The sequence below is a fragment of the Lycium barbarum genome, chromosome 8, assembly GCF_019175385.1.
Source record: "Lycium barbarum isolate Lr01 chromosome 8, ASM1917538v2, whole genome shotgun sequence".
Lineage (NCBI taxonomy): Eukaryota > Viridiplantae > Streptophyta > Magnoliopsida > Solanales > Solanaceae > Lycium > Lycium barbarum.
The window spans coordinates 6,743,583-6,815,671 of NC_083344.1; the positions used below are offsets into that span (position 1 = coordinate 6,743,583).

General features: G+C 37.6%; 2 protein-coding genes and 3 long non-coding RNA genes across 5 annotated transcripts; 2 read left to right on the forward strand and 3 right to left on the reverse strand.

Moving 5' to 3' along the window:
- Positions 1-2,501: 2,501 nt before the first annotated feature.
- LOC132607630 (uncharacterized) lies at positions 2,502-3,506 on the reverse strand. Its single transcript, XM_060321723.1, has one exon. It carries the CDS (start codon positions 3,504-3,506, stop codon positions 2,502-2,504), a length of 1,005 nt encoding a protein of 334 aa, XP_060177706.1.
- A 15,843-nt stretch (positions 3,507-19,349) lies between these two features.
- Positions 19,350-20,294, forward strand: LOC132607631 (disease resistance protein BAK6-like). Its single transcript, XM_060321724.1, has 3 exons — positions 19,350-19,548; positions 19,858-19,990; positions 20,288-20,294. The coding sequence occupies exons 1-3, from the start codon at positions 19,350-19,352 to the stop codon at positions 20,292-20,294; spliced, it is 339 nt and encodes a 112-aa protein (XP_060177707.1).
- A 487-nt stretch (positions 20,295-20,781) lies between these two features.
- Positions 20,782-28,797, forward strand: LOC132605827 (uncharacterized). The gene is made up of 2 exons (XR_009569468.1): positions 20,782-20,909; positions 28,301-28,797. It is a non-coding gene; the product is annotated as an uncharacterized LOC132605827 (long non-coding RNA).
- Positions 28,798-38,822: 10,025 nt separating this feature from the next.
- LOC132604971 (uncharacterized) lies at positions 38,823-41,326 on the reverse strand. Its single transcript, XR_009568948.1, has 3 exons — positions 41,023-41,326; positions 39,991-40,080; positions 38,823-39,302 (listed from the first exon to the last, which is right to left on the reverse strand). It is a non-coding gene; the product is annotated as an uncharacterized LOC132604971 (long non-coding RNA).
- A 7,850-nt stretch (positions 41,327-49,176) lies between these two features.
- Positions 49,177-51,530, reverse strand: LOC132604973 (uncharacterized). The gene is made up of 3 exons (XR_009568949.1): positions 51,394-51,530; positions 50,685-50,751; positions 49,177-49,558 (listed from the first exon to the last, which is right to left on the reverse strand). It is a non-coding gene; the product is annotated as an uncharacterized LOC132604973 (long non-coding RNA).
- Positions 51,531-72,089: the final 20,559 nt, after the last annotated feature.

Here is a 72,089-nt window from a genome sequence, read left to right on the forward strand (position 1 = left end):
TGGCAACCTTGGGAGACCACACAACCCACATTGCGTATCTACGAGCCTCTACTGGAGTACTAGACATATACATATATACACAAAAGCATAGCTCGACTAGCACCTCCAAAATAGTGGAGTGCTCTTGTAAATCTGCTGATAGCTCCTATAGGTCTGTGTCGTCTCTCTGTCTACCTGTGGGCATGAACACAGCGTCCAAAGAAAACGGACGTCAGTACGAAAATTGTACTGAGTATGTAAGGCATAACAATGGAAATACGTCAATGAGATAAAGGAAACATCAATAAGGAGCAACTGTATATGACCGTCACGTATAGAAGAAATAACACATGCTGACTTACTTCATATCATATATTGTTGCGGAACGTGCAGCCCGATCCATATATCATCATATATAAATATATTGCCGCGGAACGAACGGCCCGATCCATATGTCATCATACATTAATATATTTCCGTGGAACGTACGGCCCGATCCATATATAGTATAGTATGTTAGTGCCGAGGAACGTACGGCCCGATCCATCGCGTCTGGGATGAAATCATGATATGCCAACTGTACAGGTGGCTATGCGTCTATAGCGCCTCACCTTTCCCCACTTCCCCTGAGAACATTTTCATATCATATATATATATATATATATATATATATATATATATATATATATATATATATATATATATATATATATATATATATACATAGATAATATTGATAACATGCAGGAGAACCCAAGGAAAAGCTATAACTCCATCGGAGTGACGTAAGGTCGAACACCTCCGGGTATATTATGGATTAATCATGATCGTCATGTCTCACCTTGAAGGGAAAATCATCATAAGGCGAGACTGTCAACGAAGACTAATATAAAAAGGGAACAGAAAATAGGGTCATAATCTTGTAAGAAGTCATTTCTTATACTTTTGGAAATCTTTAAGGAAATGTAGTCGTCATCCATGAATAAAATTGAGAAATCAAGAAATAGCTCAACATTCTTATATCGTCATTGAAATCATAACTTGAAATCTTAAAACATGAAATCGTTCTCATCGTAGTCATCATAAGAAAATATTCTCATCTTCAACATCATCGTTGTCATTACAAAACGTGTCCATCCTTATGATCATAAAAGCTTACAAAATCATAAACCTTTGTTTTGGAAAGATACGGACATTTTGGGACACATTTGCGGGTTATCAAGAGAGGAATCATGCCTTGGAATCATAACCGTTTAGCTTTGGAAAATGAGAAAGCTATGGAAGCATTCATGAAGTCGTACCATAGGAATCATGCCTTTGAAGGAAAAGGGACGAGCCTTAACATACCTTTGTCATTTAACATATATGTCACTCGCTTGTTCTCCTTCGATGCTCACGTTTCTACCTTCACAAGAAGTCGCATGAACGTTAGCCAATCGGTTACTTAAACGTGCCCACTATTTCTAGGAGAATTTGGGCAGCATATCCTTTGTTTCTACTACTTTTCCCATGTCATATTTCAACTCCCAACACTCACAATACTACTCACAATATCACAATCCACAATCGTAATTTATGTACATTTAGCAAAATCCACCATTTTCTTCCAATTAACTCACGTTTATGGGTTTTAGCTCATCATCATATTTTCCCATACATCACACCTATTTCATGGTTTACATGTCATTTATAACGTATTCATACCCGTAACACACTAACATTCATGATTCACTTCAAACCTTCACCCAACAATGTCACTATTCACCTTTCATGACCCATTTCCTACATTCTTCTTCAATCCAAGCATTTTAACTTATCAACACTTTAATCATCATGAGAAAGTTATGAAACTTACCTTAGATAGTGATTGAACAATTCTTGAGTGGAGTTCCCCTTCTAGCACCAAAACCCTACCTCACCTTCCTTAGGATTTTCTTGAAGAAGATAAATCTTACTTGAGTTTCAAACACTTTGATTCCTGAATTTGATGTTGTTAATCTTGGTTTCCTTTGATTTTCTTGTGGATGAGATGTTAGAGAGAGTTCTAGAGGGTTTTAGGACTAAAATGGTGGAAAAAAATGAGTTAGAAACGAAATTGGGTTTATATATAATTGTCCAGAAGATTCTGGACTGGCACAACATGCGACACTATGTGCGAGTCGCATGTCGAACATGCGAGTCGCATGTTGTGTCGCAGGTCATGCCAGAACGTGATGAACTATCTTCCGTAAAATGGCCATAACTTTTGATCCCGATGTGCTGTAAGGACCCACCACCTATGGGTGGAAATATATTTCAATTATCTACAACTTTTATACTGTGGTGTTTTTCCCAAATTCCGACTTAAAAATGGAGTTTTGGTCCCTACAAACCAGATCCTCCGAAAGTGTTTCCTTAACTCGCCCTTTTTGGATGGCTTGTGCCCATATTTGGCTTGTGGGTACTTCTTGAAACTCACTTGGATCCTAATTACCAACATAAGGGGCATTATAATTCTTCTCCTAAATATCTTTAAGACATCGCTAGTTCGATACTCGAAATTGTCCTTCGCCAGTCGATCCACTGTGCGTGAACGAAATTTTCCGGGGTGTAACAGGGAAAAACCAAGATGGGGCAGTGGCCCCTTGGTTCTGCGACGCAGCGGGCTGGTTGGCCTGGGCGTTGTTCTGGCTGCCCCCGTCGCTGCTCTGCCCATTCCCTGCGCCACCACGGTTGCTGTTGCGGGTGCCGCCGCTGCGACCGCGGTTGTTCTTCTTTCCACGATTGTGAGAATTTCCTCGATTATTAAAGGTATTTTCAGAATTGTTGGGCTGCCCATTACCAGAGAAATTATGAGGATTAATATTGTGGGAAACGAGAGCAGCATTTGACCCTGAGTCGTGAATGGCGTCCTCGCCATGGCTGTCTTCCTCAAGTTCGAGCATCGACCGGACAACGTCAAAAGATGGGAGAGGAGTACGGTGTTGCACCGTTGTTCGAAAAGTTTTATATTCTTCCGATAACCCACGCAGAAGACGGAGCACAAGTCGTTCGTTGGAAACTTTGTGGCCGACGTTAGCGAGATTGTCTGCAAGAAATTTTAGCCTGGTGCAGTATGCTTTCACATTCGGAAAATCCACCAATTTGGTGTTTGTGAATTTTGCATCAAGAGCAAGAGCCCTAGCTGATTTGTTGTCCTGAAAGAGATGAACAAGGCGATTCCAAGCCTCGACTGCGGTGTCCTCTTGATGAATGATCGTGTTGAGAAGATCATTAGATATCGTACCATATATCCATTGCCGAACGATGTCATCTAGCCGTTCCCATAGAGCCTTTGTAGCAAGTTGCTCGGCTGCAGTTGCCGGGGGTGGTACAATGGGGGAGGCAGGAGGTAATATGTGGTCGATCACCAAGTTTGCTCGACAATAGAGCTTGAAGAGGGTAGCCCAGTTATTGTATTGGCTTCCTTCATAGTCAAGAACAATAGGAATGCATGATTTGATATTGGTGATTGTAGTCGCAGGATGTAACTTGGACGCGTCAGCCATGGAGAAGAGAAGGAGGAAGGGCCGAAGAGGAGAGAAACGAAAGGAGGGTGGGTGGCGGCTAGGATGCTAGGGTTTTTGGAGAGACCTAGTCTGATACCATGTAAGAGAATATTTGCCGTGATTATTCTCATTCCTTCAATAGGTTAATATACAACATTTACAACATAATTGTAGGCTACAAATTAGGAACTAATTTGACTAATTTAATTCTAACATATGCTATCCTAAAATAGAAGATTACAAAATATATTTAACTAAATATTTACATAATCTAACAATTAATTATCTTGACAATTACTAACTGGTTGATTCATCAGCTACAGATTACAATGTCATAAATAAAACATTCTGCAAAGCCCACACACAGAGGACTGATGTTATTGAGCTCTAACAAAACAAAAAATGGAAAAGCTGAGAGATTTCAAATCTGTTTTAGCACAAAAAAATTTCTATTTCTTACCACATTAAGGTTTATTTCCATTAGTAATAAAGAAAATCCTATCCTCCTTAGAGACACAAGTGTCTATTTCAGTTCACTCTCCATCCCCCGTGCCCCACCAAAGAAAAATAAAGACAGAGACCTGGCCATAATACAACTTGTGGTACTCAAAATTTTTAAAATGCCATGAGTGGCATTTGTAGAGGAGACTTTGACTATTAAGCGTGCAAATACGCACTTGCTAAAATGTTCGGCCACAGTGCTATAAGATGTGATGTAAAACCTATCTCTACCAAACTTCCAATTTTAATAATTTTAACTTTATTTTTCTATCAAATCTGTGTAAGAACTTTTTTGGTTTCCCACTTGGCGGCCATATCCATTTTGGGTCCCGATTAATTCGGATTCACGCTGAGAAATCTCACTTTAGGGGTAACGCTCACTACTAACAACAACTTCATTCCAATGACTCAAACCCGAAAAACTCTGATTAAGGATGGAGTAATATTTACCACTCCACCATAACCTTTACTGATTGTGAAAGGACTTTGTTCGTTAGTTAGGTGGGGAAAGAAATCATGTTACTTAGTGGTAAAGTCACAGCACTTCTTGATAAGATAAAAGTCTATAACGTATGACAGGAAATCGTGTTAAAAAATCATGTTTCATTTTTTAATTAATTTCAACGACATTGGATCAACATAATATTTTGCATAATGCCATGCATTTAACAACCAGATAAATTGATACAATTAGCTAAAAGACACTCCAGAAGTTGACTGACTTTCACTAATACAACTTGTAGTACCCAAAATTGACACTCTTAACCAAATAACACTCCAATCACTGACAATGAATTTGATGTCATTAAATAAATCTTCTAAGATCATTGCTTTGTGTTGATTTGGTATTAATGATTAAGATTGAGATGTTGATTTGATATTGATGATTAAGATTCATAGCTTAATTTTAGGAATATACTGTATTGATGTAATTGATTAGGAATTGATTGTGCAATATTATCTTTCCTTATTTAGTCTTAGAACTCATGTATAAGTACCCATTCTTATGGGTTGTATAATCATTCAGAAATACAAGAAGTCTTTTCTTTTTGCTAAAAATCTTCATTGTATCAGAGTCATTGCGGCCTTTTTGAGGTGATATTTCTCCCTCGCAGCACTAGGGTTCCGTGTTTTATCAAAGAGGTCGAGTTTTTCTCTCTTTGTGGCTGTCCGCACAAAAAACTCCTCCCGTTCATTTCGTTTCTGGATTTTTTTTCTCTGTTGGGGTCGCTGGAACATTCTGAGCCTGTCCCTATTAGTTTTTATTTTTTTCGATCATCGGAATTAGGATTTCGGCGTGGCAGCCAACTTTCCGACGATTTTTTTCTGGAATTGTTTTTCCATATCTCGGCTCGTAGGCCTATTCTGATCCTTCCCATCCAGGTTCTAAAGTTGACCTTTTCAGATTCTAATGTTAAAATTATGGGTGACACAAAAATGGTAGATAATATGGGTGACACTACTTCTAGAGAGACTTTGTCTCAGGATGAAGTTCAACATTTTCGCCGTCTTCTGAACAAACTTGACTCTACTAGTATTGCTAGCCCCAATTATGGGCAGTCAGGTATTGCTTTTAATGCTCAGCTTAATTGTTGGATTATTGATTCTGGTGTGAATAGACACATGACAGGTTGTTATACCCCATTTTAATTGGGTTAAATTAAGGTACAACATATTGGTGATTCCTAAATGAATTAATTAATTTAAGGAGTCGCCACCTAATTATTTTAGAGGTGAATTAGGACACCTATAAATCATGTAACATTAACTCCGTTTAAAATCTACTAATTTAAGATTCTAGATAAGGTTTCAATTAATCTAAAGGGAAGGTGTTAAGCACCCTTTAAGATCTGCATTAAAACGGTTAACCGACCGGACTCAAGATAAGTTAAAATAAGGCTAAATGAATGTGAAAATTTACTTAAAACATGTGTAGCTACCTTAAGCGATTGAGAAGAATGTGACTGTTGATTAAAGACTCTAAACCGCATGGCAAAACGACTTTGAAGCTTTCAAGATTAACGGAAAAATAATAAGTTTAATACTTGACTTTGAAACACGGTTTACAACATTTGAAATGTAAGTCATTTGGTTCTGTCAATACAGCCAAATAGTCCAGAAAATGCCTTTTAGCCAATTCGAAAATATTTGTTTTGCTTCTACTAAAGGTTTTGCTATTTAAAACTCTTAACTCGAGGCAAAGTACGACGTAACTAAATGAGATTTCCCGATGCCCGTATGTTAGTCCTAGGCTTGGTTCAAACACATAACCACAGTTAGGAAATTAAAGACCAATGCTAGTCACAAACAAGCTATCAGTTTATAAGAACAATAATTTAACCCCATCCCAACACTTTTGGTATTACTCTGTTGTCCTTGTACAAACAAGAACGGGAACTCAAACGGTACGGTTCGACAAAGAATGAGACGCCCATCCCTTGAGGTTTGTAGTGGTGAGTCTTAATTAAGACTCCATTTTAGCTCCCATGTGTACGTGTAAAGAGACAAAGAAAAAGGAAAAAGAAATTAGAGAAATAATTTAATTCTCAAACATAAGAAAATATTGAACTACGGCCATTTTGAACCAATATGAATTCTTCACTACAACATATGTATATAAATAGCGTGTACAGATGGGAGAGGAAACAAACATTAAGGCCATTTAAACACCTAAGTGACACATACTACTCTTGAAGATTTTCACGCATAAATATGATTTTTAAAACGTGGGAAAAATAATTTGAAAGACTTGATTTCTAATAACATTTGCATCTACCAAGTACACATCATCTCTAAACCATAATGTCTACAATGACAAATTTTAAAACACGTTTTATAGTAAACTTTAAGCACAGGATCATATTTTATGTTTAAATAAAGTCGGGGGTCAACAAAGAAGCATCACAAATGTACATTAAACTTCATTTAGCATTTTAACTGGACATTCAAAACGTACAGGATATAACAAAGTTATACTAGCGATATTTTACATAGATATAGGCTGGATATTATTAGAATAATGCTTCTTAACAATACACCTCAAATAGAGGAACTAAGAATTAAAATAAAGATCAAGGCAAGACCTCATTTAGATAAATACATCAAAATAAATTCCTAATACCATGACATCTAAAAAAACTGACAGAAACACTCAGGAATTTCGTAGCTCACATATACATATTCAACTAAAAGATATATATAAACTCAACATGGTGCTAATAAAAGAGAAATACAAGGCTGAATCTATCGGATTTTAACACCTAAGATCCGGATTAGTAAACACGATTTTGATAACATCTACCGACATAAAAGTGCTCAAGTGGTGACTTCTTCACAAAATTATGACGAACTTGATTCATACTTCTCACTTTAGCAAACAGAAACTTCATTTAACCAAACTAACTGCTAATCACATTTTTAGATACTTGTTTCATAACATTTTGTTTATCTACAAATGACAGCCATTGCATTATTAAACAACACAGCAATTCCAAATAAAAGAGAAATAAAAAATAAAAATAAAAAAGGGCCAGATTTACCTTCCACGTGGGCAGTGACTGGGGCTTTGAGGTCCAAAATCCACTACTCCTCCACTTAACAAATAAGAAAAAAAGTTGACGGACAAAGGGTTTGAAGGATTTTTATGGCTACCCACAACTTTTTTTTTCTCCCCTTTTTGCTGGGGTATTAGAGGAGTATTTATAGGCAAACATTAGATTTTTAGAATCTGAAATTTTAACACCGCAAAGAGGTCACGGGCTTGAGATTTTGGCTCCAAAAGAGCCATTTGAAAAAAAAGACCAATCTCTAAAAAAATGCATGTTTCTTCAAAAGTTGTTTTTGGCTTTTAGTTTGACCAAAGCTTGTAACAGAGATGAGAGGAAGAATTTCACAAAAATGGAGCTGCAAACTCTAGTCTAAGGGCGAGAGATTTGATTTTGTTCAAAAGGGGAAAGGGATGAGGGGTGGCTTTGGAAAGGATGAAAAGTTTTAAAACCTTCATTTTGTTTCTAGCTTTTGTTTGGCTGAAGGGAGAAGGGATTTTTAATAGGGCTTTCAGTTTTGGGCCTTATCAAGGCTATTTGGGCTCAATTTTAATGGACTTGCTGATGGGTTGGGTTGTTTAAATTGATGCAAGACTTGAGTTTTAAATGAATGATCTCTTCACCTTTAATTAGTTTATTTGGTCTTCTTTGTCTTAATAATATGGACTAAGATTTAACACTTTCAAACATATATACTTGTTTTTTTTAAAAAGCAACTAATTATAATAATAAAATCTAATACTTGAATATTTGAACAATATTAATTTGTTATGTAAATTTGTCAGATAAACTAGATAAAATAATATGTCCAAATTATTAATGACCAAGAAGCGTAAAATAAATTAATTGGAGGAAAAGTGGGACAAAATTGGTGTCAACACAGGCTCTTCTAAAGGCCTTCAAAATTACTCTCCTAGACCCAAAGGGGATTATGTCAGAATAGCCAATGGCTCTCTAACCCCTGTCTCTGGAACAGGTTCAGTCGTTTGTACTCCTGATATTACCTTATCATCCATTCTCCATGTGCCTGATTTTCCTATTAACCTATTATCTGTTAGCGCTATCACCAAATAACTAAACTATAGTGTAAGATTTTTTCCTGATTATTGTGTTTTTCAAGACCTTTATACAAGGAAGAAGATTGGTAGTGGTAGATTACATGATGGCTTATATTTGATCGATGGAACTCGAGACTCTAGACAGGCCTTTTTTGTAGGAAATAAGGATGTCAACCAAGAAATAATACAGTGGCATAGATGGTTGGGGCACCCATCTTTTTTTGCTTTAAAAAGGTTATACCCTAGTTTATTTTCTAGAACTGAGTTCGAATCTTTATCTTGTGATGCATGTGAATATGTCAAGCACACTAAAAACTCTTATCCTCTAAGTTACAATAAAAGCACAATTCCCTTTTTGACTATTCATTCTGATGTCTGGGGTCCTACGTAAATACTTTCTTTGTCTGGTAGTCGATGGTTTGTTACTTTTATCGATTGTTGCACTAGAATGACATGGTTATATCTATTAAAAGCCAAAAGTGAAGTTTTCTCCTGTTTTTAGTCATTTCATAAGATGATTTGTACTCAATTTTAGGCTAAGATAAAGATATTTCGAACTGGCAATGGCACAGAATACATGGATAAAACTTTTGGAGCTTACTTGGAGTCTTTGGGATAATCCATCAAACTAATTATCCTTATACTAGTGCACAAAATGGGGTTACTGAAAGAAAAAATAGGCATTTGTTAGAAGTAACAAGATCCCTTTTGTTTACAATGAATCTGCCGAAGCCTTACTTAGGGGATGCCATTCTAGTAGCTGCCTACCTCATCAATAGAATTCCACTTAAAACTCTTAATTTTCAGAGTCCTTTAGAAGCTTTAAAGGGTAAAAATGACTATACTGTTCCTCCAAAGATATTTGGGTGTGTTTGCTTTGTTCATGTTAGGAACCTTGGGAAACTTGAACCTAGAGCACTTAAATGTGTCTTTATTGGGTATTCTCCAACACAGAAAGGGTACAAATGTTATCACTCTCTTTCTAGGAGATTTGTTTGTCAGTATGGATGTTACCTTTCGGGAATCTGAGCCCTATTTCAGTATTACACCATCACCTCTTCAAGGGGAGAATTATAAGGAAGAAGAGATGGTTTTTCCTAGTTCCATTGTTGAAATTACTCACACAAGGGAAAGTGAAATTGAGAAAGAGTTCAGAGGGAGACTGTTGAAACTACTGCCACAAGGGAAAGTGAAATTGGAGAAAGAATTCAGGGGGAGACTGTTAGGCGTTTGGATAGGCCTGATTTGATAACTTACTCAAGGAGAAATAGAGCAGAAGAAGCCATCATACAACCTACCGAAACTGAACCTTCTTCTTCTGGTGAGTTATCTATACATCCTAATGAGTTAGATTTGCCTATTGCTCATAGGAAAGGAGTCAGATCTTGCACTAAACACCCTTTATCTAGCTTTGTTTCCTATAATTCTTTGTCGCCCTCCTATAGAGCCTTTGCCTTGTCTATTTCTTCTGTGTCTATTTCCCAGAATTGGAGGGAAGCTTTTACAGATTCTAAATGGAAGCAGGCTATGATGGAAGAAATAAAGTCCTTATCAAAGAATGAGACTTGCGAACTTGCAGCTTCACCACCAGACAAGAAGTTGGTTGGTTGCAAGTAGGTCTTCACTGTAAAACATAAAGCTGATGGTTACATTGAAAGGTTCAAAGCAAGATTGGTGGCTAAAGGATTCACTCAGACTTATGGAGTGGATTATCAAGATACATTTGCTCCTTTGCAAAAATGAACACTATTAGAATTCTTCTGTCTTGTGCAACTAATCTTGACTGGGACTTACTAAAGTTTGATGTGAAAATGCATTTTTTCATGGAGACTTAGAAGAAGAAGTGTACATAGAGATTCCTCCTAGTTTTGGTATTGAACAAAGTCAAGGAAAGGTATGCAGACTGAAGAAAGCCTTGTACGAATTGAAGCAATCTCCTAGAGCTTGGTTTGACATATTCTATAAAGCAATGATCTTCTTTGGTTACCAACAAAGCAATGCGGATCACACCCTCGTTATAAGACATCAAAGGGGTAAACTCACACTTCTCATAGTTTATGTTGATGACATAATAATGACAGGAGATGACAAAGAGGAGATGACCCAATTGAAGAAGTTGTTGGCATAGGAATTTGAGATCAAGGATTTAGGAAAATTGCAGTACTTCTTGGGAATTGAAGTTGCTAGATCAGAAACAGGAATCTTTATTTCTCAAAGAAAGTATATTTTTGATCTCTTGAAAGAAATAGGTATGACAGGTTGCAAACCAGCAGAATCACCCATTAAAAGCAATCATAAACTACAAAGCGAAGTTGGAAAGTTAGTTGTGTCATACGCTATTTTAACCGGGGTCAAAATAGTTTACAACATCCGGGTAATTCCGGGGTTATTTAAAGTTAAGGAGTCGCCACCTAATTATTTACGGTGAATTAGGGCACCTAAAGTTTATTAAAGTAGTTATCTAAAGTTGATTTTATTTTAAAGTCTACGAAACCAAATGATTCTAGGTACGGGTTCAACTGATTTAAAGGGAAGGTATTAGACATCCTTTAAATTCCATTAATAATGGTTAACCGACCAGACTTATGTTAATTAATTAAGGCTATAAAGAATACAAATATAACATTTTAAATGTTTGGGAAAATAGTTTGTAAATGTTGCTAAAGTTATAAATATAAATATAATAATGCTATTTGAAATAGGACTTTAGGAAAAAGGGTAATAATTTTCCTAAAAGACTTTAGCTGTAAATAAACTAAAGAAAGTGTGAGATGATACAATGTTTTATAAATATTTGGAGAAAATAAGTTATCTCGACTAACAAATTAAAAGAATCATTATAAGATTAATATCGATAAAGTTTCAAAATTTTACGGTATTAAAACATGACGAAATCGTCGAAAATCGGAGAAAGGATTTTAATGTATGAAAAGAATAATCCAAGTCTTCATGATTTTAAAATATTTGAAATCGACATGATTTGTTTTGAAGGTATGGTTATTACTTAGTCCTTGGCATCCTATTGGGAAATCATTTCGTGTAGCCAAAAAATGTTGCAGATATTAACATTTAAATTCATTCTAAGTTTTTAAACGACCCTACTTAGTCTTCCAAAAACTAGAATTCCTACAAACCCTGCCAAGATCCGTCTAAGTCAAGGAAAACAAAATTAAGATAAAGTATTAGTCGTATAATACAAATCAAACACACACAATAAGTAAAAGAGCAAATATAACTAAATGGGATTAATCCATTTAAGCACGGCTGCAAAATTTTCTTTCGCCACGTGGGATTTGGCCCAAGAATCTCTTTATAAAGTGCGGGTTAGGGCTGACTCGAGAAGAGGATTTCGTTGGGCTTTGGCCCAACATCGAATGCGGAAGATGTCGAGTCCCGAATTGGGAGTCCATTTTTTCTCCGATGTGTACATGTAAAAAAAAAAGATCAAGAGGATTAGAGTCGTACGTAACTGCTAAATAAGGCAAAAACATATATAATGTTAAACTTCCAAATACACATGTTGATAGTAGGCATAAAGAAAGTCGCAGCAAATCTTGAAAATTAGTCGGACGCCAAATTTTATGTTAAAGTTAAAATCTGTAAGATCCCAATAGCATTTTGCTTTGTAAAAGACTTAGCGTGTTGCCAGCAAAACTTGGACTCAGTTATTAAAGATAGGCAGTCAACAAATCAAACATAAAGATAAATGTAGTGCTACATTTCAGGTACTAAAAGTTCACACTATTCGTATATATGCTTCACCAGAGTTACACCGATCAACGTTTTAACTACTCTTCTTAATTAATATTCCAAGTTGCAAAATATTTTCTTTTGTATGCTTTTCGGTGAAATGATATTTCATTGGCATGACAGTTAGCTATGAGAATAATGGTTTGTTTCTCTGAACATTTTGTGGTGCTAAGATTCGGAACTGAAAGGGCATACTTTACAACCTTTTTGGACTCAGAAAAGAAAATCTTTGAAAGAAAGAATACTACTAATTTCATTAACTTTCAGCACTTTTGATCAAGGAAAATTAGTAGAACTTTCAGCATTTCTAAAACCTTAAAGAAACCCAGTCCAAAGTTAATTATCTCAAATAACAATCAGAATTCCAACCTTAACGTAAACAATCCCAACACGGGAGTTAAACAAAGGTTTACAATTTACGAAAAAGAAAGTTGATTCAAAGCTACTAGAAAAGTATTTTGGGAGTTATATCTTAACCAGTCTACTGTGAGATTGGAAAGTTGGATGGTCAGCCTAAGTTTTCCCTTTAGCCTTTGATAAACTTGTTCAGGCACAGGTGAAAATGGTCAGATTATAAGTAGCGCAAAACCAAATCTATAGACAGAGATCTAGAGAAGCAGATTCAACCAAGTTATTAATTCAATTGAGGTAAATGTGTTGCTTCTTCATCTAGAACATCTACATGTAGCATCTGCTTTTTGCCTATCAAATATTGGTCTCAAACATATGAAACTTTTCATTGCTTCGGAAAACCCCATCTTTGCTTAGGAGAAGTTTTAAAGAAAATCTCACAAAATTTTCACAAAACAGATATGAAAATGGGGAAGGCCATAAAAAAAAATTGTTATACCAAACACATTTTATCCCACCTAAAGGAAAAGGAACCTATAACATGCTTTGTACACTATGCGGACATAACATAATTCTTTAAACTACGAACACTAAACAAGTAGTACAAACTACTCATGACCTCTAGCAGTTCATCAAACGCAGATTCTTCAGTCGACTTACCAATTCCAACTATAGCATATTAAACACAGTAAGCAATTAAACGAACATAAATATCAGTTTTAATTCACCACCAAACTGCTTGAACATATTATTTTTTTTTAAAAAAAAACAAGATGGACAATGATACATACACGAGTTCATGAAATCTATTCGTATCGCCTTTCACCCTTACACATAAACTAGGCTCAAGATTGAATTAGGCCATTTATCAATTGTAGAAGCCATACGAAATAACCAATGCGAAACATGTTTTTTTTTTTTTTTGAATCACAAATGGTAACAACGCGATATTAAAACATGACTTTCTATGCTAACAGAATTCTAACAAAACGATGAATCGAAATAGTGTCAGATTTTACTTGTTCGTGGTGCAGTGAACTAGGACGTCGAGGCCTCGAATCTACCCTCCCGTTATGAACGGATTCGAAACTTGAGTAAAAAAATTAACTGTCTCTTTTGAAGTTAAAGTTTTGCTGAGCAGCGACGAAAGTTAATCGAATCGTCGGAAATTTATCTTTCATCAGAAATTCATATTTCAACAGAAGCGTTTTTCTGATTTGAAGAGTTCAAGACCAGATGAAAAGAAACTCGTAATTTTGTAACAGAAATAAAAATTTGTATCACCAACAAGTGTTCTCTCTTTCTCCCTTGCGGCTGAAGACATAACGATGTATATATAGGAAAAGGTTAGGGTTCCGATTTGGGCAGGATAATGAAATTGATTCAAAGTTAAATCGAATGGACCGTTCAAAGCAGATGGTCACGTGATTCGATTCGGATATTACCCGAAGTGGTTCGATTTTTCTATTCTTTTTGAATCAGTTGTGTTTGAGAGAAAAAATATGGGAAGGCTCTCCCTTTCAACGACAGACTAAGTACGTAAAGCCAAAGGAGAGGACGATTTTGTGTGGAAATGGGGTAGACATGGATTGCTTTCGCTAAAAGGGGTCTGCGTTTTGCTAAAGTGGGAGAGGGGAGAGAGAAGGGGACGGAGGAGCTGTGCGTATTGCACGAAAAAGAAGGGCACGGATCTGCCATGGTTGAAAGGAAGCATGGCAGTTTGTCAGAAAATGGAAAGAGGAGAAGATGACCATGTGCGGCTAGGGTTGCTGTCTTAGGAGATGATGAATAAGTGAAGGGAATGGGCTGGTCGGGTCGGGTAATGGAGTGGGCTGGATTGGGTAAAAAAGTAATGGGCTGGTCTGTTGAGTAATGAAACGGGTGTGGGAATTGGGATGTCATTAGGACGTGGGCTAGTACCGAATGGAAATGGTAGTGGACTGATTTGGGCTCAAATGTTGGTCAAAAAATATTGATCCTTTCTCCTCTATTTAATTATTTTTGGGCTTTTAACTTAATAACTAGTACAAAATATATTATGTGAAGGCAAATAGTAATTAGTGTATATAAAGTAAAAATCCATTTAACGAGTACGAATCCTAAAATGAAACGATGGCGAACCGTTTAAAATTTGTGATAAAGTAATGAAAGTAACGATGTTAATAGTAATAAAAAATATCAGTGAAAACAAAGTATTTAGATCGTTAATAAATTTAAAAGCCCAAGGAAATAAATTGGAATAAAGGAGGGACAAAATTGGGTGTCAACAAGTTGATACAGAGAGATATCAGAGGCTGGTTGGGAGACTCATTTATCTCTCTCACGCTAGACCAGACATAGCCTATTCAGTTAGCCTGGTGAGTCAGTTTATGCATGATCCCTGGGATCCTCATATGCAAGTTGTCTTTCATATTTTGTGGTATCTGAAGTCTGCTCCAAGAAAAGGTCTACTTTACTCCAGACATGGTCTCCAAATAGAAGCCTTTACAGATGTAGATTGGGCTGGATCTAGGGCTGTGCATATTAACGGTTAAACCAATAACCCGAACCAATTAATGGGTCATTGGGTTAATGGTTCGGGTTAATGGATTACTGGTTCGGGTATCGGGTGGTGCCCTGTGGTTATTGGCTTATTGGGTCGGGTCACGGTTTGGTCATTTTTGTTAACGGGTGAACCGATAACCCGATAACCATTTATTAATTATAATTCTACCGTTCCATATATAAAGTCACTTGACTAAATTTAGGGTTCACTTGATTTCTACTTCATAAACTCAGTCTCTCAAGCGGCGTATCACAACAGAAACCCTTCTCCTCCAACTCGCAAGACGCAAGCCCGACTTGAAAACGTAAACTTACTAAACTATTTTTTACTTCTTCTACATTGCTTTCAATTCTCACTCTTGTTTATGTGTTTTTGTATTTCTCTGTTTTGGGGGTGTTTGTTGGGGTTGGGAAATTAGGGAAATCACTTCCTAGCAGAAAAAGTTCTTCGTTCTTGAATTTTTTTTGTTCGGCATAGTTTTAGGAGATGAAGCGACTTTCAGTTTTGAAGATGGGTTCCTTGTTCTTGAATTTGTTTTGTGTGAAATCTTAACGGTTAAACCGATAACCGAACCGATAACAAACAACAACCGATTAACCGATAACCCATTAACCGATATCTTAACGGTTCTTTAATGGTTTAACATGTCTATAAACCGATAACCGATAAGTTGAACCGATAACTTTGAAACCCGAACCGAACCGACCGATATGCAGCCCTAGCTGGATCTCTAGATAACAGAAGGTCTACATCCAGTTACTGTACACTCGTAGGAGGAAACTTCGTCACTTGGAGAAGCAAGAAACAAAGTGTAGTTGCCAGATCAAGTGCGGAGGCAGAATATAGAGCTATAGCCCAGGGTGTTTATGAACTTTTGTGGTTACAAAAGATACTAGAAGAATTGAGATTGTCGAAAAAAAAGGAAGCTTTCCTTGTATTGTAAAACCGAGGCTGCAAATAGTATAGCTCAAAATCCAGTCTAGCATGACCGAACAAAGCATGTTGAAATTGATTAACACTTCATCAAAGAAACAGTCACGGGTGGTGTCTTGAGTTTGTTCCATGTGTCATCGGAAAAACAACTAGCTGATGTGTTTACCAATGGCTTTAACAAATAGACTTTTCATACACTAGTTTGCAAGTTGGGCATGTGCGACATCTTTGCACCAACTTGAGGGGGAGTGTTGATTTGGTATTAATGATTAAGTTGAGATGTTGATTTTATATTGATGATTAAGATTGATAGCTTAATTTTAGGAATATATTGTATTAATATAACTAAAAAGGGCCAAAATTACCCCTGAACTTTGGGAAATAATTCATCCATACCCTTCGTTATACTTTAGGGCCAATTATACCCTTATCATTATACTATGAGGTCAATTATACCCTTATGTCTAACAGCTACCACGTGGCATCATCCCAGCCCTTCAAAATTATTTTCCCCTCAAATAATTTTTTACCCACTAAAATAACCCAACCTGTCCCGACCCGAATTTTTTTTCTCCAGCCAAAGTGATACGGACCCAGTTCACCCATTTTCTTTGTTTAAGCACCACCCTTTTAAAAAGTCGCACAAGTTAGAAGGGAACTTTTTCGCTACATTTTTTCTGTCTTTTTCAGTTTTTTTTTTTTTCTTTCTCTTTCAATTCCCAACTAACAAGTGAATTAGTTCTGTTCATTCGGTGCTCCCACTGTCTTCCTAGATTACAATTAACAACCATTTCCCCTCATAATGTAGAAAAATGTTTAGAACGAGGACCAACACGCCCTAACTCTAAAACTGCATTATTTCTGACATCCTCACTTTTGTATACCTCCTCAACAATGACATCATCAACAAAGATCTGATCGAATGGTTGGAGTTCCTCTATGTTCTCCACATGCAGGCCACTATCCAAGGTAATATGTAGTTGGGCATCAGACGCCTCAACCTTTTTATTCATTTGTGCCTGCAAGACATGGATATCTGAGCCAAATTGGTCTATCTCTTGTCCGAGCTCAGTTCTACCTTCTATCAGTTGTGTAGCCATGTTTGTAAGACCATCACGGAGAAACCCATAAAATTTCATTTGTTGAGCTTGTTCTGTTAGCCAAGATAGGCTCACTATCTCTGCTTCTTCAAAGCTATCTACTTGTGGGAACTCGCTCTCTTCTTCTGTTTGAGGTTCGACTTGAGTATTGGCTAAGCCTATAACTTGTAGATCCTTACAAGTTTCGGCCGCGACCTGCATCTCTGTGAGTTTGGCACGAATCCTCTCTATGGCTTTCCACATTTCTGCGTTTTGCTGTCTCATTAATGCATCATGCTCCATCATTTGCTCCCCTATTTGCTTCATCATATCGCTAACCCGAGCAAGACTTTCCGCATCCTCCACTTCGTTACTCTTTTCGACATCACAAATAACAGGAGATTCATAATAGGGGCTCGAAGATGGGGAGTAAGAGTTAGGACAGCCATTCGAATGACCGTCTTGACCACCACATATATTACAGATATTCCACTCAAAAGATTGGGAAGGTGCACACAACCCATTCCCGGAAATATTTTGACAGTGTTGCCATAAGTGAGGTCCTCCACAAATCAGACAAGGATCACCAAAATAGGAACAACCAATATTCGACCAATTTTTACTCCAAGATGCCATGTCAAGCAAGCTAACCAAATTATTAAATTAAAAATAAAATAAATAAATAATAAATAAATAAAAACTTGAATAGAAATTCAAAAATCCAAATTAGAAAAACAGTAATACTGCTAAGTCCCCGGCAACGGCGCCAAAAACTTGTTGCTCCCAAACGCACACGCAAGTATACCTGGTCGTACAAGTAATATAGACCGTTAAGTTCATATATCGATCCCACAGAGACTTAGATTCTACTGTTAAGCTAATTCAAATTCTAATGAAACTATTCAAGAAAGTGAAAATTAAGATGTTTGTTGTGCTAAAACTAAAACTGAAAAGTAAACAATTTGTGATGGGTGTTTTTGTGACAGGGAATATCTTGACAAAGATTGTAAGAATTATCAGATGAGAGAAAGATCTAGGGTTATGGCTTTCGACAATCCAGTTAATTTGCGGACAATTCCACCTATTTTATTTCCTAGGTTACTAGTTGACGGGTTAATTATACTTTATGATATTCTCTCAAACTACTCACAAGCCTGTAGATTAACTATAACGCCTATATCTCTATGGTCATCAGAGGTAACAAGAACGCATTTATTTCTCCGTAGGGCTAAAGGGTATATCTCTATCCTCAGTAGCGAAACGATTAAATTGAACAAACTCTATTTATTCTTATTGCGTACGTGAATTCCCTTCCTCAAGTCCAATTCGCGCACCACAGATAGTGTCTAACTATTGGCCAGATAATCAAACAATTAAGATCAAGAATAAATAAGCAACCCAAAATATGGAAAATCAATAGATAATAATTGTCATCAAACCAACTTTCAAGTCATTCGCCACAACCCTAGAATTAAGAAGTTTAGCTACTCATGATTCGATCATAGAAAAAAGAATTCATGAATAATCTAGGGTTGAAAAAGATGAAAAATAAAATAAACCTAGATAGAGAAAATAGAAAGGTGGCTTACAAGTCTTTGAGTAATCCCAGCACCCCATTTTCAGCTAATAAAACGTCTATATACAGTCTAGGGTAAAAACAGAAAATAAGTAAACCTAATCCTAGTCGAATCGGGAAAGCTTGCGCAGAACCCCGCTTTCCTTCCGCGATGCAGAAGGATCGCACAAAGTACTGAGGCCTCCCGCTTTCCTTCCGCGATGCGGAAGGAAAGCCTGATGGTAATGCCTGGGCTAGTTTTGTCCGCTTTCTTCACACGATGCGGAAGGAAAGCGGACCCTTCAGTCGAATTATTTTCCTTTTAGTTCGTCCTTTGTGGTCTTCAACTCGTCACCTCATCTACTCGTCATATGCTCCAAAATCAATCACTTTAAGCACAATTTTCGATCGTTTGTCATCATCGTACCTATACACATGAAATATAACGACATAAGTTCGAATACGATGATTGCATCATGAATTAAGCGATAAAAGTCATAAATGTAGGATGTAAATGACACAAAACATGATATTTGTGCCAAATATCAAAAGTCTTGAGCTTGGAGAGAAATTCTCTCGAAGGAGAGATCCCTCGGGAATTGGTGATCTTCGCTACCTGACATTTTTAGACTTGCAAGATAACCGGCTTACTGGCTCTATACCAACACCAATCTTCAATATTACAACGATGCAAAATATTGGTCTTGCCGGCAACAATCTTGCTGGTATGCTTCCAACAACTATATGCGACCATCTTCCAAACTTGGAAGGGCTTTACCTCTCTCAAGAAACTCTCTAGATGGAGTTATTCCACCAAATCTTGAGAAATGCAGAAAGCTTCAAGTCTTGTCATTGTCGCTCAATGAGTTTATTGGAACCAAGAGAACTAGCTAACTTAACAGCTCTTACAAGATTAAATATTGTAACTCTACTTTTGGAAGATAGTATGATAATTCCTTAAAAGAAAAATTAAACCTGTCTTCCTTTTTTCTCTTCCGCCAAACTGGTAACTCATATATTTCCCCAATTGACAGGAGAAGTACTAGTGGAGTTAGGTAATCTTAAGAACCTACAGGTGCTGATATTACCCCAGAATGAGTTTACTGGTTTGGTCCCTGCAAGCATTTTCAATACGTCAGCACTGAAGGTCCTAGCACAAGCTTTGAGGTACTCTACCTTCAGATTTAGGTCACGGAATGCCCAACCTAGAAGAACTTTATTGTGCATCAACCAATCTAAGTGGTTGTTGACATCTAATTTTTGACCTCGCATAATTTATTTTAATTGTTCAAAGTACTTAAATATTAAATGGGGTAATATATTTTATTTTTAGAAAATTAGGATGATTTTATAAACTATGCAGATAATATTTTACCTTTATTGTTTGGTAAAATAATTTCTATAATAAGTCATTTGGAAATTACTTTACAGCAATTAATGATGCATTTTACTAATATCAACCAGGAAATAGTGTAAAATAACTATTTATTTAATTTTTCAAATTATCAGAAATTAATCAACAAATATTTATCCTATTTTTGAAGGAAATTGATTAATTGAAATGAATAATATTTTCCCCCAAAATTTCAATTTCTGCACACTCCATTTTATATGGACAATTTTCGAATTAATTATAATTAATTTAGATAATTAATTATGGTTATATATGTAAATTTCTTATTATATGTTTAATTATGGCTACAATTGAAATAATCAATTAGTTAGTCGAATTGGGCCTTAATTGAAATAATAAAATTCATGTTTTAATTCAATTAGCGCCATACTTGTAAATCCAGTATTTTGTGAAAATTAGTTGTGTTTTAAATTAATTGATTATTTAGTTTTAATTAAAATGCTTAGTAAATGAATCCCTTTAAATTTTACCTACTCATTAATTTGCATTTTTGTCCCTTATATACACATTAATATATATATATATATATATATATATATATATATATATGCTTCCCCTTTCCCTTTCCCTTTTTTTTCTCTCGGAACCCTAGCACCGCCATGGAGGCGGTGGACACGCTACTACGTCACCTTGCCATTTGTGGCAAATTTCAGACGTACCATGCTTTCGCAGGTCTGGTATGGCTGTGTTGATATGCATTTAATGTTTTGCATCTTTGCTATCAAATATTGTCCAAACATGGTATATTTCATCTTTTTTGCTTTGTTTTTAGTCGATTCAACGGTATACTCTGTGAATCTTTAATTACCTTTGGTTGTTTGTGATTTTGAATCTCTGGTTGCTATTGGTTCATGAGGAACCTAGAAGATCGACCTTTTGAGGGCGAGATGTGACCCTTTATTTGCTTTTTGTATCTAATCCTAACCCTACAACATAGATGTGAGGAGGAAACCCATAAGAAGGGGAGTTATCCCACATTGGCTAAAGGAGGGTTTTGGGTTTTTCTATTTAAGGGACCCTATTTCTTTGTTGTAGAGCAAGTTTGAGCATACTAAAAAATATATACTCAGAAGACTCGAAATATTTAAGGATTTTTTCAAAAAATTATTTGAAGTCTTTAGAATTTTCTGAGTCAAGTAAAGAATTTTTAAGAAAAAAAGAAAGGGGAATTTGTTCTCTTTGTTTTTGCGGGGTTTCTGTGGCTGTGCTTGGGTTTGGAGGAGTTCAAATCTCCAAGTTTAAATCTCGATACAAAGCTGCACTTGCAAAAGGTAAAATTCTTTTCATGTTTTTCTTATATTAATTTGCTTATTTGTTGTATATGTGTGGGAGCTACTAGTGTAGTTGTTTGAGTTAGGTTTATATGTGCGAAGTTAAGTCATGTTCATTTTTTTCACTTATTGATTCAATTTTGCATTTGATGTCTACTTAGTCTCTTTTTGAACTCTGTTTGGTATTTCTTGATCCATTAAGGAAGTTTGTTTGCTTATTAAATGAATAATAATAATAGAATATATGGTTAATAATCTATATAGGATGGATTGGGGGATTATGGTTCATCATTGGCTAATTAAGGTTTCATTTACTAAAAGGCAGTTGGTTTTGATGAGATGTATCATGTCCTATCTAAATTAGAGTATCTTTTAAGCTAAAATCTGTCAACTGGTAGGATGAATATTGGAATGAACTCTAAAAGGATTTTGTGTTTAATGGTTGAGTTTAAGGAGAATATGACATACTTAGATTAAGTTGGATATCTCATTAAGTGTTCTTTCATAAGTATTTAAAGTGTAAAGAGTTTAAGCTCTAACCAAACATGTTCCTTGAACTTTAATTTTCCAGTTTAGGGAAAGATTAGATGTATATATACATATATTGGGCATAATAACCTATCTCTTTATTTGTAAATGTTCATGTTCCTGATCATTAGTATCTTTGCTGGTTGTTGCTCACTTTGGTTAAAAATATGTGGAAAGAACCTAATAATAGTTGGGTAATCCCAACAGAGTCTAAACTGGATGCTTACTTGTTTTGACACAATGGTTTGCTATAGGCCAAGGTTGAGTAATTGGTCCTATTTTACTAACTTGAAATAATGGCTAGCTTCTTTGGTTCAGTTTCCCTAGTTTAAATCAATATAATAGTGTTAGTATGGATTTGTGTTTGTCCTACATAGTTTGATTCTGTGAATTGTGTCTGTGAGATTTGAGATGTGCTAGGTAATTATGATGAATTGTTGATTAGGTATTGCTCTGTTTAATAAGTTAGCTAATTATTGTTGTGCAACACCTACAATTCCCATGTTTAGCTGTTTGTTTCCATCCTGAAAAGTGAGAACTTATGTCATGTGAGGTTGTGCTTTGAATCTGATTAATATACCTAGATTTTACTTAAGGCATGTCTTTTTAAAGAAAAAGGGAAAGAGGAGTGTGTTCTTAAACAAGTTGCTAAAATCTGGGATGCAAATGTATTTCTTAACCAAACATGTTCACATGAGTTAATTTAGTCTTAGCTTTGCTAAGCATATTACTTGTAGGAAAATTACTCTAACCTGTCTTGATTGAATTTGCTTATGTGTTGGCTTAAACTGTTTGATGTTGTCTTATATATATAGCCTAACTCAGTTTGCCCAGCTAGAGGTGCCTTTTGTGAGGTGTAATTAAGTTAATCATGTTGTGCTAAGTCTACTCTAGGCAGGATTAATTTGGAAAATCTGTTTGAGCTTAGTTGTTTTGCACAATACCCTCTCAAACTTGTTGGTATTTCTGTATCTTGGTCTTTCCCTTTTCTTTAAGTCTAGTAAGAAGTGTGTTATAACTTGTCTACTTCAGTCCTATGTGTTGTCCAATTTTCATGTCCTTGTTAAAGCTTGAGTCTTTTGAAACATTGCTAGAAAGGTGCACTTTTCACCCTTTATCCTCTTGGTTGGTTATACCTTTGTATGATTTTAAAGATAAGAAAACATGGTCCTTTGAAGGTTATAAACTGGTCCTCATAAACTGCCTGATCATGTGAGTTCATAAGAAGTTGGTTTCACTTTTTTTTTATACAAGTCTAACAGCCTGAACTGCCTATGAGTCTCATATGATATTATTTGGTCACCAAGTCTGTTTGTTTTTGGAACTTGTTAAGGTGAACAAGTTTCGTACATGAACCTCAAATAATTATTTAGTCATGTTTTCTTTGTGGACTGTTGGCATGTTTAAACTAAGTATAAATTATCCTTGTTTTTTTATTTCATGGTAAAGGGTAAGGTATGCCTTGTTGACTTTAAGTTATGCTGTAGGGAAATAAAAACTGTGCCATATTAAAAGAGTTTCATCTGCTTAAAACAGAAGCTATAAGTAAAATTGTAGACTTGTCTTTCTTACGAGGGATATTGGATGAATGCTGTTTTGTCATTAAGTGACCACCCCTTACCATTTGCTGCTATGTGTCATTTGCACTTGTAAATTTGAATTAAGGATATGCCCAATATACCAGATATGCATAACTTGGTGTGCCTCAAGTGTACTAGGACCTGTATATTTGGTATAAATGGGGGATATCTGTTGCACTGTCACGACCCAATGCGCCATGACTGACACCCAATTAAATCCTAGTGGGCGAACCAACACACAAGATCTCTATTCATTCAAGTCTGATTTTATATTAAGCAGGTCTGATTTATTAAGCAAGTCAAACGATTATACTCATTCATGCATCAATTAAACTGGGTAATTCATGCCATAAAATACTAAACAACTGTAGAAGTCTAACTATTACAAATTCCCCAAAATCCGAAAGTCATCGTACAGGACTCTAAGCCAAAAACACGTCTAAGAACTGAAATCTATCTAATAAATATCCATAATGTCCAGAATGAGAAAAGACATCATAAGTAGGAGATCTTCGGGCGGCCTGGCATGAGAAGAAGCTCACCCCAAAATTTGTCAACAAATATCCTCTACGCTAGATGTGAGGACGAGTAGCGGTCTATATATCAAAATCTGCACTCAAAGAATGCAGCAAGGTAGTATCACTACAAACTTTATCTACCGATAAGCATCATAGGCCGACTAAGATTAGTATCATGCATATCATATGAAATCACTAAAATAAACAAGCCAGTCAATCATATATGAACATCAATACATCACAACAAGTCAATCACAGACGAACACCACAAATCACCGAATTGCCGAGAATCACAAACACGTTAACTACAACAGAGATAAAAGCACACTATACCCCCACTCGTTGTACACACATTCTCTCTGATGTCATAACACAGTAGTCATGACCTGCAGGGGACCCATGGTGTCCATGTACCACTCGTTCCGGAACATTCCTCGGACCTGAGCACAACCTCCGCTCCGGAATGAACCTCGGATGCGGGATATAAAAATAAACCTCTCGTTTCTGGAACTAACCTCGGACCACAAGCTCATAATCTAGGCCACATATATGCCTTGTCATAACTTTTATAGAACAGTGTTTCTTACCTCCTCAATATCTATATTCATATCCTCATTTCATGTCACTCTACCCTCGAGAAGACTATATTAACTTCTCATTAAAATACAACCACTATAGATTTAATCACGCAGAAATAATGGCATGAAGCCTACACAACATTAAATCACAACACATAGGAGCTCAACCATACAATATCATGTAATGAATACTAGACATGTTTTCTCCTGACAAGCATACATTCAACTAACCAAAGTCTAGCTCAAGTAAACCATAACCTTCCTCAAAGCAGAGCTAGAACAATGCAAGTCACTCTGCTGAAGCCTTTCCTTTCCTTAAAGCCTCAGAACGCTCAAAGTCTAGAAATGGAGGGCTCAATGAGTCATAATACTCAATCATAAGTTCCAACACAAAAATACCCTTCCCTTAACCCATTCCAAAGGTTGGATGATTTTCTAGGTGATAAACAACCTATTTAGACCCTTAGCGATCATTAATCATCAGTTTATAACCACATTCTATCAATATTCCCATTACAAGCAGTTTTCTATGGCAAGATGCCATTTTTATAGAACCCTAGGCCTCCAATTACTTAGTTTATGTCTCTAAATATTCAATTTATGACAAATAGCAACTAACCAACACATTTAGATGATAACTAAGCGATAATAATCATAACCCAACATGTTTAGAAGTTTCACTAATACTCTAGGGTTTCTAATTAAATTTCACCATTAAAGACCCATGAGGATGATTATAATCGTGAAGGGGAAAGGAATGATAGAATGGAAGCAATGGAACTTACCTCAAAATATTGTCTTGCCCTAGCTTGAAAATTTTCTCCAAATGTTTGTTAGGAAGTGTATTGGGGTGTTATGAATGAGAAAATAAAACTAAGGCATTTAAAAACCACATTCTTCCTCCCGTCGACCGCTGTGGCGGTCCCGCTATAGCGATCAAGTGACCGCTATAGCGGTCCCCAACTTTCTTGTCTGCCAGCTATGGCGGTCTGTTCACCGCTATGGCAGTACCGCCATAGCGGTCTACCTTCTGCCACAGTGGCCACCAATGAAATGGTTGGCTGCTGGAAGCGATTGAGGCACCGACGCAGCGGTAATCCCATCGATGTAACTATCCATTTTGGGCAGTGATGTCGTTTTCTATCCAGTATTTCCCCCTATCACCCCACATTTCATCCAAGGCCTTGAAACACAAAACGAAACATACATACATACATACATACAAAAAGACGCCCTACGAATCAACCCGTGGCCTCGAAATTCCCAATGGATTTCTAAATTTCCATAACGACCGGAAGGGTTCTTACATACATCCCGTAGTTTTGTATGTTGAAATTCATAAGTGTTGATTGTTTTAAGTATGGACATTGGAGTTACCTTCAAGAATATATGAGATTATATGCGCCAATCTTATCGTAGACCTTCAATTTGGTAGGTGGATTCCCCGTAACGCCAAGTAGATTGAGAGAAAAGCTCCGAGACATCTGACCCAAATTTTAGTGAAATTTACAAACTTAACTTGCGACGCCCTTTGTTGACTTTCGTATTACAACTTGTTTGACTTCCAAACTTAACAAGAGACCATTATACAATTCAAATACTTCATGTAATTACTTGCTTAGCATGTGGATCACTCCTAATCTCACCCAAAAGTACAAGTTATCGTATTCCCAACTTGCCGACTTTTGACGAAACTCATGCTTCTTTGATTCATTTACCCTCCAAATCTTCTGCCACTTACTAATATTATTTATAGACTCTTATAACCATTTTTATTAATAAAATCAATCCCTTTTAACCTCAAGATAATTTCTTTTTGAACTTGCGCCGACAAACTCATGATGCGACTTTAACGTGAGAAAATCCGGGGTGTAACAACTACACTGCGTGGCGCTGCTACAGCGCTATAGTGCCACCGACTTCAACCCACTATATAAAGGTTAAAACCCCCATTTTTCTCCATAATAATTTCCCAAAACACTCAGCAACATAAGGGAGCATACATACAACATAAAAGCGAGGATTTTGAGTAATTTCAAGTGACGGAGTATTAATTGAGGTCCGAGTAACGTGTAGTCGCGATTATAGTTTTGTCTTGCGTTGGGATTGACTTGAATTAAAAGTAAATATTAAATATATTGCTGCTCTAGCAAGAATAAGATATGAATATCTCCTTATTAATATTAATTTCAGTTTATTTACGGAGATAAAGTTATTAAATAGTCGTATAACAAGTTGGTTAGTTGAGAAACTTGGAAAATATCGTGTGATGTTTTATGGATCCTATTGGTGTTGATAATGTTGTTGTGATGTTGGTATTGTTTTTGTTTTGGTGGTTATTGGATTGTGATTTTAGGCTAGACATATAAATAGGGGAGATGTTGTCCGAATTTTGGCAGATTCTAAATGGATTTAAATTGAAGGCTCAAGATAAGCATGTGACAATTAGCCTAACAATAGTATAAATGGTTTACATATAGATTTAAGAGCTTGGAAGAATAAACATTGAGTAGTTAAGGAGACCAAAAGTTATGTTAAGGCTATTCCTCTTTCTTTTAAAGACATGATTCTTTTCCTATGAACGCATACACGACTTCCATAATACCTTATTTTCGAAAATACTAGCAGTTCATGATTCTCAAAATCCTTATGATGCTAAAGACGAATGTTTTCTATAAGGACCATGATGAGGATTATAATGATCCCATTTCTGGAGATTCCAAAGTTATGGTTTTAATATCCTTATGAGATTACTGAGCTGGTTTCTAGATTTTTATTATATTTGTTGATGTTGATCTCATCTTATGATTTTGTTCAAAAGGCATGATTCCTATGTTATGATTCCATATATGTTTCCATAACCTTTTTACTCCCAAAAGTTAGAAGTTCATGATTCTTAAAAGCTTCTTCTGATACTAAAGATGAGATGTTTTCTATAATAAACATGATGATGATAATCTTAATTCTAGAAATTCCAAAGCTTATGATTTTAATGATATTATAAGATTATTGAGCTTATTTCATGATTATCTATATTTTATTCATTGTTGTTGATCTCACCTTATAATAATTGTTTCTTCAAGGTGAGATATAGCGATGATGATTGCTCCATAATATAAATCGGAGGTTACTGACCTTACGTCACTCCGATAGAGTCGTAGCTTTTATTTGGCTCTCATGCATGCTTTATATATATATATATATATATATATATATATATGTATTTTCTCACACCGAGTCGCGCTATAGTCGGCCGGGTACGACACCTATTGTGCAACCATTGATCAGTTGGTATTACACATCGAGTCTCGAAAGGGCCGGGTACGCTACACACCGAGTTCCGAAAAGGCCGGATACGTTATATATATATATATATATATATATACACACACACGTATGTATGAAAAAAAGAAATTAAAAAGGTTAAGCATGCATAACACTCGTCTTATGAGGCATCCAGATATACAGGTTATCTCTCTTATTCCATATTACCTTTCTTATCTATTATGTTGTTATTCATACCTTACATACTCAGTACATTATTCGTACTGACATCCCTTCTTGTGGACGCTGTGCTCATGCTCGCAGGTAGGCAGAGAGATGGATCAGACCCGTAGGTGTTCTATCAGCGGATTCTCAGGAGCACTCCACTTACTTCAGAGCTGCTGTCTATTTGGTATTGGGCCTTATGATCATTATTCTATGTAGAGGCTCGTAGACGTGTGTGTATAGTTAGAAATTTTAAAGCTCCACCAGGCCATATTATTGAATAATATATTGGTAGCTTTGTCGGCTGGTGATGACGACCATAATTGTTGATGATGATATAGAGATGCACCATTATGTTATGGTATGTGTCCTTACAGGTTATGACAACCATGAGCTACCTTTAGGGTCCACCCAGAAATGATTATGAGATGTATGCTTAGAGGTACTCAGTAGGTTAGCTCCGGGTGCCCGTCATGACCCTCTGGTTGGGTCGTGACAATATCTCCCATGTGAATTAAGGTTTTGCTTTTTGTTTCAATCAATGTACAATTGTGCCTGGTTTTGTTGGTCTTAATGTGTTGAACTTCATTTGCCCACTTCTGCTACTCCTTTTTTATGACTGAAATTTGAGCTTTCATTTTTCCTTCATCTCTTTCAAAGATTCAGTGGTTCATCTGAGTATGGGCCAGATCCTTAGGCCTTATTAGCCAATTTAATGATGTGATTGTGTACTGTGAGGGTAGTTAATTATAACTAGTTCTTTTTATATTTTTTATAACTTTGTATACAAACACTCCTTTTCATATATATCATGAGTTTAGCACATAAGTGGAGAGGTAAATTAGCACTTTGGGATTAAGCTTAAGTTTTCCCTAATGTCCGCCATGCTTGGGGTTCCTAGAAACCCCTTGGATCTTGTGTGGCATCAGGAGTAAGAGAGTGAAAGTTTTCCTTTTTGTGCTACTTTAGCATCTCTATGGGTGTGCATAGATAGCCATGGTATATTGATGGAGAAATGTGTATATTTTATTTGTATGACAGTGTCTTTGTTAGGCAAATGATTTTATGATCTGCTTCATTCTGTTTTTATATTTGGGCCTGCTTTTGTTTTATTACAATTTATATGGGCTTTAGTACATTAAACTCACAACTTTGTAATTCCGGGCTTGCTTCTTTGTTGTCCCCACCCACATGGTGTGTGTATTTTCAGTCAAGTTTCCTATATAACTGCAGTGTGTGTGTGTGTGTATTTGGTTGATTTCGTGTGCTATATTAAATATTTCTTCATTAAGTTCAATCTATATCGATACTTTCTAATCTCTGTCTCTACTCTCTTTGCTTGCATGAAATACCATTTCTTTGGGGGAATTCCTACTTCGGCCGAAGGCCCAATACCTTCTCTTGATCGAGTCCGTGAGAAATAAATGGGAAAGGGAAGCTATTATGTTTGAAGGCCTAGCTAATGGGTGAAAATGGCACTGATGGGCTTGGGTAGGCCCATCAGTTTGAAAGAAATATATTCCTCCCTCTTTCTTTATTTGTATATGTATATGTTGTATATCAAACATGTGAACTAGTGAAACCCCTATGCATGTGTAGACTTAGGAAATCAAATGTGTAGTATTTTAGGAAGCCGCTCAAAACTTTTTTCTAACTCGCTCAATTTGGATTATTTGTTTCGCACAACTGAAAAAAAAATTGGCATTTAAATCTGATTTTGTTAAAGTTTAATAATCAAACACATATTTTGGATGGAGTAAATTATGCCTTTCTCAAAATGGTTAAATTCGCAAGTTTTTGGACTTTGGCAACGAAAACAATCTGGGGAAAAACTCTTTTTTAAAAGAAGGTAAAATAATTTTGGGCTTGCAGCCCATTAGCTTGAATTATTTGTGAATCTTGTATCAAAAAAAATATATAAAAATGAATTGGTTTGGTAAGTGGAAGAGATGCGGTTTATCTTTGATGGACAAAATGGGCTTTGAGATTTTTTACACTAAGCACAATCTGAAAAATGACTTGAAAAATTGGGAATTTGAAGATTGGTAAAACTGGAGATGGAACATTTTTTAACTCAAATGTTTTGGGCCCAAAGATTTATTGGACTAAAGATATTTTGGACTAACTATGAGGATAAAGGGATTTGAACTTAGAATATTATTGACCTATGACTTCAATAAATAAAAATCAACCAAACTGATTTTGTTTCATAAAACTTATATTTATAAAATACAAAACGGAGGATATACTCCATATTTTCTTATATATATATATATATATATATATATATATATATATATATATATATATATATATAACCCATATGAACTAAGCCCATTTTATTAGGACTAGAATAGTAGGTTTACAAGTTAAACCCATAATCCCTCAACCCTTACAATGGTGGAAACCTAGGAACTAACTCCCGTAATCCCTCAACCTTTGCAATACACCGATTGCAAACACCTCCACTTAACTAGCTCTAGCCAAGGAAACTAAGGTTGACTACCTCTAGCCAAATCCAACTAATACACCTTAGACTAAACTAGCCAAGGGTACCACTTAATAGATTGAAAGGTAAACTGGCTAACAACTACTAAGAATTTGAAATGCCTACAACAACTTCTTATAAGAGAAGAGTAGGTTTACAAGTTAAAGCACATGAAACAAAGCTTAAAACAAACGAAGAGAATAAAACATCTTCAGTGTTGGAAACAGGTCCTTCAGTTTGTGATTATCTTTGTTGCAACACTTGGAGAGTCTTGTGACGGCTGCACCTGTTGGGTGATTTTTAGGTTTTCCAAGTGATACACAATATATTGCAACATGTTGTATATATATTGGGAAGCATTTGGGATGAATAGAGACCACTCATTAAATATTTGACCTAAAGCATGAGCCAGCTCAACTGATGTACTTGTGTGCAATGAGTAGCTCGGCTTTACAGCTGTATCTGCTTATAGTGAAAGAAACACAGAGAGCAAATCACAGACCAGATCTCTATCTGGTTCTGAATCAGTTCGACAATCATCAAAACAACGAATGCACTTGAACTTATTAGTCATATTTATAAACTAACTGTCACGACCCAACCCCGTAGGCCGTGACTAGTGCCCGATCTGGGCACCCGAACCCATCTATTAAATATTATCTCAAATTCTATCAACTCATTCTAGTATATGGCGGAAGCCGACAAGGCTTTATTTCAAATTTAGGTAATTTCCAAAAAAATTTCGGCAGAGTTTCCTTTGTTTTACGGACTATCCAATATACCCTGCACGCAGAAAATACCAACGAAAGCCACACAGGGCTAACCAAGCAATATATAAACATATGCGGACCGGCCGCCTCGGCGAATAGGGTCGCCCAAACAACATATGCGGACCGGCCGCCTCGGCGTATGGGATCGCCCAAACGACATGTACATACATTCATACAGAAAGACCCTAACCCACAAACATGTCCACAGACCTCTAAACAGACCGACCGAATCATATGACAGGACAGGGCCCCGCCGTACCCATGAACGAATATGTATAAATGCACTAACAAGTATATATACCAAAAATATAAGCTCCGGGATGAGAGAAGCACTCCGAATAGCAGAAGGGGGTGTCCTAAACAGGTGGATCACCAAGCTGTGCGTCTGTACCTGCGGGCATGAAACGCAGCCCCCGGAGGAGGGGGTCAGTACGAAATATGTACTGAGTATGCAAAGCAGAAGGTACAGAAATAAGTCTTGAACAGTAATTGAATCAGAAGTATGGAAAATAATACATATCCCAAAAATATCAAAATGTTTATTTCCAAAGTATAAATTATGCATAGGGCACAGGAAAATATGGTCGCCCGCCTGTCGATGGCGCCATAACACAGCATAACACCAGAAAGTTTCAAATCTCCGAATCCCCGGCACACATCACAACACAGCATAACGCCAATCACAGCATAACGCCAAACATATGTGGAACCCGGCCCTCGAGCGAGGAGCTCGGTGAACCATAAACACAGCATAACACCGGAATGTATCATAATACGCACGACAACCGAACCGGCCCGGGAACCGGCGAACGATATCATAGGGCACGAGCGGAGTAGTGAGGAATCATATGCATAAAATCATTATCATAAATCCAAAGATAAGTAAAATAGTCATATTTGAAATCGGAACAATAATTATAACATTTTCTTCCCGAAGTTACCGAAATTACATAAAGGGCATCGCGGGACCCACGGACGAGTATAGACCCGAACTGAGCCCGCCTATGAAAAAAACATACTCATTTTATATCATACAAACTCCTACGAAAATTTCAAAGCAATCCGAGCTTTTCTGAGGAAGTTATGGGCGTTTGAACTTTTGGAATCGCTAAAGAACAAGCTTTGAAACCTAAAATCAACTTTCATGAAATCTTTACAAATCATAAACTCCGAGGATAAAAGGATCAATGTTATGGCATATACGCCCAAGAATACCAAGGAAACAAATACGAATCATAGACAAGCTCGGATTTGCGAGAATAGAGTTTCCTAGAGGCTCGCATCATGGCCTACTTTAACTAAGGCATGCCAAAAGAAAGGTTACTTTACATACCTCAAACGCTCTCCAATACGATCCAAACTCAAGCTAAATCCAACCTATGATTCGGGCTGCCCACGATCTATAAACAAGCCATAAAATGCCAAACATTAGCTAAAGACTTTTTGGGCATTAAATTCCAATTTCGCCCTTAATTCTACAAAAATTTGGGCAGCATTTCCCCTGTAAATAGGCTACCCCGAGAATTTAACTCGGCCGTATCAATCAACAACAACAACAACAACCAACCTAACAACATTAATAATCAATCCGAAAGGTAATACAACAATAATAGCTCTCTTTTCCATCATTCATCAACTTTCATAAATTCAATTCGACGACTTACCTTCAAGCCAAAATCGACGCTTATACGCTCACATACTAACCCGAACCCATACCAAAAACATTTCAGGACATTCTAAGCAATTTATACAATTTTTCCAACAATCCATAAATTTTCCCAAGCTACCCGAAACAGCCCCTAACCGAGACAGCCCCCCTAACTTTTTCTTCATTTCCAAATCATGGTTCGTATCTACAATTTACATTCTAACAATGCTATTTTCATCAATACACAATTTACATTAAATGTACAACAACTTCCAAATCAGTCCGCAATATTTACAACATCAATTTGAGTCAATAAACTTTCATTTCCAACATAGAATTCATGGCGACGACGGCTAAACAATAAGCGATACTAATTCAATTCTTGGCACATAAGGTGACCCATTTTCGGCTAACACTACACATATACATATATGGATGATTCTCAATTGTTCTTCACCTTACAATGATCATAATCAACTAACTAGGCATTAATTCATAATTTCAATCACAACACAACAACACCCATTTACACGGCTCAAGCTCCACATACACAACTCACCTCCAACATTTCATATTTCATGATTTTCCTCCATTATAACATACTACAACATGCATACAGCCTTTATAACATACAAAACATAATGAGTTCTTACCTTTCTTCTTCGACTTTCCAATAGCCTAGTGTTTCCAAAAGATGAAAAATGATGGTTTGATCGCTCCAACGATGCTTCCACGCTACTTAGGGACCTCAAAATAGTGGGTTTACAACAAAGAAATAATTTTGGGATGGCTTGACATGGAGTTGATTTTTCTTAGTCTTGGCCGTGAGCTTCTTGTTGAAGCTCTTCAACTTTTGGTTTTATTTGCTAAGTGTTGAAGTGGTAAAGATGACTTAAGGTCATCTTTTAAGCTTCCACAATATTTATCCATGTGTCCCATGGCCCACACATGTGTTGGACCAATTAAAATTGGCCACACAATGTGTGGGACCATTTGAGGGCCACAAGGCCTCATTTGCAAGATTTTTTTTTAATTCCAATTTATGAATTGTGGTCCCAAATTTTTCCTAAGTGTTCAATGCCAACAATTCCATATATAACTTATGCCTCGAAATAAAATCAAAGGTCAAAAGTCCCGACTTCGAATCCCGGAATAGTCTTGGCTCTAAATTATCATAATTAATCCGGGTTGTCCCAATGTATAAAAATACGGGACGTAACATCCTCCCCCCCTTAAGAACATTCGTCCTCGAATGTTGAATTAGTTCTACGGATCTTACTCAAATCCGGGGGAGTTGCTTTTATAGCCATCACATACAAATCATTCATAAATCAACATAGTCAGACAAAGAATTTGAATTACCTGAAGGTACTGGGAATAAGTGAGGATACTTTTCCTTCATCTGCTCCTCAGCCTCCCAGGTCATTTCTTCGCGGTTATTATTCCGCCACAGCACTTTAACCGAAGCCACATCTTTATTCCGCAACTTTCTCACCTGACGATCCAATATGACTATAGGCTGCTCCTCGTAAGATAGCTCCTCTGTGACCTGTATCTCATCTGAAGGAAAAATTCTGGAAGGGTCACCAATACACTTACGAAGCATGGAAACATGGAATACCGGGTGAACCGCTCCCAAGTCAGCTGGCAAATCCAATTCGTAGGCCACCTTGCCTATTTTGCGAATAATCAGATAAGGCCCAATATATCTCGGACTGAGCTTTCCTTTCTTGCCAAATCGCATAACACCTTTCATCGGTGACACTTTCAGGAACACCCAATCGCCAATCTGAAACTCTAACGGTCGACGTCGCTTATCGGCATAAGATTTCTGTCGGCTCTGGGCTGCCAACAATCTTTCTCGAATAAGTTTCACCTTATCCACGGCCTGCTGGACCACATCTGGGCCAATCAACTCAGTCTCCCCAACATCAAACCAACCGATCGGTGATCTACACTTCCTGCCATACAAAGCCTCATATGGTGCCATCTGAATACTGGAGTGGTAGCTGTTATTATACGCAAACTCAACAAGCGGTAAATGATCATCCCGGCTACCCCTGAAATCAATAGCACAGGCACGCAACATATCTTCCAATGTCTGAATAGTGCGCTCGGCCTGTCCGTCGGACTGGGGATGGAAGGCTGTACTCAGGCTCACCTGGGTCCCCAATCCCTCCTGAAACGATCTCCAGAACTTAGCTGTAAACTGGGCACCTCTATCGGAAATAACAGACACAGGAACTCCATGAAGTCGTACAATCTCCCTGACATAAAGCCTGGCATAATCCTCAGCTGAATAGGTGGTCCGAACCGGAAGAAAATGGGCTGATTTCGTCAGCCGATCAACAATAACCCAAATAGAATCATACCTCCGTGGAGTGCGAGGTAGACCTGTAATAAAGTCCATATTAATGATCTCCCACTTCCACGTCGGTATCTCTATCTCCTGTAATAGCCCACCGGGCTTCTGGTGCTCAATCTTAACCTGCTGGCAATTTGGACACTGAGCAACGAACTCTGCTATATCTCTTTTCATACCGTCCCACCAATATAGGCATCTGATATCATGGTACATCTTCGTCGACCCTGGGTGAACAGAATATCGGGCGTAATGTGCCTCGCCCATAACCTGTCGCCGCAACCCTGCAACGTCAGGTACACACAATCTGCCTCTGTGAAATAACACTCCATTAGGTGAAATCTCAAACGGAGTCTTCTCCTGTGCCAGCGCTGCGTCTCTGTACTTTGCCAGAATAGGATCCTCATACTGATGCCGCTTAATATCTTCTGTAATAGAGGACTCAGCAATACCTCGAACAGAAACCCCAACATCTCCAGAATCAGCCAAGCGAACTCCAAGACTAGCCAACTGATGAATATCGCGAACCATTTCTTTACTCTCTGATGGCACGTCTGCTAGGCTGCCCATAGACTTGCGGCTGAGTGCATCCGCCACAACATTAGCTTTCCCAGGATGGTAGAGAATGTCAACATCATAATCTTTCAGCAACTCTAACCACCTCCGCTGCCGCAAGTTCAGCTCCTTTTGCCTAAAGATGTACTGAAGGCTCTTATGATCTGTACAAATGTCAACGTGAACCCCATATAAATAATGTCTCCACATCTTCAAAGCATGAATGACCGCGGCCAGCTCCAAATCGTGAGTAGGATAATTCTTTTCATGTTTTCTGAGCTGCCGGGAAGCATAAGCTATCACCCTGCCGTGTTGCATCAACACACATCCCAAACCAATACCAGAGGCATCACAATAAATCACATACCCATCTGGACCCTCCGGAAGAGTCAGGACTGGAGCCGTAGTCAACTTCTCTTTCAGCAACTGGAAGCTACGCTCGCAAGCATCTGACCACTGAAACTTAGCTCCCTTCTGAGTCAGCCTTGTCAAAGGCGCTGAAATGGAAGAAAACTTCTCCACGAATCTCCGATAATAACCAGCCAATCCCAGAAAGCTACGCACCTCTGTCGGCGTCGTAGGTCTAGGCCAATTCTTTACGGCCTCGATCTTCTGGGTATCCACCCGGACGCCATCAGCCCCAATAATATGTCCCAGAAATGCCACTGAAGATAACCAGAATTCACACTTAGAAAATTTAGCATATAATTCCTGGTGCCGAAGTGTGCCAAGTACCGTCCTCAAATGGTCTGCATGCTCTGCTTCTGACCGAGAATAAACCAGAATATCATCGATAAATACGATCACAAACATATCCAAGAACGGTCTGAATACCCGAGTCATCAGGTCCATATATACAGCTGGGGCATTTGTCAGCCCAAAAGACATAACTCTGAACTCATAGTGCCCATATCGGGTCCTGAATGCTGTCTTGGGAATATCAGCCTCTCGTACCCGTACCTGATGGTAACCCGATCGCAGGTCTATCTTCGAGAAGTACCTGGCACCCTGCAGCTGATCAAACAAATCATCAATCCTGGGGAGGGGATATTTATTCTTGATGGTTACCTTATTCAACTACCGATAATCAATGCACATCCGCAGCGAGCCGTCTTTCTTCCTCACAAATAATACTGGAGCTCCCCAGGGTGACGCACTAGGCCGAATGAAACCCTTCTCCAATAAATCTCTCAGCTGCTCTTTCAATTCTTTTAATTCTGCAGGTGCCATTCTATACGGAGGAATAGAGATAGGCTGAGTGTCTGGCAACAGATCAATAGCAAACTCTATCTCCCGTTCGGGAGGTAGACCCGGAAGCTCATCTGGGAATACATCTACAAATTCATTAACCACTGGGACTGACTGAAGAGTCGGTGCATCTGCCTCTAAATCATGAACACGGACCAGATGATAAATATACCCCTTTCTGATCATTTTCTCAGCCTTGAGGTATGAAATAAACTTACCCCTCGGCGATACTGTATTACCTGCCCACTCTATAACTGGCTCCCCTGGCAATTGGAATCGGACTATCTTCTTTTGACAATCAACATTAGCATAGCAAGAAGCTAGCCAATCCATACCCATAATCACGTCAAACTCGATCATATCTAACTCTACCAAATCCGCCTTAGTGCAGCGGCCACAGATAATCACGGAACAATCTCTATAAATCTGACTGGCTATAACAGAATCCCCTACTGGTGTAGCTACCTCAAAAGGCTCTATCGGTTCGGATTCTATCCCAATTTTATCAGCAACGAGTGGAGATATAAATGACAATGTAGAACCAGGATCAATCAATGCATACACATCACGAGAGAAAACCAGTAATATACCTGTGACGACATTAGGCGAAGCCTCCTGGTCCTGTCTGCTGGCTAAGGCATAAATGCGGTTCGAAGGACCGCTAGAACCCGAAGCTCCGCCACGACCCCTGCCGCGGCCTGCTGGTGCTGGAGTTCCTTGCCCCGCAGGGCGCATCGCCACCGAGGCTGAAGATGAACCACCGGCTGACCCGGTAGACTGAGCTGAACTGCCTGTACCACCTCTAGCCGGACAGTCTCTCATCTGATGGCCCTGACGGCCGCACACAAAGCATGCACCCGTAGCTCGGAAACACTCTCCCGGGTGCTGTCTCCCACAGTAGGAACACAAAGGTCTGGGTGGCCTCATCTGACTGCTGGAACCTCTGTTCAACTGTGAACCTGAAGCCCTGGAGCTCGGGCCTGCCCCTGAATATCCGACACCCTCAGATCTCCTGCCGGTAAACTGTGGGGGTGTACCCCGGCCTGACGGAGGAGGATGTCTGCCTGACTGCTGCTGCTGAGGCTGTCCGCCTCGAGAATCTCCAGAATAAACTGCGAATCTGGCCCTCTTGGGCGGCCTCCTGTCCCGATCTCTGCTAGAATAATCAGCTCTATGTCGGTCCTCCATACCCAGGGCATAAGCCTGTAGTCGGGCAATATCCATGTCTTCCTGCAATGCCACCGCCATACAGCCATCAATCAAATAGCGGTCTAACCCCATCACGTATCTGTGCATCCGATCAGCCATATCTGCTACTATAGCAGGTGCATACCGGGCCAAAGAATCAAACTCCATATTATACTCACGGACGCTCCGACCCCTCTGCTGCAGATGCAAAAATCGGTCAACCCGCGCCCGCCGTAACTCTGGGGGCAAAAAGTGGTGAGTGAAAGCAGTCACGAACTCGTCCCAAGTAGCTGGGGTAGCACCCTCACCCCTGGATAGCTCCCAGGACTCATACCAGTGAGCAGCAACATCTCGTAGTCTATGCGAAGCCAACTCAACAGACTCAGTCTCTGAAGCCCTGACCAAATCTAGTGAGCGCCGCATCCCCCGAATAAAGTCATGGGGGTCCTCGTCGGGCTTAGACCCGTAAAACTCTGGAGGGCCACATAATAGAAACTCTCGAACCCTCAGGCTGTCACGCCTATCGTCATCATCATCATCTCTCCGCCCGCGTCTGCGAGCCTGTCCCGCTACCAGAGTGGTCAATAACTGCACAGCCTCTCTCAGTGTCCTGTCCTCCGCCCCTTGCTGAGGAGCTGGAGGCGCGGGAGCTGAAGCCCCTGGAGCTAATGGTGAAGCTGCTCCAGACTCCTCTGACGATGAAGACGTAGCAGAGTCGGCTGGCCGGGACGTAATATCACGCATCATCTGAGCAAGGGTCCGAGTACCCTTCTGAGCCCGGCTGGTCTCTCCTACTACGCCCTTTTTCTTCTGGGCGGCCGTCGCCTTTTTCGGAGGCATCACTGAAAGAAAAACAACAACAGATCAAAACAGAATCATCCTAATAGCACAGTTCTATCGCACGATCTAAGATCAGAAGAAAAGACAACATCCTAAATGTCCTGTAGCCTCCTGTTTATAGATGTGGTGCACAACACACCGATAAACAAGACTCTACTAGACACGATCTGTGGACACTCCGAGGACAAACCGCTCTGATACCACTTCTGTCACGACCCAACCCCGTAGGCCGTGACTAGTGCCCGATCTGGGTACCCGAACCCATCTATTAAATATTATCTCAAATTCTATCAACTTATTCTAGTATATGGCGGAAGCCGACAAGGCTTTATTTCAAATTTAGGTAATTTCCAGAAAAATTTCGGCAGAGTTTCCTTTGTTTTACGGACTATCCAATATACCCTGCACGCAGAAAATACCAACGAAAGCCACACAGGGCTAACCAAGCAATATATAAACATATGCGGACCGGCCGCCTCGGCGTATAGGGTCGCCCAAACAACATATGCGGACCGGCCGCCTCGGCGTATGGGATCGCCCAAACGACATGTACATACATTCATACAGAAAGACCCTAACCCACAAACATGTCCACAGACCTCTAAACAGACCGACCGAATCATATGACAGGACAGGGCCCCGCCGTACCCATGAACGAATATGTATAAATGCACTAACAAGTATATATACCAAAAATATAAGCTCCGGGATGAGAGGAGCACTCCGAATAGCAGAAGGGGGTGTCCTAAACAGGTGGATCACCAAGCTGTGCGTCTGTACCTGCGGGCATGAAACGCAGCCCCCGGAGGAGGGGGTCAATACGAAATATGTACTGAGTATGCAAAGCAGAAGGTACAGAAATAAGTCTTGAACAGTAATTGAATCAGAAGTATGGAAAATAATACATATCCCAAAAATATCAAAATGTTTATTTCCAAAGTATAAATTATGCATAGGGCACAGGAAAATATGGTCGCCCGCCTGTCGATGGCGCCATAACACAACATAACACCAGAAAGTTTCAAATCTCTGAATCCCCGGCACACATCACAACACAGCATAACGCCAATCACAGCATAACGCCAAACATATGTGGAACCCGGCCCTCGAGCGAGGAACTCGGTGAACCATAAACACAGCATAACACCGGAATGTATCATAATACGCACGACAACCGAACCGGCCCGGGAACCGGCGAACGATATCATAGGGCACGAGCGGAGTAGTGAGGAATCATATGCATAAAATCATTATCATAAATCCAAAGATAAGTAAAATAGTCATATTTGAAATCGGAACAATAATTACAACATTTTCTTCCCGAAGTTACCGAAATTACATAAAGGGCGTCGCGGGACCCACAGACGAGTATAGACCCGAACTGAGCCCGCCTATGAAAAAAACATACTCATTTTATATCATACAAACTCCTACGAAAATTTCAAAGCAATCCGAGCTTTTCTGAGGAAGTTATGGGCGTTTGAACTTTTGGAATCGCTAAAGAACAAGCTTTGAAACCTAAAATCAACTTTCATGAAATCTTTACAAATCATAAACTCCGAGGATAAAAGGATCAATGTTATGTCATATGCGCCCAAGAATACCAAGGAAACAAATACGAATCATAGACAAGCTCGGATTTGCGAGAATAGAGTTTCCTAGAGGCTCGCATCATGGCCTACTTTAACTAAGGCATGCCAAAAGAAAGGTTACTTTACATACCTCAAACGCTCTCCAATACGATCCAAACTCAAGCTAAATCCAACCTATGATTCGGGCTGCCCACGATCTATAAACAAGCCATAAAATGCCAAACATTAGCTAAAGACTTTTTGGGCATTAAATTCCAATTTCGCCCTTAATTCTACAGAAATTTGGGCAGCATTTCCCCTGTAAATAGGCTACCCCGAGAATTTAACTCGGCCGTATCAATCAACAACAACAACAACAACAACCAACCTAACAACATTAATAATCAATCCGAAAGGTAATACAACAATAATAGCTCTCTTTTCCATCATTCATCAACTTTCATAAATTCAATTCGACGACTTACCTTCAAGCCAAAATCGACGCTTATACGCTCACATACTAACCCGAACCCATACCAAAAACATTTCAGGACATTCTAAGCAATTTATACAATTTTTCCAACAATCCATAAATTTTCCCAAGCTAACCGAAACAGCCCCTAACCGAGACAACCCCCCTAACTTTTTCTTCATTTCCAAATCATGGTTCGTATCTACAATTTACATTCTAACAATGCTATTTTCATCAATACACAATTTACATTAAATGTACAACAACTTCCAAATCAGTCCGCAATATTTACAACATCAATTTGAGTCAATAAACTTTCATTTCCAACATAGAATTCATGGCGACGACGACTAAACAATAAGCGATACTAATTCAATTCTTGGCACATAAGGTGACCCATTTTCGGCTAACACTACACATATACATATATGGATGATTCTCAATTGTTCTTCACCTTACAATGATCATAATCAACTAACTAGGCATTAATTCATAATTTCAATCACAACACAACAACACCCATTTACACGGCTCAAGCTCCACATACACAACTCACCTCCAACATTTCATATTTCATGATTTTCCTCCATTATAACATACTACAACATGCATACAACCTTTATAACATACAAAACATAATGAGTTCTTACCTTTCTTCTTCAACTTTCCAATAGCCTAGTGTTTCCAAAAGATGAAAAATGATGGTTTGATCGCTCCAACGATGCTTCCACGCTACTTAGGGACCTCAAAATAGTGGGTTTACAACAAAGAAATAATTTTGGGATGGCTTGACATGGAGTTGATTTTTCTTAGTCTTGGCCGTGAGCTTCTTGTTGAAGCTCTTCAACTTTTGGTTTTATTTGCTAAGTGTTGAAGTGGTAAAGATGACTTAAGGTCATCTTTTAAGCTTCCACAATATTTATCCATGTGTCCCATGGCCCACACATGTGTTGGACCAATTAAAATTGGCCACACAATGTGTGGGACCATTTGAGGGCCACAAGGCCTCATTTGCAAGATTTTTTTTTAATTCCAATTTATGAATTGTGGTCCCAAATATTTCCTAAGTGTTCAATGCCAACAATTCCATATATAACTTATGCCTCGAAATAAAATCAAAGGTCAAAAGTCCCGACTTCGAATCCCGGAATAGTCTTGGCTCTAAATTATCATAATTAATCCGGGTTGTCCCAATGTATAAAAATACGGGACGTAACACAAACTAAAAATAAAAGAAAACAAATAATGAACTTCAACCAAGAAAGAGCGAATTTTTATCGGAGAAGAGATAGATATAAGGCTATGACCACTAACAATTCAGTTGAGTCTTCCAATCGTTACACCTATTGATTTCCTGGGTTACTACTTGACGAGTTAATATTTACTTTATGATTATCTTCCGAGTTGCTCACAAGTCCATACAAGCTACTCCAACACCTATATTCCTATGGTCATTAGAAAATAACAAGAACACATTTGAATCTCCGTATTCAACTAAGTGAGGCTAAAAGGTATATTCCTATTCTCAATAGCAAAACGATTACCCCAAAGGGATCACGAATAAGCTCTATTTATTCTTATTATGCATGCAAATTTCCTATTGCTAGTTCAATTCACATGCCACAGATAGTGTTCAACTATTTCGACAAATAATCAAATAATTAAGACCAAGAATAAATAAATAACCCGAAGTTGGACAACCAATAGGTAAAATGATAATCAAACATCAACTTTCATGTTTGAGTCAAAACTCTAGAACAAGAGTTAGCTCCACATAGACATGGAGGAAAAATAACAAATCATCAAAATAAAAACGTAAAAACGAGTACTACAAAGAAGAGAAGGTAAAACCCTTTATAACTACGGCTTCCACAGCGGTTTCAAACTCTCTATAGGTTCAAAGTTATGTAAAATATGAATTTATGGGATACCAAAAGGCCTGAGTTTTTTTTTTTCTTTTTTAAAAAAACTAAATCCCGAGAGAATTGGGAAATCTGCGGAAGTTGGCACTCTGTCCGTGCGCCGCGCCACGCGCGCAGAATGAATTGCAGAGACTTTTTTTTTTTCCTAGGTGATTTCACGCCAAACTTACTACATAGACAAATTCTTGGTAATTCTATTTTGCTTCCACTTTAATTAATTCCCATTGCAATGCTTCCTCCAATCATCAACTCATCATTTCCTAATCCTTAGCCATTCATGATGTCAGGTACTTCAATTCGAGCTTCAATTGTATATTCTTGCGTTTAATATCAAAGTTGGCTTCAGCAATTTTGGCCTTTGGTTCTCTTTTCCTTTTCTTTGTTTTTGCCGCTTTTTATTCAATTTTGCTCCAAATCTCTTCATCTTCACATCGCTTTATTCCTACATAGTAAAAATATAACATAAAGCCCAACTCACGATAATTAATACTTAAAAGACGATTAAAAGTACTAGAATGTGAGGCAACAATGGCTAATTATATGCATTTTTTGCCGAACATCAAAACGCCGGGAAACTTCCTAATGTTTCCTTGTGAAAACAGTACAATTTAGGTTTTTCGCACCGACATTCAATGGGTAATGGCCATTAAACATTTTTCAGCTGGAAATCAATGAGAAAACTGAGATTTTTTGTAGTGTGTGCGTGTTACAACCATCAGAGTCAATACCTTTTTGTTTACCTTATATTTTCAGGGATGAAGTAATGAATTTTACATCCAAGATGAGTATCCAAGTTTGACTCTGAGAGTCAATTTGATCCTCTCTTTTAGTGATGAAGCCTTCAAGATAGAAAAACTAGTGTCTGATGATCAGGAAAGGATGTGCTAATAAATTATACTCCACTATAAGGAGTTTAAGTTCTACTTTATTTTTCAATCGTCACGTAAGATAATAACAAGCTTTGATATAACACATAAAGCTACAAATTAAGAGTACTATATATTCGAATATAATTTCACTACAAGAGTACATGCTTGCTCAAGCAAGATTACGATTATAGGGTAAAGGTTACAATAATGCAGGTTGTGCATTCCTAATACACTCCTTATCAAAAACTATATTGTTCTATTTTAGAATGATTATTGAGTTGTTAACTGAACATTACAGTTCAAAAAACATGAAATCTGAAAAGAAAAGAAAAAAGATAACATGCAGCATCACTATAATTTTCGGAAAAGAAATATTAATTTAATGTTTGAGTCAAGTATCTCAAAGATATAAATGGGGAAAGAAGCAAAAAGAAGAGGAGAGATAACATGCCTTGGTGGTTTGCTATTAAAAATTGTGAGAAGCAATTTAGTTTCACTTGTAGTGGAGTAGGTTCAAGTGTTACTTGCAGCCACCCAAGGCTCAAGGTCATGTTTCGTCATATATAGGAATGAAAAATTAATTGATACTTACAACGTTTTTAATTCATTGAAAATGTGTAGTACTATTCAAGTGGAGGTGAGGAAAGGACTTCCTTCCAAGGGAACAATATGAATAAGGAAAATGATCAACAAAATGATAACTTTTCATTGTAAAATCAAATTCCCAAGGGAATATATATATTTTAACATGTTAAAACTAAAGAGAGTACATTTATATGAAACTGCAAATCATCGTCAACCTGACAATTACAGTTCATTCATAGTAGCCACAACCAATAGCATGATCATCATCCTCAATCTAAACCGTTAAAAAAGGCTCCGAAAAGCTGTTTTTAAAAAGGATGAAGCTAAAGATACAAATTTAATGACTGCTACTATGCATTTTCTATTAATCTGAGAACAAATCTTTCAATGAAATTCTCAAGAACACAAAAAGCATCACTCATCCATCCCTCTTGTCTTTAGGAATTCATATTCTTCAGTTCATATCGCAGTAATGTCCACACATGGAGGAAAAAATGGAGGAAAAAGCTAAGTGTCCACAAGGAAATATGAAAATTGCAACATAATATGCAACTTTTAGAAATGAATTTCTACTATTATGTCATCTCCAATCTTCAACACAAAGATGCATATAGGTCAGGACCAAAGACACTTCAGCACAAACAACTATCAATAGGATCAATACTACTACGAGAAACCTGAGAACATAGAAAACACAACCGAGCCATTCGCTAGACATGATGAAGAATAGCTCAATGAAGACAATTCCTAAAGGGAGGGTTCCTGCTCCAATCACCAGCAACCAAGTCGGGAATCTATTCGCCGGAATTTTGCAAGGAATTTGATTATTGCGAATATGGGTGTCACGACCCATTTTAGGCTCTTGCGGGCACCTACCTTCCCACCTTGGTAGGCGAACCCCCTCATTTATATTACGTTTCAATCACACAATATTCCATTTAAAGCATTTGGTAATTAAGAAATACAACAGAATTTCATTTATAAATATTCAATAAACACAAGGTTTATAGGTTTACAACAACACCAATTTACAGACTCGATACGACTTCCCATGACCTGGTCTAGACTAGTACAAGATCGACTAATAATCTCAACATTTCCACTACACTCTAAGACTCAACCCCCGTCCCGGATAAAGTGGGAGGAGGCCTTCCAGATAGGCACCACACATTCCGCATCATATCAATCAAATACTTGAAACAATCTACACCTCAAAAGAGTGTAGCAAGTGCAATATCAGTACAAACACGTGTACTGAGTAAGTATCATATTGGTAAGGAATTCACGAATAATGATGATAATCGCTAAATCAAATCACATAGCCCAAAATAGTAGATCCCAACGTCAATATAACTTAAGTCCCAACTACTCTTCAATGAGTTATAAGTTGGTCAACACCTATACATGTCTTCAACCCCTTTGCAATTCCCACGTCACTCGCGTGTGTTTTAGGAGCGAGCTCATTGTTATGACACCTTTTTATCCTACCTTGCTTAAACAATTTACTACCAATTTTAGGTTAAATTCACAGAGCACAAGTCAACAATATAGTTCACAATCATAGAGTCCAAATGTTCGTCATTGCCTATGTATAGCATCTAAACCCAAACAGGATAGCCTAAATATATTCAATCCAATCCAATCACCACAACAGAATCATCACTATTCAATCATCACAACAGAATCATCACTATCCAATCATCACAATAACTCAATCCAGTCATAATGCAATGCGGTGCAATAATGGTATGAATGCGATGCCATGCTATACAAATGAGGTGTACACATGTACTCCGATCGGAAATATTGACATCTCGGTAGCACAATCCAGCGTGACTCGCGAAGTCTAAGTGCCACCCGTTCCGAATCTTTACCCAACAGACAGACGGGACCCTGGGTAATTGCTCACATGGGGAGTCTCACCGGCACCACCGTGGGGACCCGCGGAGCCCATGCACTAACAACGATTCCGAGATAACATCGGAATCGGCCATGCAACAACGATGCTCGAATATAACCATCGGACATCGGCCTCCTCACAATTACTCAAAAGAGTCTATCAAATATTAGTTTCACAAATCAACGATTCCGAAATTGAACCTCGGACATCGGCTTTCTCACAATCACTCAAGTAAAGAGTTTACCAAATATCAGTTTCATATAAACAATGATTCTGGAATGGATCTTCGAACATCGGCCTTTTCACAATCATTCAAGTAAAAGAGTTTATCAAATATCAATTTCGCTCAATCAACGATACTGAATCATTACCGGGTATCGGTCATGCATGAATATGAGAGAATGCGTGCAATGCAGATGTCAACAATCAGCAATCAGATTTAATATCACAAGTACCCCAACGGGGGATGTCAACAATGTATCGCCTCACAACACCCCAGTGGGTATGCCAAATATATCAAGTCAAGTACTAACAGTGGGTACGCCAACACATATCAATAACTCAAGTACCAACAGTGGGTACGCCAACATATATCAAGCACAATTATTAACAACGGTATGTCCATTCTATCTAAATCAGGACGACAAGCAGGGCTCAATTTCTATCAACTACACATGGCATCAAGCCAACACAATTAAACAATCAGGCATACATAACGGGTGGCTAGTCCCAAAACACATCCAGTCAATCATTTGACATGTGGCATTACTGTTTCCCTAAATCAACATATTACTTAGGATAAGAATCTCACCCTACACTCGAGTCATTCGTCACCATTTAACTAGGCCATCATTTACTACTATGGTACATTTATATTCCCAGCTAGCTTTTAGAGTCACTACAAATAATTTTCATCGATGGGCATAATTAGATTAAATCCACCGATAATCAACAAAGCCACATCAATACCTAAGGAGTCTACAGGCCACAAGCCTGAACAAACGAGTCACACACAACAATACTATCCTAAAGTTCCATCCCAAATCTCCGATTTCCTATACATGCATTCTCCGTTCCTTCAACACAACAATACGAAAACTAACTGAAGTCTACCGAAAGGAAACCATAACCTACCTCATCGCCGAGTGGGTGCCACGAACATCCGTTGCTTCTTTAATTTGGCCACCATAGCGCAACCACACAAGAAGTTTGGAGACACCCACGAGACCCAAGAGTAGTATTCACCATTAGGGTCCTTTTTAAGGTCTTCGAAATTGATAAGGTAGATATGGAAATTTATTCTACCTAAAAATTCACTTTCACAATGCTAGATGATCAATCAACATTTATTTAGGACAATCATGACCATATCCAAGTCACTTGTTTGGTCAAATTGCCATTTTAGGCTTATTTCCAAGAAACCCATTTTCAAGATCCAAGGTAGAGACTTATTTGTGCTTTAATGGGGTAAATGGAGGATTAGGTTGGGAAAAAAGTTAGGATAATGAGCAAAGGAAAATACTCCAAGGAATTTTATATTAAGAAGAACAAGGGTTCATCTTTTTGGAACTTAAGAGATTTGAGCCCATTTGTGATTCTAGACAAGAACCTTTAATGAGAATCAATGTTCAAAAGGAATGAATGGAAGAAGTTAGAGGGATAACCTTCCCCAAGGAAGTATCATTTTTGGCTCCAAAACTGCTCCCAAGGTCACTTAAATAGGTGGAATCACTATTTGTGACCGCTGGGGCGGTCTCGTCACCGCTCCAACGGTACCGCCCCAGCGGTACCGCTTCTGCGTCAAAGTGACCGCCGAGGATTCTCTATTATGCCACTTTTGCAGTTGCCAAGCCGCTGCTGCGGCACCGCTGGGACGGCTTGTATGGCGCTGAAGCGGCAAAACTGGGTCCGAGGGGCCCGGATCGAATTCTTCATGTGCAACTCATACTATTTTCGGATTAAGTTAACGATTCCCAAATTGTAAGGGGAGTTCAAACAGGTCTCCAGGGGTCGGCTTCACGAATATTTGGAAATTTACCGTGATGACGGAACGAGTCGTTACAATGGGCATGGATCCTTTGTCCAGATTAGTCCACCTATAAGTGTGAGAGGTATTAATATGCAAAATCAGAGTAACAGCAGGATTATGTATGTAGAGAAAGGAATTGCACTAGCACAATGATGTCCTAATAAGAGGAAATCCAAAATGGTCAGTATGAGACGCAATTCTACAGAAAAGGCAAGAAACTCTCCAGGAAATAGATACCACCCTGGTGTCACCGCATTTATTGTCTTCAAGAGCCAAACAACAACATAACAGAGCAGCCCTGTGCACTAAGCTTATGCTATGCGCGGGGTTCGGGGAAGGGCCGGACCACACGGGTCTATTATACGCATCCTTACCCTGCATTTCTGCGAGAGACATACAAACAAATTATCTAGCAATAATCCCTAAGAACATAAAGGAAAAAAGTATACCAGTGATAAGTATACCACGAGAGGCAGGTGACATAAATCCTAGAGCTGCAAAAACTTTCCTGAAAGGAAATGCGTCCTTATTTCTTATGTCACTATTTAAAATTCTACAACTAACAAAAGGCGAGAAAGATTAAAAAAAATAGAGGGGTATATATGCGTAGTTCACAAGGAGTAGGACAACTTCCTGTTTTCAGCCACCTCAAATCCCATCGCACTTAAAAATTGAAGCTTTAATAGGTAGTATGCTAAGGTAGTAATATTTATCCAGTGATTTAACAAAAAATCAGAGCGAATGAGAATATAATCAACATGCCCTACTCTAAGGCCTACATCTTGTTGCTTGGCTTGGTCTTCAAGATCAAGTATAACTTGTAATTAAGTTGTAGCCAACGTCACCATTCTATTGATCTTGATCTCAAGTCAAAGTACACCAATATTACATCATTCATGAGAGATAGAACCTAATACAAAAGAAAATACGTTCAGAAAGAAAATTACAGTCACTGCAACATTCAGCGTGTAGCAACAACTACCAAGGGCACATTCTTATCACTGACAAAAACAAAGCCTAATTGTCGCCTTATAAATGGTACTGTGTGCTCCACTATGAAAATAACTTCTTACATACTAAATTAAAAATGTAATTAGTCTAACGAAAATAAAAAATACATAAGAAATAAAGAAAGCTATAATCAACTGAAGAACACCACATACACAGATATACAAAGCGAGTAGAATATTCAATTCTATGATTTCTGTATAGTTTCATACAACAAAGACAAAAGTACATGTATAAATGATTAAACATACAAAACATTACAAAGACTTGAAAGCAATTTCTATTTAATTCCCGATATAAAAACAAATAACAGAAAACCCCAATTCAATTCAATTGATAAACACAAGTTAAAGTGTGGCTAACATGAAGAGTACAATCACACAGCCATATGAATAGCGCCAAACAATTGTCAATCTGAGAGATAATCGGCAACCAAATCATGACAATTCAATTCTTCACAATGAGAAAAACCAAATTCACAACAATTCGTTCCAAGAAGAACTATCGAATTTTGTAACCCGCATTCTTAACTCACGGTATAGCTAACATCTAGCCCTCTCAACAGGCAAAACACCTGAGGAAAGTTCCTCTTAGAGATGAACCTGTCAGCTTATTATAGTTAATTGAATAAATAAAGTAGAAATATATGGTTAAACATAGTTAAGTGAGAAACATTTATATGTCAAGCATTTGTTTGTTCTAGACTTCTAGTTCGAGTACGTCTATAGTGTTCCTAAGTTAACGTATTGTGTATTTCGATCATAGTTCGATACACTTGAAAAAGATCCATATGATCACAAGAGATTGAAATGATCATGTATTTCCACCATAGATGATGAAGAAGCACATAAAAAAAAAAAAAAAAAAAAAAAAAAAAAACATCACTGCTAAGCAATTTACAGAAAAACAATAATATCAGATGCAAAATCATGTAAATTAATAAGAAAAAAACTTCAAATTCGATGTAAAAAAGAGGAAGTTAATGAATCAAAATCAAGTAAAAACAATAACATGAAATCAAATATTACCGTCGCCTATGATAATATAGTTGAAGAAATGGTCGTAGAACATTGTTCACCGAGAAAAGACGGAGATCTGAAGAGAGAGAGAAGGAGAGAGAGAGTGAGAAAGTTAAAAAAGGCAATTGCCTGGCAAGATCCGACTAAGCCAATCTTGATTCTCTCTGAATGCTTCAAAGAAGAAGAGTCAGCCGGGAATCCAATTTATGCCTTTGCTTGTCTTCCTTGCTGGATGTGGAACTGTAATTCATCCTCAACTGGATAGAAGAACTTCTCCTTTCTTCTTTCCGGTTAAGGGTAGACTGAAGACTACGGCCCTTCCCTTCCATTGGGGACTCCTTAGGTGGGGCAGAAGGGTTGAGCGGAGGCAGGCAAGTTTGTAAAGTAGAGTTTTTCTCGGCCGGCTTTCTCAATCTTCAATCTAACTTCCGAAATAGAATAAGCCCACTTGACGAGATTAGATCTAATTCTCTTTCGAACATTTTTGGCAATCTTTTTGGCTTGACCAAGAAGTCTTATGTCCTCCGAGTCGCACGACGTTTTAACCGAAAGAACTTCTTGCGCGAAAAATTGAGTGTGCCTTCTTTTATCCATGGAGATGTACTTCGAATCAAATTATATCCTAGAACAATGGGAAAATAAACTCAATTTAAAAATCAATTGGAGAATTTTTCAAGCAATACAGAAGAACCCTAATTAATCTCTACAAGAGACACACCAAAATATGCTAAAGGTGGAGGCAGTTCCTCGGAATTCGTCTTCCTATCGCAGTTAAGAAACCAGAGAAGTTTCTCAGCAATGATAAGTTTGTGCTTTTTCCGTTGTTTTATGAAGTTAAACGGCGGGAAGGTTGGCTCTAATTAGGGTTACCCCTCTAATTAGTCGTGACCGTTGGCCTTTTTTATTTTTTTAAATTTTTTTATATTAAGTAGATTGAATTAAATTGAGGAAAAAGGCAAAAACAACTACAAAATAGATAAATAGCACTCCAGGCCTAAGAGAGTACCACATCAACAGTGTTGACACCTAATTTTTGATCTCCCGTAATTTATTTTAAGTACTCGGGGTCCTTGGACAATAAATAAAATCAGCTGCGCACCCTCAAGGGTCTAAATAATTTTTTCATGAAAATTATTTGGGATAATATTTCATCCCTTTAAATTGAGAAAGAGATTTTTAGGATATTTTAAATTTTGTGGAAATTAATTGGGGTTTTATGACATTTAGGGAATATTTTTATCAAAATTAATTAAGGGAAAAAACCATTTTGAATCATTATTTACTTAATTGATTAAATTAAGGAGAATCAGATTAATGGTGATTTATTCTATTTATTGTCCAGGGTAATTTGAGTAATTAAAAGAATTGACCATTTTACCCCTCAAACTTTGATTCTGTGTGTTTGCATAGTTGTTTAATTAGTAAATTACCTTGATAATTAATTTGGTAAATTATTGGGGCCATTCTCGGCAATTGGTTTTTAAAAACGAGCCATGTTTTAAAATCAATTAAGTCCTAATAGGCTAATAATTGTTTTTTTTATTTTTTATTTTGGGATTTTTATCCTCGATCCTCCATACACATATATATATATACACACCATGTATATACAAATACACACACACACACACACACACACACACACACACACACATATATATATATATATATATATATATATATATATATATATACATATAAGAGGCCCACTCGTTTTTTTATGGGGGACCGAGCCCAGGCCTTATCGCCCAGACTCGGCCCAAGGCGGTATAATAATATTGTTCGCCTCATATCAAATGACCCTAAGGGGTCATTCTTCTCTCTCAAGGCTATGGTTCAAAACCCTAGCTGCCACCCTACCCCTCCCCCCTACTCGGTTGTCCCATTGCCACCTGAGTGTGAACAGGGCTCGGCGTGGAGGAAAGGATGGAGCATTTATTGCTCTCATCCTCCTTCATGCCTTCTCTTCCACAAAATCTGGCCAAACAACCCCTAAAGGTACAATTCGCCCCTTTCTTTACAATTTCCACCGATTACAGTAGTGTTGAAGTGATTTGAGCCATTGATTTGGTTTTTACTTTAAATCTGGGCCGTGTATTGAAGTTTTCAAGTGAAGACTTGTGTAAATCCACAAGTCCCACATCGGGGTTTTGAGTCCTAACATAAGTTCTGGGGTTCTATAAATAGAACCCCATTTTTCACAAAAAAAGAAGAAGAAGAGAGTTGTAACTGAAAAGGCTTGAAACCACAAATTTCTTAAAGTACCATCAGTCATTTTAAAGCTTTAGCCGAAAGGTTTAAGTTTTCTTTAGTTCTAAAAATTTCTATATTTTCGTTTGTTTGTGGTTTTGGTGGCTGAGTCTAGCAGTGGAAGCATAGAAAACATCCAAGTCCATTGCTTGCCCCGGTTGCACTTGCAAAAGGTAAATACTTACTAATTTATTGCTTTCCCTTTAAATTTCTATCTATATTAATGTAGTTTAATGTGGTTAAGTGTCTTATATGTGGTTTAGAATGTAGTTCAAACTAATATACTTGTTTGATGTGTGCATAATGAGTCTTGTGTCTTGATTTAAGATTAAGGGGTCCATTATGTATCATGCTTGGCTTAATCCTGTGTGTTCCATGTAACAGTGCTTGGTTTAGAGGTTAGATTAAGGTTACAAGACCTTTAAGTGATTTATTTGGCTTAAATTCTTGGTTGTTCCATTTGGAAGTATGTTTGGCTTAAAAGTTAATTCAAAAAGGGTTTAAAGGTCTGTTAAGTGAGGTGTTTGATTTGGTTTCTGAGCAATCTATTTGATAGTGTGTTTGGTTTGGAGATTATTTAAAGGTTGAAGATTTGTTATGTATTGGACTTAGTCTGATCCTGTTTGTCCTACTTAATCATGTGTTTGGTTGGAAGGTTGAAGGTCTGTTGTGTGCTCTGTCTGATTCTATTTGTCCTACTTGGGTAATGTGTTTGGCTTTAAGGGTGTTTAATGGCTACAGGTGGATTAAGTAAGATGTTGGCCTGATTCTTGTTTGTTCCATTTTGTAATATATTTGGTTGAAAGGTTGGTCTGAGGTTTTAAAACTTGGTATTTTATATCACATTAGTAATATGTTGAGATATAGGCTTTAAATAATGGTTCTGGGAAAAGGGGTTTGAACTTGATCAAAGAGTATTCACTTAGCTTGCATTTGTCTTATTGCTTATGCTTGTAGCAAGCACTAGAAATTATTGAATCAACCTCTGAGTAGAACCTACAAATATGTATGAGCTTGGGATGATTTTAAAAGGTCTTTGATACTGCTATAACAAACTGAATCCAGGATAGCTTTGAGATGGTCTTTGTTTGGTCCAAAATGGTTAATCAATTAGTTAGATAGGTTTGTTAATGGGGTAATTGTTATGCTTGTTTCAACCTAGTAATGAGATGTATTTATTCTGAAAATGGCATTAAAAAGAAAAGAGCTTAAGGGTTGGTAGCTTGATAGGAAATATGTGTGTATGTGTAAGTCTGTCTTGGTCCACCATGTGTAGAAATATCCATGAATGTGTTGTGTGTAGAAAAATCTTGTTTTTTGAGACTGATCACCTAATTTATGATAACTATAAAGATAAGAGACAAAAGGAGGAGGGGTAATGGGAAACCTTGATACAAGTCTGTCCATCTTGTCTTTGTGTAGCTGTCTTAGATGCTTTACCTTTTCTCTTGATGTTGTGAATTGAGTTCTTTAAAGATATAAGTAAATAAGGCTAAGAAAGGGTTAAGGATAATATCTCAAAATTTGGCTAAGGCTAGAGTAATTGTGATTTGAGTCTATTGCTGCTTTTCTCTGTGTGAATTGATCCCAATGGAAGGAAAATGTGTGTTTCTTTTGAGATGAAATGTCGTTAAGAGCAAAGATCCTTTCACAATTATAACCTTGGTTTGAAGCTGCTTATGAACATTAGCTTGTTATTATTGTTAAAATGTTTATGGTGGGTCTGTTCCTAGTGCATGTTTGGAACTTGGTAACAAAAGTCTTTTAAAGGTTAAGCATAGTTTCATGAGTCAACTGTGGTAGTTATGTGATAGAGTTAAGATGTTTAAAACCTTCCCCTGGCCCTTAGTGTTGTCACTAGGGTATGAGGATGAGTTCATAAGGGAAAGGAAAAAGGTCTTGGGAGAGTAAAAGGTGAGCCTGGGCATGAACTGGAGGTGGTGACCAGTGGAACCCAGTTTGCTGAAAGGAGATTCAGGAAAAGGAGATGGGGAGGTGATCACCCCCCCCCCCTATCCTGCTTTCCTTTCCTGACCCTGAGACTCCATCTTTTTCTTTTAGAACTTTTGTTCATGGTCATTGGACACATAAGGATCTCAGATGGATTAGACAGACTTAACCACATCTGGGAAAAGTGTGCACCTAGAGTTAAATGAACTGCTGTCAACATTTGGAAAGTCTAAGTCTTGTATGATTTTCACCATGTTTCCTGAAAGTTTGTTTTTCTTTATCTGGGGAGTTTGCCTGTTTGAGTTTTATTGTTTGAACTGGTTTTGTATAAGGAAGTGGGATTGATAAGTGTATTGTACTGGTCTAAGTCCACATCATAAGAAACTAAGTGTCAACTTTGTTGCTCACTATTTGCTCCTGTTTGTGATCATATGTCTTTTATCCACCTTTTCCTTAGCCTGTTCATCCATGACTGGTATCTAAGAATCTGCCTCTTTGGTTTGTTGTTGTAGCCTGTTTCCTGTGCAATGATTGAATCCTCTTGCTTATCAAAAACTGATCATGCCATAAACCTAGATCTTTCTTTTTCTTTCTTGTCCCTTGTGAAAAAGATTCTAATTAGACTAAGTAGTTGAAAGGTCATTACTAAGGGTCAAAACTGTTTTATTTTTAAGGCTGTTTTGACTAAGTGCACACATAACTTGCCTGTTGAAACCTCTTTTCTTTAATAAAGGTCTTCAGAGTTCATTCATTTGTTAACAGTAATCCTAATTAGTTAACATGTCTATTACATGTTTGGGTGATAAAAGAAAGGTAAGTTTAAAAGCTGCCAGTTTTAAATGTGTGCTCTAAAGTCATAAACTCTGTCAAGCCTTCCTTTACTTGAAATAAGTAATACTGTCTAAAGTCTGGATTGCTTGTGGTGTCTTCCCTAGGCCTTTTGCACCTTTTGATCTGGGGTCCTAGTGATTTGCCTAGGTGGTTGGTGTCATTCCTTGTTTATCTTGGGCATCAGGCCCCTATGAGAATGCTATGTCTGCTTTGTTACTAATTTGGTTATGTGTGCTTGGGGTTAGTTTGGATGAACTTATGTCATGATCTGAATCTATGAGTAATATAGACCTATCCGGGATGAGGCTGGAAGCCAAGAGAGCCTGAATAGTTTGTATTGATTGAACCTGACCCTACCATCACTTGAATTAGTTTAGCTATCCTGGTTTTTCTAGGAAGTTTCCCTGACCTTAGCATAAATGGACAGGCCTGTTTGGTTTGAGCATGTGCATTTGGAACCCTTTTATGTTAAGTTCTAGGCTAAATAACCTCGAATGATACAAACGTCCATGTGATCATAGAGAAGGTTGGAAATGAACTGAAGCCACATGGCCTAAGAAATGTCTTTTAAAGGGGTCTTGGGGAAAGGAGAAGAGGAAATCCAGGCCCAACCTAGTTCATAACATTTTCCTTCAGATAAGAGGTCCCATGGCACTTCTGTGGTTTGTGGGGCTGATGTTCATTGCCAAGAATTCTGGAAACCACATAGATTCTGCCCCCTAGGCTTAGTGAGACCCCCCTCTCAGCTTATAGTTAGCTTGTCCCAGTAAGATTGATTTTATCTTTGACCAAATGAAGAATAATTGTGCACATGAGTTCAAGTTAGAAATAAAAATGGAAGGTTAGGCAGAAGTGCAAAACTGGTTTGCTCATTTTCCTTAACCTAGTCTTGTTTACTTGTCCTTAATGGGTACACTAGTTGCCCCCCTAGTTGACTTCAGGCTTGGTGCATAAGGCTCAGACACGGGAGGACCTCAGTCTTGCTCCCCTTTCCTGCCATGGCCACATCCTTGTTTGGTTTTGTATGCTCTTCTCATTGGCAAGAGGCAAAGATGCCCTAGTTCATTTCATGGTAGCATGTTTAGTACTAATTTTCCTCCTTTGTGTGTCAAAGCTTGTGTGCCTTATCATGATTATGTGTCTTTAATTTATCTTCATAGGTCATTCTATATCTGATACTGCAGCTATGTTATTTTTCTATGACTATGTTGTTTTGTCCTTGTCCCATTTATAATTAATAGGCTACAGTTGTGTCACCCCGTAACTGTGGGCTTGGGTTTTATTTCTCTGATTCATTCAGTCTATTTTAGGCCTCTCTCATAAGTGTGCGTATGGTCATATTTTTCTATTGTAAGTCTATGAAATTATTTGCTTTGTTTTCTTGAATTGCATTGTGTGATGAATCTGGGCAACTATGTAGTATCTTATCCTGGGATCTGCTTATGTTTTTGTGGCTAAATTGGTGTGGGACAAGGTAATTTGGGGTGGGGTCTAGTCTTAGCCTTCCCCGGTGACCAGCTGCCTGGGGTTCGTGAAACCCCTTGGAACTTGTGCGGCATCGGGAATACGGGGGAAATGACTCACCCTTCCTCCTCATTGCCAAGGACCAGCCAACAGGCCTTGTAGCATTCACACATAAGCCTTGGCACAACTGCCTTGCTTCCTTGACCTGCAGAATCTGTGTTGATATACATGTTTATGTTTGATGTACATGTCCTTTATTCTTAGTATAATCGTGATAGTTTGTCATGACCTAAACCAGAGGGCCATGACGGGCACCCGGAGCTAACCCACCGAGCACCTCTGAACATACATCTCATAATCATTTCTGGGTGGACCATAAAGATAGCTTATGGGCATCATAATCTGTAAGGGCATATGTCGCAGGATAACGACACATCTTTACATAATCATCAACAATTATGCCCATCACCACAAGCCAACAAGGCTACTAAAATATTATACAACAATATGAACCGGTAGGGTTATGAAACGTCTAACTGTACACACATGTCTACGAGCCTTTACATATAATACAAGTGACCATAAGGACCAATACCAATGGACTGTAGCTCCGAAGTAAGTGGAGTGCTCCTGAGAATCCGCTGATAAAGCACCTACGGATCTGATCCGTCTCCCTGCCTACCTGCGGACATGAGCGCAGCGTCCACAAGAAGGGACGTCAGTACGAATAATGTACTGAGTATCTAAGGCATGAGTAACCACATAATGAAAGCATGAAGATAACATAATATAGAAGAGATCAACATGTGCCTCTAAATGCCTTTTTAAGGCGGATGTCATGCATGCTTGGCTTTAAAAAAAAAAAACTTTTCATATATACATATGAAAAGTATCCTGCCCGGCCACTGAGGCTCAGTTATATATATATATAGTATCATGCCCGGCCACTAAGGGTCGGTTATCTATATAGTATCATGCTCGGCCACTAAGGGTCGGTAATGTATATAGTATCATGCCCGGCCACTAAGGGTCGGTTATGTATATATAGTATCATGTCCGGCCACTAAGGGTCGGTTATATATATATATAGTGTCATGCCTGGCTACTAAGGGTCGGTTTGTAGATAGTATCATGCCCGGCCACTAAGGGTCGGTTATATATATATATATATATATATATATATATATATATATAGTATCATGCCCGGCCACTAAGGGTCGATTTTTATATAGTATCATGCCCGACCATGTAGGTACGGTTGTATATAATATCATGCCCGGCCATGGAGTCGCGGTATTATAAAAGTTACATATATAAATACATATAGCATGCATGAGAGCCCAATTAAACGTTTCTACTCTATCAGAGTGACGTATGGTTGGTAACCTCCGATTTATATTATGGAACAATCATCATCGTTATATCCCACCTTGAAGGAACAAGTAACATAAGGTGAGATCAACAACAATGAATAAAATCAAGAAAATCATGAAATAAGCTCAATAATCTCATAATAGCATCAAATCCATAAGCTTTGGAATCTCCAAAAATGGAATCATCATCATCATCATTATCATCATGGAAAACATCTATCTTTGGCATCATAAGAATTTTGAGAATCATGAACTTCTAGCTTTTTGGAAATAAGGATGTTATGGAAAACATGTATGGATTCATAAGAAAAGAATCATGCCTTTAGAAGGAAAGGGACAGCCTTAACATAATTTTTTGGTCTCCTTAACTACTTAATGCTTATCCTCCCAAGCTCGTAAATCTACATTCAAGAGAATTCAAATTATTGTTAGGCTTATTGTCATATGCTTATCTTAAGCCTTCAAATTAAACCCCTTTAGAATCTGCCGAAATTCGGACAGCATCTGCCTTATATCTTCTACTCCCTCCAATATTCAAAACAACTCCTAAAGCACAATAACACATCAACAATTCCATAATCAAAAGATTACATTCAAACTATACTCAATTCAATCCCAATCCATAACAACCATTTCATACAACCCCTTATAAACTCGTATACGACAATTCCTTAACATCATTATTATCCCTCATAACAAGATTATGGTCAAAACATGCTAATAATTATAACTCAAGTTAATTCACAACTCAAGATATCATCAAATGCATATTTGAACTTTTCCTACAATTTTCGTCTCCTCAAATCTTAACATAATTACCAAACAAACTCATAAACATGAAACTAAGATGAAATCTTACCTCAAAATTCAAGAACACTTCAATTCCATGGTTACTTCACCTTAAAAATACTCACCCAAACATCTTCAAGAAGAGGAGACAAGTGTAGACCTCACTTGGAACCCTTAACCACTTTTATCTATACTTTGATCCTTGGTTTGGGCTTGGAAATATATTGGAATACGTTTGGAGAAGTTTTTAGGAAGATTTAACTTATGGTGACAAATAAGTCTACTAATTAGAAATGGTGACAAGTTTGACCAGCCAAAGTCAAACTTGTCTTAAAAATATGATTAAGTTAAATGGGACTGAATTATAATTTTTGAAACTTTTTAATTTTTTACAAAATATAAAAAGACCCCAATTTAATCCCAAAAAACCCACTAGCCTCCCTTCTCCTGCCCCCACCATTCCCCCCAAACCGCAATTTTTTTTTAAAAAAAGTTTTAAATTTTTTTATTTGCTTTATCACCAGCCCCCTGCTCCCACCCCTCCTCCGCAACCCTCCCCCCCCCCCCCCCCACCCAACACCAATTTTTATTTTTTTTAAAAAAATTAATTTTTTTTATTTGCTTTTTCACCAGCCCCCTTGCTCCCACCCCTCCTCCGCCGCCCCCTGCTAACACCAAATTTTTTTTATCTTTTTTTAAAGTTTTAATTTTTTTTTATTTACTTTTTCACCCGCCCCCCTGTTCCCATTAAACTGCAAAAACCCAAACTAAACTAAGACAGGAACATATGAACATCATTAAAAACCGAAACTAAACTAACTAAACATAAGCATGCATAATACTACTAAATTACTAAACTGAGATTCGACCAACTGAAACAACAAACATGTGAACACATAAACACTTATTAAACCATTAAAACTGCAATTAAACTAATTAAAGAAGGATTGCTTACCTTCTTCGAGTGCAGCAAACTAGGCTCGATTCTCGGATCTACACTCGAATTCGAATAGCAACAGGGTAAAATGTCTTAGTATTTCGTAGGAATACCCGACAGTATAGGGATGGAAAAAATGTTGATTTCTAAAGAGATCAAGGCGGCTAAAGTAAGAACTCCCCTTTCTCCTCCGATTTCAAGATGTATTTATAGCAATTGAGTGCTAGGGTTAGGATTTTCAAATTTCAAATTCGAAAATGTCCAAAAGGGTGTCACGGGTTTGAATAACATGGTAAGCTTTGTGGGTGGACGTTTTTTCACCCAAATGGTGCAACAAAACTTTTGCCATCCAAAGGTCAGAGAAAAATGGCAGAAAGGGGAAAGTCGCTTTGTTCAGTTTCACGTGGAGGAGAACGACAGAACGATGGAGATAATTTTTGTATGGAAATGGTTAGACAAGGCTGTGTAAGGTTAAAGATGATTAGGGTTTTGCCTGAAATGGATGGAAGAGAGAAGGTAGAGAGATGAGAGTGCGGCTGCGTTTTGTTTTTGATGAAGAGATTAGGGTTAGATGATGACATAACGGAAATGGGCCGGATCGGGTAAAAATAGTGGGTAATGTTCTTTATGATTTTAAGAGATAAATGGGCCGATTGAACTGGTCTAGAAAGAGTTTTTTGTGGGCTGGTAGGATCTGAAATTTGTCCCTTTTCCTCCTTTAATTAATTTATTTGGACATCTTCATCTTAATAATTTGGACTAGAATTAACCACTTTCAAATATATAATAACTTCTTATTGAAATAAATAACCGTGCAATAAATATTTGAAAGTATTAATATAGTGCTTTGTTAAGTAAATTTGAAATAACTCGTCCAAATTATTAACGATCAAGAAACGCAGATTAATTAATTGAAGGAAAAGTGGGACAAAATTGCGTGTCAACAGATGCCCCTCTTCGACCGGAGACGATGTAAGATTTTTCGGGCGAAGAAGTTGACGTAGTAGCCAATTTTGTTCCGACTAACAAATATGACTTGGAAGAACTTGAGAAAATATGGGTTAGGAGAATTGGTGGAAAATATTATAGGGTGGAAGGAATTATGGCCGAACCCGTTTCGAATTGCCTACATATCTCGGGTTTCATGAGAATCAAGCTGTATGAAGTTTGAGAGAAGTGGGTCGATACTGACGCTACGCTTTTTGCCCCAGTGTTGAATTATGGTGAGACCGGATATAGAAAAGGCTTACAAGATTGTGAAAGGAGTTGATTGAGTAAAGTTTTAGCGGTGGATATGGACGAGAAATTAACCTATGTATCACGTGTTTGTGGACGTAGGCGGAATTGAATTCGAGAGTAGATCCGTGACCCTTTCTTGTGAGTTTGATATTCCTCTTCAGCAAATTTGCCCCAGTTCACTGCATAAGATATAGTTCCACGTTATGTTGCGTCTCTGTATGTGGATTGTTCTTTCTGTCAAAACTGAAATTCATGTCAGAATCACTAATAAAGTCCGGGGTAAAGTTGAAAATGAAAAACTTATAATATGAGTGTGAAAATGAGGATGAAGCCGTGTGGCTTATAATGAAGCCGTGTGTCCAAATGTTGGTTGTCTTCAGGGACTTGAATGAATGCGCGATGTTTTATGCAGATGAGGCCGTATAGCAAAATAATGTCTCCGGTTGTTTTCGGGGACTTGATGGTAGATGATATGCTGATGAGGCCGTACAGCCAAGCGATGTCTGTGGAATTTAAGGTAAAGTCATTAGAGTAGGCAAAGTAAATGATAAAGTAATTGATAAAGTAGGGAGTAAAGTAAGTGTGCGGCCGTTTGGCTTATGAAAATGAGGTTGTATAGCCATATGATATCTCCGGTTGTCTTCGGAGACTTGATGAAGACCCTGTAAAGTTCAAGGTAAAGTTGTTAAAGTAAAGTGAATGATGTCTCCAGTTGTCTTCGAAGACTTAATGATAATTCCTGTAAAGTTCAGGGTAAAGTCGTTAAAGTTGGTAAAGTGAATGATAAAGTAATTGGTAGAGTAAAGTGATAGTGTAGCCGTTTGGCTAATACAAAAGAGGATGTATAGCCGAATGACGTCTCCGGTTGTCTTCGGAGACCTAATGTTGATTCCTGTAAAGTTCAGGATAAAGTCGTTAAAGTAGGTAAAGTGGATGACGTCTCCGGTTGTCTTCGGAGACTTAATGATAATTCCTGTAAAGTTCAGGGTAAAGTCATTAAAGTTGGTAAAGTAAATGATAAGAATGCAGCCATTTGGCTTATGCATATGAGGCTGTATAGCCAAATGATGCCCCGGTTGTTTTCGGAGACCTAATGATAATTCCTGTAAAGTTCAGGATAAAGTTGTTAAAGTTGGTAAAGTAAATGATAAAGTAATTGGTAAAGTAAAGTGAGAGTGCAGCCGTTTGGCTAATGCAGAAAAGGTTGTATAGCCAAATGATGCCTCCGGTTGTCTTCAGAGACTTAATGATAATTCCTGTAAAGTTCAGGGTAAAGTGGTTAAAGTAGGTAAAGTGAATGATGTCTCCGGTTGTCTTCAGAGACTTGACGAAGATTCCTATAAAATTCAGGGTAAAGTCGTTAAAGTTGGTAAAGTAAATGATAAAGTAATTGGTAAAGTATAGAGTAAAGTGATAGTGTAGCCGTTTTGGCTAATGATGTTGATGAGATCGTGACGGGCCCAATTAATGATGTCGTCGGTTTTCGACATTTAATCCTGATTTAATTCGCCTTCGGTTTCGACAACCTACAAAAATAGGTGTCTTTGTCAATAAGTCATAAAGTTATTGTGATAAAAATAAAATTAATGATAAAGTTGGAAATAAAGCCATTTGGCTTTTAAGGCGAGGCCATAATGAGCCAAATGATGTTTTCGGCCATGATTGATAGACTTGACTGTTGGTCTCGCGGTCTTTTAATTCCTGCACTCAAAGAAAAATTCTTAGTTTGGGAGGGGGAAGCTGATTCGTGTTGACTCGAATCTTGACGTTGTTGGCGCTCCATTCGTCTTGTTTGTTTGGATCTTGTGATCTCCGTTCAAGCCTCGGTAGATGAATAGTAGTGAAAACGATTGAAAGAAAGTGTTTTATTTGAAAGACATATATGTAAGTATATATATAAGGAAGGATATATAGGTATATAAGTTGTAAAAAAATTCTGCCAACTTTTAGATTGTGACACTTCCAAAACAATTGAAAAGTCATTTGTCTGTAATATTTCCTGTCTGGTAGCCTTAATCTTGTCGATGTCCAACCATTCTCTCATCTATATCTTTTCAAAATCTGCCCCAGTTTTGGCTTCGTGAGAGTATAATAAGCTTATGTTGTGGTGTGTTATAAGTGGTGTTTATAGGTAGTTGGTTTGGTGGGTTCAGAGGAGTAGTTATAGGAGGTGGATTAGTGTTGGTGGATAAAGGGACATAAGGAGTGTGAACTAGCGATTGACTTGGTGGGTTGACGAGTGGTGGAATAGGAGTAGCATAGGTAGTGTAGGTGGGTGGTTGACTCTGTGGAGGAGTATAGACGGATGACGGATTTGGTGGATTTGCGAGGGTGATTGGAGGAAAGTTGTTGTTGGTAGGTGCATTATTTCGTGGAGGAAAATGTTCAGGAACTGGAGATTCAAGTGATGGAAAACGAGGTGGATTTGGTGCGACATTTCTAGGTTCAGGAGGTGGACTTTGGAGTGTGACGGACAAATTGGTCAAGTCCCTAATCCGATTCAGTTCTCCACGTAGATCCTCAATCTCTTGAGTCAGGCGGGCGATATGTTCATCATGTTGAATAGTAGTTCTATGTTCGGAAGTCTCAGAGGGATCATTAGAGATCACGATGTTTTCCAAACCAGTTGAAATAGGTGCGGCTGGATCAGACATAATAATTTCCTTTCCTTGAACAACCCAACAACGTCGAGGTAATGATGACGTCTTTCACCTTGTGAGGTAAGGATGGTCGGCCAGCTCGAGTGTCAACACGAATCAACTCTTTTGGGAATAACATAATAAGAAAAAGTAAACAAAATATGCAAATGATATCAGTCTCATTAACATATCTAGGTAAAGTCATGATCACGTAGAGTCAAATAAGTCATGTAGCAAATAATTCATCAAATAAAGGCCACAAGTTGTCAAGCAAATGTAAACAAGTGTATCAAACAACAATAACGCGTCCTAATATGCATGTGACCTCTTTGTGCCAGAGGTAAGCCTAACGTTTGTTTGAAGGGTAAAGTGTGCCATAATACGTCATCCCATTGCTTTTGGCTAATTAAACAAAATCTATTTCCCAAAATAAAGTACAAAATTAATGTAATATTTAGTACATATCAAATGAATACAACATAAAGTGTTTCCTACTCTAAATAAAGTAAATACAATTTCCTATGTCTAGTTCCATTTTGTGACGTATTTGATCTTCGTCAATTGTTGACCATAGATGTACTCCGATGCAAATCCGTACCTGTCATAGAAACATTAGTCATTCCCTCCCTCCTAAAGTTTAATTAGTTAGAGCAAATAGTCAATATTTAGGCACAGTTATCCCTCAAACATGCAAATAAAGTATGATTAGTGTCACTTGGGGTTGTGGACCCACTTGGACGTTTGGGTAAAGTCATCTAATGGGCTTAATATACCAAGGGTATTAAACCTCCTAGGTCATGAAATGTATGCTCCTAATAAAGGGTATTGGTTTAGCTCTACCCTAGGTTGACTAAGAGTGGGTTCACTAGACGCAAGGTTCCCGAGCGAACAACTCGAGTGAGAAGGCTACGCGGTCACACGGAAAATCCGGACACCCCGCGCATATGCCAACTCTCCTAAAATTTGGGATTTTGAAAGAAATTTGCGAGTGCGCAAAACACACCTCGCGTGTACGTGTGATAATGTGAATTTCCGGATGTGGAGAAAAGTGATACGAGATGACAGTTTATATCAAAACAATAACACATAAACAGTTTGTATCACACAAACAGCTAATAGCATGTTCAAACAGTTAACAACAAATAAAGTAATTAAAACAAGCACACAAAGCCTATTTAAACTAAGTCCGTTATGGTTAGAACCTAAGTGTTCCCCAGCGGAGTCGCCAAGCTGTTATACCCTATTTTAACCGGAGTCAAAATAGTTTACAACATCCCGGTAATTCCGGGGTTAATTAAAGTTAGGGAGTCGCCACCTAATTATTTATGGTGAATTAGGGCACCTAAAGTTAATTAAAGTAATTATCTAAATTTAACTCCGTTTTAATGTCTACTAACTTAAGATTCTAGGTAAGGGTTCAATTAGTCTAAAGAGAAGGTATTAGGCATCCTTTAAGACCCATTAATAATGATTAACCGATCGGACTTATGTTAATTAATTAAGGCTAAAAATGCAAATATAATATTTTAAATATTTAGGAAAATATCTGGTAAGTGTTGCTAAAGTTATGATGGAAATATAAATATGCTATTTTAAAATAAGACTTATAGAAAAGATAATATTTTGCATAAAAGACTTTAGTTATAAGTAAACTAAAAAAGTGAGGGATTGTACGATGTTTTATAAATATTTGGAAACAACTCTATTGATTTTGACGACTTAGAAAATATATTGAATGACCAGATAAGATAGATAAATGACTAGTGTAAATTTAAAAAATAACCTCGTAAATATTCTACAATGTTTCCTTTCCGATCCGATCTCTATATATTGCTTTTTTTTTTTTTTTTACTTTAAAGGGTTTGTTAATTCATCCTTTCAATATTCCAATGTTCCTAAACTATATGCATGTCGTATATAATATGTGCATGTACAGGTCATTAATGGAGATCTGGGTATGGTTTTTTAATCTTTCTTTCTAACTAAAAATGGTGCCAAACTCACGAGGGACAATTAAACTTCACTCGATTTAAGACTTAAATTTGCTGATTAAGACATCCTAATATAAAATAGGCTCAGTTAAAGTAAGCAGTTAAATATTTATCAAAGTCGCACAACGAAGTAAAATGTTAATCACACCAAACATATAAACAAGTATCGGAGAATAAAAATAAGGTGACCAAAGCCATATTTGGATCCCATAGAAGAGTAAAGTCTCAGTGGTTCGCCGTTTTGGCTAACCACTCTCTTTGTTTTTTGTATGGGAATGCGCATGCAAGGTCCAAATGCCGCAGAATCTCAAAGTGAGACTGTTCGGATAATGAGTCTTTGTGGAGACTTCATTTCGCTCCGTACATGCGAGAGAAAGAAAAAATAAAGATTAGTATCAAGGGAATTTGCAAAAGGATATCAAAATCTTAAACGCGCACTTAAGATGAATTTAGTATAACTACATAAGTATGGATTTCACATAACACCACCCAATCCGAGTTATAAATAGCTAAAACATCAGGGACAGCAGGCCCACATTAGAATTTAGTCGCCCATAAAGAAGGGAAAAAGGCCAAGACACAAAGCAAACAAAGCTATACATGTATCTTGAGGGGATAGGCCCAACAAATTATACAAATGGGTAATCGAATTGGCTGAGCATATATATTGTTCAGCAGCCCAAAATCTTGCTATGTCACCAAGGTATTCAATCAAGCAGATACAGTGGGCAATGAAGTTATTAGAAACAACACTTTTCGAACAAGACTAGATATTTAACACATGGGAAGCTCAACACAGAACATGACTGTAAACATAGCTTGGAACTGATTCTTTATCCTTAAGTCAAACAAAGATGTACCAGGATACATGTAGCTATATCTAATAGAAACTTCACACTAATCTCATCACAATTTGATCATGAGTTAATCACACATTGAATAAACAGAACTGAACAAGATTATGACCCAAAGTTTAAGGAAAGAATTTGAACATACAACTCAGGGTCAATTTGAAGATAAAGAAAGGTTCAGGTTTTATAACTGGGAAACAACAGTCAATTATGCTAACATCATCTTCTAACAGGAGGGAATTACAGGATCCAACAACCAACGGGATCAACAAATTATACTAGACTTAGTTATCTCAAATGAAAATCTTAAACACCTAACTGAACTTAAATGAACAGAACTCACTATTTTCTGGCAAATAATACACAAGAATATATATTTAGTTCATAACACAGTAACTGAAGGAACAACTGGAGACTAGCTTAAACTGAAAAAAAATAGATACAAGAATAGATATTTAGTTCATAACACAGTAACTGAAGGAACAACTGGAGACTAGCTTAAACTAAAAAAACAGATCAACTAGACATGTAAAGGAGACCAACTTGAGAAAAACAATTAGTTGCATACTTGGTTCACCCTTGTAAGGCATGCTTTTACGTAATCCGATTGATAGACACGAAATTACGCATACCACAAGCACATATAAACAAACACTACGCAAACAGGCATGAACTTGGGTTGACACTAATGCTTACCCCTTTAAGGTTATATCAACACATGACTACCAGTTGACTGATTTACATGTTCATACACACAAATCAAACTATTCTATGAAACGCAGGTATACATGCTTACTGGTAACCTAGCAGTTAGACTTCAAACAAATCCAATTAACTAGTCCTGAGCATAAACAAAGTGCTTGATACGTGCTTACTAACTAAAACCAAATAAATGCATAAGTACATGCTAAAACTAATTAGACTGAACAAAAAATGACAATCACAAAACTCCCTACTTGGAATTTAATCTAAAAAGAATAGACAAACACATGTTGGAACGAGGTCAAACAATAATAACAAGCATATAAAATGCAATAGTATCTACACTAATCTAAACAGGACTAATAATTATGACCATGCCAAATTAGAAACCAAACACTATCGACATAATCATCCACACATGAACTCATACGAACACCTAAATATTAACGAAACTGAAATTAAACTAAACTGAAATAAGACATAAACATATAGATGCTATCAACCATTAAACTGCAAAAACCCAAACTAAACTAAGACAGGAACATATGAACATCATTAAAAACCGAAACTAAACTAACTAAACATGAGCATGCACAATACTGCTAAATTACTAAACTGAGATTCGACCAACTGAAACAACAAACATGTGAACACATAAACACTTATTAAACCATTAAAACTGCAATTAAACTAATTAAAGAAGGATTGTTTACCCTCTTCGAGTGCAGCGAACTAGGCTCGATTCCCGGATCTACACTCGAACTCGAATAGCAACAGGGTAAAATGTCTTAGTATTTCGTAGGAATACCCGACAGTATAGGGATGGAAAAAATGTTGATTTTTAAAGAGATCAAGGCGGCTAAAGTAAGAACTCCCCTTTCTCCTCCGATTTCAAGATGCATTTATAGCAGTTGAGTGCTAGGGTTAGGATTTTCAAATTTCAAATTCGAAAATGTCCAAAAGGGTTGCACGGGTTTGAATAACATGGTAAGCTTTGTGGGTGGACGTTTTTTCACCCAAATGGTGCAACAAACCTTTTGCCATCCAAAGGTCAGAGAAAAATGGCAGAAAGGGGAAAGTCCCTTTGTTCAGTTTCACGTGGAGGAGAACGACAGAACGATGGAGACAATTTTTGTATGGAAATGGTTAGACAAGGCTGTGTAAGGTTAAAGATGATTAGGGTTTTGCCTGAAATGGATGGAAGAGAGAAGGTAGAGAGATGAGAGTGCGGCTGCGTTTTGTTTTTGATGAAGAGATTAGGGTTAGATGATGACATAACGGAAATGGGCCGGATTGGGTAGAAATAGTGGGTAATGGGCTGGTTCTTTCTGATTTTAAGAGATAAATGGGTCGATTGAACTGGTCTAGAAAGAGTTTTTTGTGGGCTGGTGGGATCCGAAATTTGGCCCTTTTCCTCCTTTAATTAATTTATTTGGACATCTTCATCTTAATAATTTGGACTAGAATTAACCACTTTCAAATATATAATAACTTCTTATTGAAATAAATAACCGTGGAATAAATATTTGAAAGTATTAATATAGTGCTTTGTTAAGTAAATTTGAAATAACTCGTCCAAATTATTAACGATCAAGAAACACAGATAAATTAATTAAAGGAAAAGTGGGACAAAATTGCATGTCAACAACAAGTAGACAATCTGTTGTAACAACTACAAATATGTTGGACATAGCTTCGGTTATTTGGTTCTGTTTGTAGAAGATATCCAACAGATTTGTAGTTGTTGCAACAAGTGTAGTGCAACAAGTTCTACACTTGTTGCAACAAGTAGACAATCTATTTATGAATCAACAAATGTTGAGGAATGATATAGTCAAATTGACAGCCAAATTAACAATCAATCCTCAGAAAGAGATGAAGAACAGAGCCAACAAGCAGTAGATACAAATAAAGAAAGTGAAGAAGAACTAGAAGATGAAGAAACTAATGATGGAAACGAAGGAGATGGAGTAGATCAAGGAAATCTGCTACACCCCATAAGGCAGTTGCTGAACAAATTATTACTTAAGTTGTGGCATTTGGAGCCAAGGTGTCTATTGAACAATTTCTGTTTATGAACTTATTTATTTTCCTTACTAATTGTTGCAACAGAAGCAAACAGTTGTTGAAGAAGTTGCAACAAGTTACTAATTTATTTAAACAAGTTACTAATCTGTTTCAACAAGTTACTAATCTTTTTAAACAAGTTTCTTAGTTGTTGCAACAAATTACTCACCTTGTTGGAAAAAATCAAAGAATTGCTTAAATTATTGCAAAAACTAAAAAATATGTCGCAACAGATGAGTTAATTGTCGCAACAGATCATAAATTTGTTGAAGAAGTTGCAACAAGTTGCTAATCTGTTTCAACAGATGGATCAGATGTTTAAGCAAGTTGCGTAGTTGTTGCAGCAACTTACTCTCATGTTGCAGCAGGTATCTCATATGTTGCAATAACTCCTCCATTGTTGCAACATATTCACGATATTGATCACATTGAACTCCTTTGTTTATACTGAATAACATTGAATTCATTTTTTTATCACTAAATATGGTCGAATTAAGTACTTCACATCAAATCACTCTAATGAACACTTGATTTAGGAAGAATACACTTAGAATTGCCCATCTAATCCATGAAATTACTATCTAATCCATTAAAGAACAATATTAAAATGTCATAAAGTTCCAAAAAATAACTATTTTTGTGCCAGCTGTTTTACATAAGGAGCATTTATTTTTCCTCGTTCGCAATGATTCCCCGATTCCATGCCTCCTCTTTGTCCGCCTTCTTCCGGGTTTGCTAGGATTAACATATGGAGGAGGTATCTCTCCCTCTAATTCAAAACTTCTTTTCAAGAATTTTTTTTAGGGGGGTGGGTGAAGCAAAAAACAAAAAATAAAAACTTTTCAAAACTTTTTTTTAAAACAATTTTTTTTTTTGGGTGGGTGAGTGGAGTAAGAAACCAAAGAAAAAATTTACTTTTCAAGATTTTTTTATTTATTTTGGCGGCGAGTAGGGGGGTGGGTTGGTGGTGAGTGGAGTAAGAAACCAAAGAAATAATTTCTTTTCCTTGAATAGTCCAACTACGTCGCGGTAATGATGATGTCTTTGACCTTGTGAGGTAAGGATGGTCAGCCAGCTCGAGTGTCAACACGAATCAACTCTTTTGTTGGCAATAAAAAGAAACATAAAGTGCAAATGATGTTAGTCTTGTTAACATATATCTAGGTAAAGTCATGATCACGTAAAGTAAAGTAAGGCATGTAGCAAATAATTCATCAAATAGAGTCAAACAAGTTATCAAACAAGTATATCAAACAATAACGCGTCCTAATATGCATGTGACCTCTTTGTGCCAGAGGTAGGCCTATCGTTTGTTTGAAGGGTAAAGTGTGCCATAATACGTCATCCCATTGCTTTTGATTAATTAAACAGATTCTATTTCTCAAAATAAATTACAAAAATAATGTAATATTTATTACATGTCAAACGAGTACAATATAAAATGTTTCCTAATATAAGTAAAGTAAATATGACATCTAGCTCCATTTTGTGATGCCCTTGGTCTTCGTCATTCGTTGATCACGGACGTACTCTAATGCGAAGTTCATACCTGTCATAGAAATGTTAGTCATTCCCTCCCCCCTAAAGTTTAATTAGTTAAAGAAAATAGTCCATATTTAGGCACAGTTATCCTTCAAACATGCACATAAAGTATGACTAGTGTCACTTGGGGTCGTGAACCCGCTTGGACGTTTGGTTAAAGTTGTCTAACGGGTTTAATACACCAAGGGTATTAAACCTCCTAGGTCATGAAATGTATGCTCTTAATAAAGGGTGTTGGTTTAGCTCTATCCTAGGTTGACTAAGAGTGAGTTTACTAGATGCAAGGTTCCCGAGCGGACTACTCGAGTGAGAAGGCTACGCGGTCTCCGTTATTCGGACACCCCGCGCATACGCCAACTCTCCTAAAATTTGGGATTTTGAAAGAAATTTGCGGGTGCGCAAAACACACCTCGCGTGTACGTGTGATAGTGTGAATTTTCCAGAAGTGGAGGAAGTATGAACGGAATGACAATTTATCAAAGCAGTAACACTTAAACAGTTTATATCAAACAAACAACTAATAGCATGTAAGAAGTTTATAACCAATAAAGTAATTAAAGCAAACACACAAAGCCTAATTAAAACTAATTCCGTTATGGTTAGAACCTAAATGTCCCTAGCAGAGTCGCCAAGCTGTCATACCCCTTTTTAACCGGGCTAAATTAGAAGTACGACTTATTGGTGATTCCTATTTTTTGGTTATTTTAAGGAGTCGCCACCTAATTATTTATGGTGAATTAGGACACCTAAAGTTTATTAAAGTTATTTTCTAAAGTTAGTTCTGTTTAA

Bases quoted from the DNA above. Each gene is read 5' to 3' on its own strand.
- LOC132607630 (XM_060321723.1), bottom strand. From the start codon at position 3,506: ATGGCTGACGCGTCCAAGTTACATCCTGCGACTACAATCACCAATATC.
- LOC132607631 (XM_060321724.1), top strand. From the start codon at position 19,350: ATGATATTTGTGCCAAATATCAAAAGTCTTGAGCTTGGAGAGAAATTC. The intron at 19,549-19,857 runs GTATGCTTCCAA...CCCAATTGACAG, and splicing joins TGCCGGCAACAATCTTGCTG to GAGAAGTACTAGTGGAGTTA.